Source organism: Schistocerca cancellata, chromosome 3, assembly GCF_023864275.1.
Source record: "Schistocerca cancellata isolate TAMUIC-IGC-003103 chromosome 3, iqSchCanc2.1, whole genome shotgun sequence".
NCBI lineage: Eukaryota > Metazoa > Arthropoda > Insecta > Orthoptera > Acrididae > Schistocerca > Schistocerca cancellata.
Window position 1 is genome coordinate 35,593,640 of NC_064628.1, and position 72,089 is coordinate 35,665,728.

Genomic DNA, 72,089 nt, shown 5'->3' on the forward strand with positions numbered 1-72,089 from the left:
GTGAGATTTCTAGTAAAAGTTTATCTTTTACGAACCTTGCAAGAAGCCAGTGTTTTGCAAGCTAACCATCGGCTCTACGACAATTTCCTGAGGTGTGTAACGCCCCAAGGACAGAAAACCCCAATGAACAAACTTTGTGGAAACTTAAAGTAGGAAAGTGAGTCATCTTGACAGTAACGGCAACTATTGACGATAAAATATACACGTAATATTTTGATTAACACCTACATCATTCAAATACTGAGAACAGCAGGAGATAAAAGGAAAGGATTATCATAGATTCTTTATCAAACATCTATAGAATAAATTCAAAATCATATGAACAGAGGATAAATCCAAGAAAGTAATTCAGTCATTCAGACAACATTTACCATGGAAGAGAGCTGTAGCCGCATCGGAAAAGGAAATTCAAGGCGACTACAATGCAACTCGGATATGGAAATTTTCAGTTAGTTGCTCTTGAGTTGCTATAGAGTACTTTTGCGATAGTTGTCTGGACGCAAATGCTGTTTAGAAAGTTTGATAATTCGTGAGGTAGAGACTCAAGTATTGTTCAGTCATTCGGCTGATGAAAGTTAATCTTTACCGTTTCAACGTGACGGTACAGTAAAACGAGTGTTACACTTCAGTTGAGTGATATTGGTTTATTGGACTTAGCTTTCGTACTGATGAACAGTTAGAAACCTTGAGACCAATGGATCAACGACAGAAAAACAATTCGTAGTCTTGAGTAGGACACAATAAAACGAAGACACGAAGAAAATATGCCGATTAGTCAAAAGTTGTCGTCGTCAGCGTCACGATTACCGAAATGAACAGAAGTTAATCCTGAATGACATATCGGTGTGCGTGTGTTGTGGGGACAAACAATTAATTACAGAAAGAACAATAAAATCTGAGTCAAAAGATAGATCTTATGTACGCCTGACTCATTAAACGGACAATACAATGTGTATTGATACAAGTTGATTCACTCTTTAAACATTTTAAGTGACTAAGTGAGCACAGGAGTAATAAATGTAATAATAAAAGTGATTAGTTTAAACCAGTATTAAGGCGTATAAAAAAAACATTTACTCCAACATAAGTTATCTCTGGAGTTACGTCGGACCGTTGTTAATAACTTGACGTGTAGCAACGGCATAACAACGGAATAGTAGACAGCAAAATTTCATCCTCGCAATGTATGATGTGAAAAACGATCGTAATGATGAAATCAAGAATCAAGATTTTATTGCATCACGGAACTAACCGGGCATAAAAATAAACGATTGCAGTTTACCAGTTCGCACAAGCTGAGAAGACTGTAGCGGACAGATAACAGAATACTTCTAAACCACGCGAGGAGTTGTGTTCTTATGAGAGTTGTGGTGTCACCGCCAGACACCACACTTGCTAGGTGGTAGCTTTTAAATCGGCCGCGGTCCGCTAGTATACGACGTAATTGCAGACCGAGCGCCACCACACGGCAGGTCTAGAGAGACGTACTAGCACTCGCCCCAGTTGTACAGCCGACGTTGCTAGCCATGGTTCACTGAGAATTACGCTCTCATTTGCCGAGACGATAGTTAGCATAGCCTTCAGCTACATTTGCTACGACCTAGCAAGGCGCCATTACCATTTTATATTGAGATTCAAATTATGTATCATCAAGAGACATGTTCTACAAATGTGGATTAAAGTTAAGTATTCCAGAAACTACGTACTTTTCTTTATAACATTCATTACGTATCCTGTTTCAGACCTCACGCCAGCCTGCGTGAGTTTAAGCGCGTGCCTTTCGGCTTCCTCTCATTGTGTCTAGGCTGTCTTGTCTAGACACAACATTATTTGGATCCCATTCTCGTCGCCAAATAATGTTGTGTCTAGACAAGACAGCCTAGACACAATGAAAGGAAGCCGAAAGGCACGCGCTTAAACTCACGCAGGCTGGCGTGAGGTCTGAAACAGGATACGTAATGAATGTTATAAAGAAAAGTACGTAGCTTCTGGAATACTTAACTTTAATCCACATTTGTAGAACATCGCTCTTGATGATACAATAATAGACTCTCAATATCTATACTGGTAATGGCGCCTTGCTAGGTCGTAGCAAATGTAGCTGAAGGCTATGCTAACTATCGTCTCGGCAAATGAGAGCGTAATTCTCAGTGAACCATGGCTAGCAACGTCGGCTGTACAACTGGGGCGAGTGCTAGTACGTCTCTCTAGACCTGCCGTGTGGTGGCGCTCGGTCTGCAATTACTGACAGTGGCGACACGCGGGCCCGTCGTATACTAGCGGACCGCGGCCGATTTAAAAGCTACCACCTAGCAAGTGTGGTGTCCGGCGGTGACACCACAAGAGTTACAGGTGGTGTTCCACGTCATACCGACGAGGACTAACATCGTTACGAGTCGCGTCTCCTCCCGGCGAGTGAAGGAGGAGGGAGGGTCGTCACAGGTGACAAGGTAAAACGTTTTTTCCCTGGCACGCCAGATCGAGTGCTACATGGAGCCGCCATGAAGCTAGAAATCCTCTTCGTGAAGGAGCTGTGTGCATAAAGGAAATTCCTGTTAGCCTACTAGATCTTACATGCCTGTAATCGCTAGTTTGTGGTGAAAGAGTTCATTGCAAGCAAAATAAAAATATTCCCCTTCTAACTGTCAAATGAAATTCATAGATCTAGGGAGACATATTTTATTCAATAAAATATTGAGTGAAATTAATGGTTTTACAGTGAAATGAAAATGAATTAACACACAATAATGCCGAGTAACACGAGGCCGCCCACCGGCGGAAATCGCTAGACGGTTAACATGCAAACATCAGTCTGCAAACAAATGGAACTATATTAATCATCAGTGAAGTTTATAAACTGACAGTTGAGATAGAAAAGCAAAGGACAAACCCCACAGCTGAAATAAGAATGCTTGTGTTGCGTCTCTGAACTTCCACGCTGTACAGATACTGAAATCTCCGAGAATTCAACCCACTCTCACGAAAATATCCTTCTCCAAACTGTTCCACACTTGTGCGCCGGTCTCCTGCAAGGCACTGCTGTCCTACCGCCCACTGCTGGATCACGTGCGTGCCAGCCAACGGTGCAGCTCTGTGTTCCACTGGGATGTCGCCTTACGTGCGGGCGGGACTGCTCAGACAGCGGCTGTGCTTGTGGTCTCCACACTCCATCATAGCAGATCCCACTCCGAAATCGAAAGCAAACTCGAAAACTGAGAACCAGAATGATCAAGTCACTTGCCGTCCCAGAATAGCAATGCCTAGTCCCCTCCTCTCTGGCCTCCCATCTACGTAAACTTTGAGCATTTGAGCAGATCTCATGTCTCTCCCTCGAAAGCAATTGTAGAGCAGCCCTGAAACGCTCTTCCAATTACAGCAAATATTTCTGATCTTTTGCCTCCCACCAGAATGGTAATTGTGGATTATCTAATCAGCAGAATTTTTTAAGGAGCAGCAGCCGGCTGCCCCGATTCCCACGCTTTGGTGAACGTTCGCCCCGATCGTAAGATTTTTGGAAACAGGAACCGAAAATTTTAAGGGTCTACATTCTCAAGGAATACTCTGAGTCTAAATGAAATGATGATTAAATCAAGACCCTAAGCTGTCGACAGGCGTTGATGAACAGGGTGAGCACAAAGTCTTACCCTGGTTGTAACAATTTATTACAGAATAACCGTTTGACATAATAATTTACATTTGATGCCGTTACATAGGTTAGTGTTACTAGTTTTTTTTAAGACCACTTACGTTAAGACACCTCAGCCTGTGCTCCCTTGGTAGCTCGGAGAATGTCGAGGCGGTATTCCAGTTCCCCCCAGGTGTTTCGTAACATGTGTTCTGTCACAGTAACCACAGCAGCTTGTATCCTAGCCTTCAGTTCGTCGACATCAGCAACTGGTGTGACGAAGACTCTGTCCTTGATACAGTCCCAGAAAAAAAGTCAAGGGGCCTAATGTCTGGAGAGGGGAGTAATGTCCAGATTGGTGGATTGGGAGGAACAGTCTAACACCCTGGCCACCCCGCTCTCCAGACATTACGCCCCTTGAATTTTTTCTTCTTTTTCTGAGGCTATATCAAGGACAGTATCTTCGTCACAGCAGTTGCTGACGTCGACGAACTATAGGCTAGGATTCAAGTTGCTGTGGGTACAGTGACAGAACACATGCTACGAAACACCTGGCGGGAAGTGGAATACTGCCTCGACATTCTCCGAGCTACCCAGGGAGCACACGTTGAGATTTACTAACATAAGTAGTCTTTAAAAAAACTAGTATCACTAACCTATGTAACGGCATCAAATTTAACTTATTATGTCAAACGGTTATTCTGTAATAAATTTTTATAATCAGGGCAAGACTTTGTGCTCACCCTGTTCATCAACGTGGACAGTTCAAAATGTGTGCCCCGACCGAGACTCGAACCCGGGATCTCCTGCTTATATGGCAGACGCTCTATCCATCTGAGCCAACGAGTGCACAGATGATAGGGTGACTGCAGGGATTTGTCCCTTGCACGCTCCCCGTGAGACCCACATTCCCAACTTAATGTCCACACACTACATTCGTAGTGCCCCTGCCCATAACTCTCATTACTCGCGGCCGACAATCTTACCGAGTCCCGTAAGAGTTCGGGCAATGCGTGTGCATCCAGCACAGAAAAAGGAGGTCAGTGGTCGGTGAGCCTTAAGTATATACTATGAGTCTGTACTCCACAGACTATTCTCGAGAAGATATTATTTTGACACAGCGAGTGGTGTCTCGCTGCCTACCAGCAAACTGTGGTCCACAGGTCAGCAGTCACACACTCAGCTTTCCCTGTGGGTAACGGGGATGCCTCGCCTCGGTCTACCCCCGTGGTCTGGTACTCTGCTGCAGTCATTCTCAAAGTTGGGGATGCGTCCTACTGGGGGAACACAGAAAGTAATTCAGGGAAGTGCTAGCTTTCACTGAAATATCTATATTTTATACCACGTAAAAGAAGGACTTCTGGTGAACAATTATTGCTAGTGCTGGACTCTCATTTCCATGAACCAAGTTAGGAAGCTCCTCCATCGTTAATTTGCTGTCTTATTTCACAGAAACTGACCCGTAGATCCTGTCAGCAGGAATGCTCACAAAGGTAATATTTCATCACACAGCTCCTGTCACTGGTCACCTGGGTGTCAGCTATTTGCCAAACATTTAAAAATCGCTAACGAAAATAAGTCTTTTGACAAGGTGACCGCTGCTGCCTTGCAACACTGATTACAAGGACAGATTGTTAATCACAGCCATTGTTACTATCCACTCGATTTCGGCCAGGCTTCCGGAGCCAATTCAAAGAAACTGAATTAGCTGGAAGTTGAAGCCTAGCGCCTGTTCAGTGGATGTATTTAACCAGATTTAAAACAAAGTGATACAAGTTTCTCCATCGCCATGGATAGATAGTTGGTTTGAACTGGTAACAATAGATTCCGTGGAAGTGATTCGCCGAGTGTCTTCTCCTACGAAAGTATCAGCTCTATTAAAGAAAAAGATTCGAATTGAATCAAAGTACATTTTACTCTTGCATCTACCTCTGTTCCTATCAGCGACGTTAGTTCTAAACGCACAACAAAAGTGCGTAGACATGACGTTGATTATCTGACTTTAGGCTTTACCAGCTTCCTTTTGACTAATGAGGTACGACCACAATCTGTTCCTTATTAGAATATTTTAGCCAACGATAGCTCGAGGTCTATAAAATTAGAGAGACGCCTGCAGTCAGAACATCCAGACTATGTAAATTAAATGCATCGAATTTTTTAGGAGTCATCAACAACAAATAAAAGGAAATGTCACATTTCTCAAAAAACAGGTATCAGATCCCAATGAAGCCCTAAGAAAATCCCTATCAGTTTCCTACTTAATTGCAAAATCCAAATCACCGCATATTATTGATGAGAAATTACTTGTTCCCGCGGCCATCAAAATGTGCGAAATAATGCGTGGAAGGTCTGCTGAGAGTCTGAAGTCGACACCACTCTGAAATGAGACAGTGGCTGGTCGTATTGATGCAGTAGCTCCTGACATGAAAAATCTAGTGTTAACACGTCTTCATGATAGCTCACAATCCACTGTGCAGCTTGATGATAGTACTGATATAGGAAGTTTTACAGCTCTTTGTTTTTGTACAATGCTGCTATGAAAATGAAATGCACGAGGACTTCATGTTTGTAAAGCTCTGAAAGGAAGGACTAAGGGCGGAGATATTTTCTCTCTTGTGAAATCCTTTTTTGTTGTCGACAATCTATCACGGATATTTGTAGCTATCAGCTATCAGGCGGCAGCGTTTACTGGAACTAAAAAGGTGTTCATGACAAGAGAGTGTTCTGTTTCCCCTTCTGTAAAATTCACACATTATATGTGAGAGGCACCCACATGCCTTGCTCATACTGTGGCATCAAGCAGTCAGGCCTGCAAGATGAGTGGTCTGCCAAGCGAGTGGATTCATTCTTATTTATCGAGTAACATGAACTCTCGTACTCACAATTAAGTTACAAATTATCCTCCTGTATGAATAATACGCAACGGAAACACGCATCTGACTATCAGTAATTTACAGAACTCTGACTGTACACTACGCACTGGCAATACCACATTTTCTTTCCTTTTTTATTTAACGGCTTTTGTCTACACGTGGCCACCGCACTGAATATGAATGGCACACACGTTATAAATTCGGGACATTATGGCAACATACAATTCAATGGAAAAGTCCACCAATCTTTTACTTTTCACTATCTTATTTATTCCGATAAATTCTCTAACCTAAACACACAAATTCTATAACCTACAACAATAACACATGAGAAATTCCGCCCAGTGGGCATGACTTTACATTGGTGAATCTCTATATTATGGTCTCGTAATTATTTAACGCCACAGTGCACTTTATGGATAGGATGGTGGATCTATTATTATTTCTCACACTTCGACTCTCACAATCATCATCACGAAACTATCCTCCAGACCGAGCGGTACAGAAGGAACAAGCATAACCCACTAATCTTTTGAAACTACCCTGCTACTCTCCCATGCAAATCACACATACCCAAATTACATGACATACATCACACTGTAATAACAAATATAAAGCACTAAATAGTCACAACATTATCACTTTCAGCTTTCCCACTTCAATTAATATTTATCCCAGTTCCACACGACACTGCCCCACTTGGTAAATCTACTTTCCTACTATGAACTCTGGAGATATATGCACGTCTTCCTGTGCAATGTAAGCCATGTGGGTTTGCTGGATAGACGGCCGACTCACCTTGCTTCTCTCTCAGAGTTTGAATCTAGCGTCACACGGAATTATATCATGCAAAGTAATATTAAGAATGTATTCATCACACACGCAAGTCCTCAACTGATACCATGGACGAGTACTTCTCTTTATCTTTTTGTCTCATACACAGTTTGAGACTCACACAGTACTTGCCACGTGGATGTACTCGTCTCTAATTTCAAGTACTGCACACGCCATTTCTTAAATATTTCAACTTATGATACACACGCTATTTCTTAAATATTTCAACTTATTGTACACACGCTAGTAATTCAGCTTAACTTAAGCACACGGAAGTATTTCAACTTATTGCTACACGTGGTTTCATTGTGACCGTTGGTCACTTCCGAAGATTACTACAATCCCATTAATATTACCTGCCTGACATTTAATTCTCCCCACAAAAGTTCCTGAAATAGAGAAATCATTATTTCAAACTACTCTTAAATATTCCACATGCATATCATGTCTCCACTCTTTCGTCATTACGGAGCACAACTAAAACAGGTCTTAACAGCACAAGATCCAGCGGCAGAGTGCCGAAACGTGGCCGTTCTCCAGGTCATCTCCCATCTCTGTCGAGGTGGGGGAAGCACCTTGCTACAGTATTGGTCAGCCACATTTCAGGCGCTCAAAGCGCTGGTAAATTTCATCTATTTGGTTCCACCAAAGGATCGACTCAAAGATGATCATATATTCACATTCACTATCTGCGGTTAGTAGACGACCATATATTCATTCATTTCACAGATCTCACCAAACTGGATGTAGGGATTTACTTTGCGGGAGTGCACATGTGATCAATTAAATAAATAAATTGTCATTCTTTCCCACACTGATATCCGGCTTCGCTGTATTAATTGAAATTGAGTTATTTTACAAAAAAATGTGTTGTTCTGACAAAAATAATGAAGTATGTTGTACCTATTTTCAATGTCGGGCGGTACTGTACCCTTTCATATGATACATAGGAAGGCACTGGCTTCTAAAGTATTACAACAGGAAATCAAAGTGCTGAGTGATGCAGTCATTGTTGTAAATCTTGTGAAACCACCAGCTTTAACAGTAGGCTATCTGCCATTATTTTCGAGGAGATGGGTTCTACACATGATTCGCTTCTGTTGCACACGGAGGTACGTTGCTTGCCTCGTGGTAAAGTGCTTGTGGACTTGAAGGATGAACTTTGTCTTTTCTTACTGAACAGCAATCCTACACTCGCGGCTCTGTTTCTGGATGAAAAATGGATTCTAATACTGTGCTACTCGGTCGACGTTTTTGAGAAACCGAATGATCTTAACGTATCATTTCAAGGCCGAAAGAGTAACACCATCTTTCTGAGCGAGAAAATGCTTGCGTTTAAGAGAAAGTATGGACTGAAAAACCCAGTTGGAGAAGAGTAACTGTGAGATTTTCTCTTGTCTCAATGATTTCATGAAGGACAAAGAGTTGGATGGAGGTAAAATTAGTAGAACTGGCGTAGAACTTCTCGAAACCCTTAGTCAACAATTTGAGGATAATTTTTAAGAGCCTTCGCCTGAGTATGACTGGCTCCACAATCCATTCGATATGATCATAACAGAGCACTTGCCAACAGTAGAACAGGCTGAGCTAATAGAACTCTCAAGTAGCAGAATATTTCGGAACGGATCTAAATCGAAGTCTCTTGAAAATTTTTGGGCGCAGACTCGAATAATTATCCCAGTTAAGCAGAACGGAAGTGAACATATTATCAACTTTCGCACCAACTTACTTATGCGAGTCAATGCTTTCCACTCTGGCATTAACCAAGACGAAACATCGCTCTCGACTGCAGCTGGGAGAGGACCTGCGAGTTGCTGTTTCAACGATTCAACCAGACTGGATTTGCTTTCTCCGCAAATTCAAGCACACACATCACTCTAAATGTGCAAATTCGAGGAAATTTCAGAATTTTGAAGCTTGTGTATTTTTACTCTTGTTTATTTTCTTTTTGGATGACTACTGTTTTATCGTTATTTGTAGATCGTGATATTTCAAATATTAAAATATTCTAAAGGAATTAAAAGCAATATAGAAGAAATAATTAAACTTTAAATGACTAATTTGTATAAATAATATGTAGTGATATGCACATATATGCTCAGTTTCAATAATTTCACATGCAGCCGTAGTCATTTATAAAGTAGTTGTAATTGTTAACTTTCACTAGCTTTGAATAATATAAATATATGACAATTTTGAAAAATATTTAACTCTGATATGCTCGAAGGACACACTCTTAATTTATTGTTACTATCGGTATGCATTGGACACCATGCTTACCAATATGTGGTAGCTGAAGAAAACTTCACAAGCTAAGATCGCTAAAAAATCATTTTATTGTATGACTGGTTTCGACAGAGCTATGCTGTCATTATCCTCGCAAATTATACTTTTGAATTTTTAAAACAGCATAAGATCTGATGATAACACCATAGCTCTGTCGAAACCGATCATACAATAAAATGCTTTTATAGCGATCTTGGGTTGTGAAGTTTTCTTTAGTTACCATACATTGCAAAAAAAATGGCTCTGAGCACTATGGGATTAACATCTGAGGTCATCAGTCCCCTAGAACTTAGAACTACTTAAATCAAACTAACCTAAGGACATCACACACATCCATGCCCGAGGCAGGATTCAAACCTGCAACCGTAGCGATCGCGCGGTTCCAGACTGAAGCGCCTAGAACGGCTCGGCCACACCGGCCGGCTCATACATTGCAGATCGCCACCAAACTGGCCGTATCACGTATATATTACTAACATGTTCCAAAATCGCGCGTAAAAACGGGATTTTCCAGTGCTCATACCTCGGGTTCTGTTGGTAGGGTCAAGTGTTTTGGATAGTCCTTGAGCTAGGGATCATTTGTATACCCAAAAGGAGGATCGTTTTAGTGTCGCTATCCTACTGAACAGGGTCAAAGTATGTATATTACACATCGTCCTGCTTAGGCAAATGAAGCAAAGTGGTTGGTCCTATTTGCATTTGTGGTCTACGGTGGGCTTGATGGAGCTTACGGAGACACGATTACTTCATGGGCGGTTCCTCGGAAAATTCCAAAAAATGGTTTTTTACTAAATTTTTGCCGTCACCAGCGGACGAAAACCCAGCCGAGGATTCCAAGATGGCTATCCACAGCCAATGGCTGAAATTTTTACGATATATCCATACGATTTAGATCTTGAACAACCTTCAAAATTTTCTTGATGTGTTTAATCTTTTCCCAGATGCAGAGGTTCAAAGTTATCCTACTCGTACTAGTAAAATATGAATGTAAAAATTAAACAGATTGATTGAAGACGGGTACACCTTGGATGAACCCGAGATTTAATTAAACTGACTGGTATATCCTTGATGAATAAATGAATTTTGCATTTGCGAAAATTTAGTGGGCATAGTTCGTGAAAATTTTATTACCTGTAGGCTCAAAAAATTGTTGAAAACATGATTATTTGGTAAAAGAAAATCAGCCGCTGATTCCAAGACGGCTATGGACAATAGATGGCTCAAATTTTTACTACATTTTCATAAGATTCTGGTATCGAACAAAATTGAAAATTTTCGAGATATCTTCACCCGTATCAGAAGTACAGACATTCTTAAAGTTACCCAATTTGTGCACGTGAAATACGCATTTAAATGTGGTGTGAGGCGAAAGTGAAGTTATAAAATAATCTAGCACGGAGAAATATGATGTAAAGTGTCCAGTTTCATCAGAAACATGTCCACTCTCAAAAGGAACCTGAAGCCAGCAATCCTTGTTTATCTATCATCCATTCCAATTTCCGTATTTTCCTTTTGCATCTTTGAATCTGCAACAAAACAAGAATATCTAAGTACATAAATCATTTTATATGGTTAGGACGTGGAAGTGCTGTAACAAATAAGTATGCAAAGCCCAAGCGCAAAATCGCGGTTTGGGAGGGAGGCGGGAGTGGTCTCATTGCTCGGTTTGAGCCAGAAACATGGAGTAAAAGTTTTTGTTTTCGTCCGGATCAGGGGCCTCGAATACCTGTCTTACTGTAGCTATGTTACAGTATATTCAGCAAGGTTTGAACGACGAACCAGAGCAGGCGCTCTGGCAAATTGTGCAAATGGATCAATTCCTTTTGCGAAAGATTTTAATTGGGCTGCGATTAATGCTCAGCTAATGGCACTATTTGTATGTGCATCGTTCGGATTTTATTCGCAAAAACAGTCATCCTCGCTCGGATTTTAAGTGCAAAAACTATCGTCCTTAAATGACTTTAAACTGGAGCGAGACTGATGGTTCAGATTTGGTCCACCCATCTATCAGACCATGGTCTAAAAAAAATTTTTACCGTTTGAAAAATCTTGCTTTGTTTGGATTTTGTGCGAAAAAAAACACGTTTTCTGGGAGGACTTAAAGCATGCCTTTTATACGCTTTAAACTTATGCGAATCGTTTCAAACTGTGCATATAGGTAGATGAATGGACGGAGTCAAAACGAATTTTTTTATTCAATAATCTTTATCCGTTGTCGAGATGAGAGGGTTTAAAATCGAACTAAATATAGCAAGTCAAATTCGTTCTTACTTGAACTGAACGCGCGGAAACCGGGCTAAAGTGATCAAGTAAACAAAAAATGTATTCTTACGATAAAATTGAAAACTCGCTTCAAAAATCTAACTTTATTCGGATTTTATGTGCAAAAAAATATTTTTGTGAGCTATTTTACGAGCACCACTTCTATGTTTCAGACTTGTACAAAAAGGTTCATATTTTGTAAGATAGACAAATGTAATTAATGGTAGTGTTCTTGTTTTCTGAAAACTTTATCCGTTGCAACAATAGAGCGGTCTGAGGTTGCAAATAAAATGCACATAAAACCCGGTTTTACATAAACCGCAAATGCTGAGGCGGCTTAAAGTGATACGGATGGTAATTAAAACGTATTCTCACTGTGATTATAAGAAGCGTTTACACAAAAATCTTTCATCGTTCGTGTGTTAGGTGCGAAAAATCACGTTTTTATACATAAAACTCGATTTCGTATAAATGTGTAGCATTTAAAACACTGCATTTGTATATAATTAAAGAACTAGTTATTACAGTTGATTATCGTTTCGTTGTTTATATGTCAGAGATTTTATTCATCAGTGGCTCAAAATTATGGAGGTAAAAGAAGAAGGGAGGTGGCATCATGTCACAAACTTGAAGCCGATATCCGCCATGTTAACTAGCCCAAAACATTAGGTTCACCGCGGTGACACTTCTGACGAACGTGACGCGACTCTATGTCGTATTACTAGAGCAAATACGCATCAAGAACAGAAAAACGTTCGAAATTACCTTCCTGACACTACGTTATTCGTGTAAGCTCTATAGTTTTTACTATTTAAAACAGTTATTGCGTGAATACAACAGAAATTGTAAACAAGAAGCACTCGTAAACAGTAGTCTGCTAATGTTTTTGTCTACTTAAAAACGGCAGACCGCGCCCACTCTGGGTTCAAAACGACGCAGAGCGTTTAAGTCTGTAGTGCCACGTCCCTTCTTTTATTTTACCTCCGTGCTTAAAAACCTTCTAAAAACAACGCACGTGCCAAACCAGAACTATACCAAGCTCTGTACAAAATGATATACTGTGTTCGAGCATTTAAAGCGTTATCGATGACCACACAGAAAATTAAATGAACCAGAAAACTCCTAATAAAAATTATCAGAAAAAGATCAATTTATTTCTAACGGATAGCGAATGTTTTACTGCGTTTTTCTTCAAAAGCTGCTATGCTATCTTGTAGAAAATTTATTTTCGGACAAAACAAGCCCAAGTTCGTCAATTTTCGTACACGACTCAAAACTTGATAGTATTTTGTCGTGCAAAGATTGTTTCACAGATGTTCTGCTTATTTCAGCCAAACATACTCATATTTAATTCGGATGGGTTGTTGCAAAATTTCATATCAATATTATTCACGTGAGTTTTTATAGTGGCGATTTCTTAATTTTCAATTTTTATTTTTGCATACTTTAAATAAACAATGACAAGAATTTTACGGAAAAATATGATAACACGATGTATGTTTTTCAACAGATTATTATTTCTTGTGTAACACATTCAACTTGTGATATAGTAAGCTTTTAAGAACGTTTATCTATGTAATATAGTCGTTTCGTAAGTATATCTATGTACTATAAACTATTAACATACGTCATCATTAACTTCACACAGTATTTGATATTTCGTTTGGTATTGTCTTTATGTTTCCTGTTATTTTGTGTACTGTATTAAGTATTTATTTCTTTTTCATATGTTTTCATGTGCAGTCTCAAATTTATATGAGTAAAGTGTGTGTAACTATATAACAAAAAATTGGAGGAAACACTAAAAATTAAACAAAATTAGAAAATATGAAACGAAATAATAAGAATAATAAAAAATAGCATGAAAAACAAATTTAAAATATAAAAAATAAAACAATCTCCTGCAAGCATGTGATCTTGACATGGTGGGGAGGCTAGTATTATCTGAGGACACAATAGGCTTTACAGGACATGTTCAACCATACCAGGTTGGTAATCGTAGAGAAGCCAGACTAGCGACTCCCAGTTCAAGCAAATGGTTCATAAAGACAAGAAGAAAACCTCTACCAGATTAGTCGTTGATCAAGTCAACAAAAATCTACATGAGTTGAAAAGCTATGGCATTGTAGTAGAGTAAAAGTGTGGCAGAGTAAAAGTTCGGAACCCGAATGAAAAATGTTCCTATCATATGACCATAGTACAAGAAAGGTGAATATGTCCTGGGCAGAGTTAGGGATGTAAAAGAAGGGAACTAGCTTTTTGAGTTATCTGGTAGCTTCAAAGACATTTAAATGAAAACATCTTGACATATTCGCGCTTTTTCACGAGTTAACCCTATTTCCCCAATGCAGTGAGCTCTATTAGCGGCTAGGTGTTGGCACATATGCCTCTTGCAATTTATAAGCTAAAGTCCCTGATCTTGTGCCCAAAATCCAGAAGATTCGCCAGCCATTGTAAACAGTATATATCCTCATATCAGTATGGCTGAAGAGTGTACATGTAACATCAAAAAAAATTTTCTGAGGTTGGCTTTGTTCCTGAGGAGATGCTAAAGCAATTTTTTTGATTTCTAGTGGGAGAGGGGGTTGATTCCCTCCCCGGAGGGACCACCTCTCCCCAAAACCCACTCACTGTTACATGTATGGTGGGGGGAGTGAAAGTAAGACAGAAATTTACGTGCCTCTAGAGGCTGTGCGATGCATCTACAATAGAACCTATCTGAGACTGGAGCTGCATCTGTAATAAGAAGTATCTCAGGGTGGGCAAGCATGCATCTTAAACTTTAATGACATATTGTGTCATATTGCATGACATGACAAATGTCACGTTGGATGAATTGATGGCATGTGCCACGTTATACTACTTGCCATTAAGTATCGTGTTACTTTACTTGATGTGATGCATTGTAGTGTATTACATGTGCACAAATTCTAAAAAGTAAAACAGCGTGAATATATCAACACATTTTAATTTAAATATCTTTGAACCTGCCAGATAAGTCGAAAAGCAAATTTCTTCCTTTTCCTACCCAGGAAATATTCGCCTCTTTTGTGCTATGATATGGGCATTGTTTTATTCTGTAATTTTTATTTAATAAATATATAGTTGTCTAATGTGTAAAATGAAAATAGAAAAGAGGAAACATAGTCATTAGTGAATAAAGGAAAGAAATGCTGCTGCTGGCCGGAGTGGCCGTGTGGTTCTAGGCGCTACAGTCTGGAACCGAGCGACCGCTAAGGTCACAGGTTCGAATCCTGCCTCGGGCAAGGATGTGTGTGATGTCCTTAGGTTAGTTAGGTTTAATTAGTTCTAAGTTCTAGGTGACTGATGACCTCAGAAGTTAAGTCGCATAGTGCTCAGAGCCAAAGAAATGCTGAATGAACTGTTTACTGATTAGTCTGTTTTCCTGTTTGCAGTTGATATTAGATGTTATCACTAAATCTGTACTCAAAGCAAGACTCTAAACTGCTTGCCTAAGGCAAACACTGGTATGTTTCCTGTGAAAACAGCACAGTCCGGTTTCTTCCCTACCCTTCCCTCAAACGCACTTACTTTTTATCTCTAACAACCTCATCATCAATGTGACAGTGAACTGTAGTCTTGCATCCTTCCTGTTATAAATAATCAAAAGGAAATACTTTCTTACCAACAGTAATCACAAAAAGGAATTAGACAAGAAACAACTGGCAGAAGCACACAGTAAATATCATAGTATCTGATGCTAACACTCTGATTTTTTTTTTTAGTCATACATCTGATAATACTTATTATGTGTTATGATAAATTTCCTGATGACTGGAACTTCCGATACAGATGTATCATGACTTGAGGTCACAAAGCAGTGGAATCCATTGTCTGCTCCTTAGCCCATTAACTCAAGTCTGGATATGAAAATGCCGAGCCTATAGCAACTACACTGGACTTACAGAAAAATCATCCTATTGATTTGAGCATTGTATGGTCATTGTATACTGTATACAGACCAAGACAATCATCAACATGTACAATTATAATAATAAAAGAAATTGATTTCGGTCAAAAGAAACTCATTTCGGTGAGAACATACTGCGAATCTGCAACAGGCTGCATGGTCCATATGAAGAACTGGACTGCATGCTGTAAATGAAGGGTCAGCTATACATCAGGGTTGGTACCAGTGGTCCAGAGAGGGTGTAATTACAATATTGATACTGGCCAGCACCAATACACAATGTGTAACTAAAGTCCCTTTACAGACTTTGAGGATCTGTAGTGGTGACAAAGATGGTTCAATTTAGTTACACTGATGATTCAAAACATTATGATCACCTGTTTAATAGCTTGTTTGTCTGTCTTTGGAACGAAATACTTCACAGATCCGACAGTTTGCTGGTAGGTTTGTGGAGGTACGTGGCATTTGATATCTACTCACAGGCCATGTAATTCGCTGAATAACGGGCTGCTGATTTGCGTACACCGTGATGGCGTCCAACAGCGACCCAGATGGGCTCCAAAGGATTTACATCAGGCGAATTTGGTTGCGAAGATATCAACGTGAGTTCGCTGGATGCTCTTCAAACCACTGCAGCACGGTTATGGCTCCGAGACACATACAATTATACTGCTGAAAGACAAAATCGCCGTCGTGGAAGACATCAAGCATGAAGGAAAACAAGTGATTCGCAGCCGTTAGCGTGTCTTTGATTACTACCGCAGGCCCTTTTCAAGCACAGAAGAATGTCTCCCATAGCATAATACCACCCCCACCAACCTGCGTCCGCAGCTTGTTGCACACTTCAAGCTGCTGTTCACCTCAAAGACGGCATTGTGTAGATGGCCAATGTTCTGGTGTAAAAAAAAAAAAAAAAAAAAAGGATTCACTCGAAGGGCCGACACGTTTCCATTGGACAACAGTCGAATCCTGATAGTCCCATATCCATTGCAGTCATAATTGACGATACCGTTGGGTCAACATGTGAACACGTAGTGGTGGTCTGTTGCGGAGCTCCGTGTTCAACAATGTGCGTTGAACAGTGTGCTCCAAAACACTTGTGCATGCACCAGCATTGTGCTCTTTTGGCAGAGATGCCACAGCTCACTACCTATTCTACTTTACAGAGCAGACAAGCCTCCGAACCCAGTGTTCTGTGAAGAGTCGTCGCCGTCCAGCCATTGAGAGCCTAGTGATAGTTTCACTGTCCTACCTCTTTCTGTAGATTCTCACGACAGTAGCCAGTGAACATTGGACCAGTGTCACTGTTTTCGAGACACTCATTCACAGGGTCCGTGTAATGAAGTCGCTTATCTCAATAGATTTCCCCATTTGCAGTCCATATCTTCGACAGGGTCGTCCCCCATCTGTGTCTGCTCTGCTTACATACTTTTTGTAGTACGCCACATGCCCACAACGCCACCATTGCAGTGGGCAGTTATCATAATGTTTTGGCTTATCAGTGTACATGCAAAATACCACAACACACATTGCTCTCTGACCACTGCTACTTGTCAGCTTGGTCCACTTATAAGTAGGGCTCGATGTGAGGACCACCAATGTAACACAGGTACAGTACCCCCACACCATTCCTTGTACACATGATCACCAATCCCTGGTTGTCCAGCATCAGCCATAACCATAAACCTCGCCTGTAGGGGTATAATAAATTAAGGATTTCATATTACCCCACAGGTGGCAGTCCAGAAGGTTCAAGTCAGCAGAATGTGCAGGCCAAGCAATCAGGCCACCACAATCTATCCACCATTGCCTGAATCCACAAGTGAATAATGATGTAGTGCGCCATCATTCTGAAACCAAGTTTTGACGCCCATGCAGTGACACATCTTCCAAGAGCCCATGCAGTGCACTGTCAAGGAATTGCAAATACACAGCACTGATGAGATATGGAGGAGGGAGTTATGGCCCAGTCACAAGTCCATCCATGAAACCAGTCCAAATGTTCAGACTCTATTGTTTCTGAAATCCAGGGTGGCACACAACATGCAGGTGTTTATTGGCTCATGCATGACTGTTGCAGGAATTGAGAACCTTCACAGATACATCATTGGTTTGACGCATTATTAAGTAATAGAATCCAGTACATTGCCTGGAGGATAAATGTACAACAGAACTGAGAGTAAGGTCAGGTGTGTCCCAAGAATGCATATTTTGAATGTTCTCAGTATATACAAATAATATTGTCATGTAGAAGGAGGTGTAATTAGATTAATGACGAACACTAACTTCGCACTTTGCTTAACGACTGTTTATTCAGCACTTGCACATATAAGAGCGCAGAGCAAATTGCCTCTGGCCACTACACATATGGTATATATACAGTTATATAACATTCCACTAAAATTATTCTTGATATTTGTGGATACTTGTAGAATGTCCTTGAACCAAATATAGAAATTAAAATTTTATAATTCAGGTGAGTTTCAAACTCACAACCCTCCATGCAACAGTCTAGTATTATAACCACTACACCACACTGACTGTACTACTTAGTTTCTCCTGTGACACTGCTCCCTCCTTAAGAGAACAGCATCTCGGTGTTACGTCGTCCTTGTCCGGGAATGAGTCATCGATCCTGCATACTCCGATTCCCAATGACTGATGTTCACCCTGGTGGTGATCTTCCTAGAACTTCCTTTGCGCTATGCTCATCGTCACCTTTCTTAAAAACTGCCACAAATTCAAGATCATTGACATTAATAAATTCTGTTTAGAGCAGCATCTAGAAGCATGTGCAACAGAAGTAGAGTTCCATAACAGATCCTATATAATAGTAACTATTTACCGAGCACTTGCAGGAAATTATAATCTGTTCATAAATCATCTAGAAGCTCTTTTGGGTTATTTAACAGGAAGATTGCTGGTGACTTTAATACAGATTTTCTAATGCAATCTTCCAGTAAACATTTACTGCAGTTAGTAATGTTGTCTTTCAGTCTAACTCACACTGTAAACATTCCAACTAGGATCACTAAATCCTCCAGGACAGCCATTGATAACATTTTTACAGACAAATCAAAGGAACAAAACCATATCATAAAACCTGTAATAAATGGACTATGAGATCATGACATGCAGCTCTTTGTTTTAGATGTAAATTCTAAGCAGATTATCAACACTACTAAATCTGAGTATATGAGAGTAGTCAATCAACCAAAAATTGTGTGTTTTAGAAAACTGTTCAAAGGTATGAACTGGAAATATATTTATAGTGCTCATGACATGAATGAAAAATATAATATATTCATGAACAATGTCAGTACCATGTTTGAAAACTGTTTTCCTCTAAAAGTTACTCAAATTAAACAGAAGTCTATAATAAAACCATGGATTACACAAGGAATAAAGATTTCCTGTAAAACAAAAAGGAAAATGTATCTGTTGACCAAGAATAGCTCCAATGCTGATTATTTAGCTAAAAATGGCTCTGAGTACTATGGGACTTAACATCTGAGGTCATCAGTCCCCTAGAATGTAGAACTACTTAAACCTAACTAACCTAAGGACATCACACACATCCATGCCCGAGGCAGGATTCGAACCTGCGACCGGACCGTAGCGGTCGCGCAGTTCTAGACTGAAGCGACTAGAACCGCTCGGCCACACCGGCCAGCATGATTTAGCTAAATACAAGGAATACTGTAAAATATTAAAAAAAGGTAATTCAGACATCTAAACAAATGCACTACAAGAAGAAGATAGCAATGTCAGGGAACAAAATAAAAACAATATGGGATATAATTAAAGAGGAGACTGGTAGAACCAGAAAGAAACAAAACAAAATAAAAACAATATGGGATATAATTAAAGAGGAGACTGGTAGAACCAGAAAGAAACAGGAGAAAATAGCATTAAGGGTAGATGACACATTAGTAACCGATGGGCATAGTGTGGCAAATCTATTTACCAAGTACTTTATATCCGTTACTGATAATGGGATTGTCAGGATCAGTAAATAATGCCCTTGAATATCTGAAACTAGCCTTTACAAATAGGTTCAGGTACATGAATATGTCACTCACTTCACCAAAAGATAAAAACTTCCATAATAAAATCTTTAAAAACAAAGCATTCTAGTGGTTACAATTAAATATGAACGAATTTAATTAAGGCATGTTCTTGTGAGTTTAGTACAATTCTAAGTTACTTGTGTAACCAGTCAATTAGAACTGGGACATTTCTTGACTGGCTAAAATATGCAGATTTAAGCCTCTATTCAAGAAAGGGGATAAAGAGATACCATCAAACTACGGACCGATATCACTTTTGCCAGCATTCTCAAAAAGTTTAGAAAAAGTAATGTACAGGCAGCTTCTCAACCATCTGACCACAAATAACATATTGTCAAGAACACAGTTTGGATTTCTGAAGGGTTCTGATATCGAGAAGGCTGTTTACACCTACAGTGAAAATGTACTTAATTCATTAAATAACAAGTTACAAGCAGCAGGTATTTTCTGTGATTTGTCAAAGGCATTTGATTGTGTGAACCACAACATCCTTTTAAATAAATTAGAATTCTATGGTGCTACGGGCAGTGCTGCAGAATGTTTCAAGTCATACCTCGCTAACAGGAAACAAAGGGTGTCAGTGCAAGGGACTAGTGAATTAAGTCATCATCAGAATGGGAAGAAATTACATGTGGTGTCCCACAAGGATCCATCTTAGGGCCTTTGCTTTTTCTTGTGTACATTAATGATCTCTCATCAGTTACACTGCCAGAAGCAGAGTTCATTTTGTTTGCAGATGGCAGAAGTATTGCAATAATAGTATGTCGAGTGTAGTTCTTGAAAGATCTGCTAATGATATTTTCATGGATATTAATAAATGGTTTATAGCCGACTCACTGACATTAAACTTCTAAAAGACTCACTATATGCAATTCAGAACCTGTAAGAGGTTTCCACCCAACATATGCATAAAGTATCAAGAAGAGCAGATAGAAGAGGTTGACAGTCTTAAATTCCTGGGATTACAACTTGATAATAAATTCAGTTGGGAGGAGCACACCACAGAACTGCAGAAACACCTTAACTAATCTGTATTTGCAATTCAAGTGTTAGCAGACATAGGCGACATAAAAATGAAAAAGCTTGCATACTTTGCCTACTTTCATTCCATAATGTCATATGGTATAATATTTTGGGGTAACTCTTCTTCAAAGAACTGGTTATACTAACTACTGCCTCTCAGTATATTTACTCCTTAATGAAATTTGTCCTAAATAATATATCTCTTTTTCCAACAAACAGTTCAGTTCATACATACAATACCAGGAACAGAAATGATCTGCACAAGGACTTAAAAGCACTAGTTCAAAAAGGGGTCCACTACTCAGGAACACTCATCTTCAATAATTTGCCAGCAAACATAAAAAAATTAGTTACAAATAAAGATCAGTTCAAAAAGAGCCTAAAAGACTTACTAGTGGCCAACTCCTACTCCATTGACGAATTTTTTAATAGAAACAAATGATGTATTGTATATACTCATACTATTACTATTGTTATTTCAGCTTAAAAAAAAATTGAAAAAATTGACATGTTCCACATCCACGAGGATCGCCTCAGCACGGATCTATGGAACGAAAACTAATCTAATCCACTTGTTGCCTGTTGCTGGAGCTTCGAATTAACCCTGGGTTGCAGGATCCTTATAGAGCTTCATTCAAAGAACGTGGACCATATCTCTGATCTGTTGTCGTCTTGCGTTGGGGTCGAAATCTTCAACTTCATAAGTAACATCAGACAACTGTCTCACAACCTTATAAGGTCCAAAGTAGCGCCTGAGGAGCTTCTGGGGCCATCCTTCCGAACAGGAGTGAAGATCCAGATAGGTCACCAGGCTGGTAGACAACAGAGCCGTGGCTCACGTCATACCTTCGGCGATCGTTTTCTTCAGCCTGCAGCGTGCGGAGTCGAGCTAACTGCCGAGCTTCCTCAGCAATGGTTAATACCTGGTCGATGTAGACGTCATCCACGTCATCAGCTTGTAACGGAAACACAGTGTCCATCATCATAGTCGCTTCACGTCCATGCACCAGGAAAAATGGCGTAAATCCTGTGGTGTCTTGTTTGGCGGTGTTGTAGGCAAACGTCACGAAAGGTAGCACCTCACCCTACTTGCTCTGCTCAACACTGTCGGACATTGATAGCATGTCGGCCAAGGTCTTATTAAGGCATTCAGTAAGCCTGTTTGCAGATGGTAGGCAGTCGTCATGTGATGAGTAATGTTGCACCGACAGTTTATCTGCATCACAAGATTAGATTGAAAACTTTCCCTCGATCTGTAATTAATGATCTTGGGGCACCATGTTTTAATACAATGTCTTCCACGATGAATTTGGCTAACTCTAATGTTTCGGCTGTTTTCACGGCTTTTGTAATGGCATAGCATAGCAGATAATCAGTGCAAACAATAATCCATCTATTGCCACTGGCAGACGTTGGAAATCGTCCGAGGAGGTCAATCCCAACACGATGGAAAGGCATTTCAGCTGGTCGAATTGGTATGAGTAGGCCAGGTGGTTTCCGAGGAACTGCCTTTCTCCTCTGGCACTGTCGACAGTGCGACACACAGTGACGGACACTCCTCAATAAACCTGGCCAGAAAAATCTCTTGCGGATTCTATCGTATGTATTAATAAATCTTAAATGTCAGCCTCAGGTGTGTCCTGGAATTTCTGTAGAACATGTGCATGTTTTTAGGAATCACTGGTAGGCACGTCTTTCCAAACAGATCAAAGTTTTTCTTGCAAAGTAATCCATTAACTACTTTAAATTGTCCTTTCACATCCTCTGACCGATTTAAGGCAAGCATAATTTGAGATATCTTGGCGTCCTGCTCCTGCTCAGCAGGGAGATCCTGAACTGCAGGACAGTCACTATCTTCATCAAAGTCTTGATGGCCTTGCACAGGGTTTCTTGAGAGACAGTCAGCATCTTAGTGTTTCCTTCCACTTCTGTACACTATGGTAATTTCATACTCGAAGACATAGTGCACACCTGCCGAGTCGTCCTGTTGAATCCTTATGACCTGTCAACCAACAAAGTGAATGATGGTCTGTAACAACAGTGAATGGCCTTCCATAGAGATACTGTCAAAATTTGCACATGGCCCAGATCACAGCAAGACATTCTCTTTCTGTAGTTGAGTAGCTTCTCTCGGCTTTTGTAAGTGTCCTAGAAGCATAGGCTATAACCTTCTCTTTTCCATCCGAAATCTGCATCAGAACAGCACCGATCCCATACCCACTGGCATCTGTGTGTAGTTCTGTAGGTGCTCTCTCCTCATATAGGCCGAGTACAGGGTAGGTCGTCAGAGCTTTTTGCAGCACATCGAAAGAATCTTGTCGAGCACCACCCGCAGATGAATTTAGCATCGTCTTTTAACAACTCTTGGAGTGGCCTGGCTTTGATACAAAAGTCTTTGATATAATTACGGTAATAAGAACATAATCTGAGGAAGCTTCTCACATCTCTAATACTTTTAGGAATAGAAATTCACTTATAGATCTCACCTTTTCTGGGTCTGGCCGCACACCTTCGTTTGACAGGTGTCCAAGTATTTTGATTTCTTTTGCTCCAAAGAGAGACTTTCTTGGATTAAGATTCAGTCCGCCTTGTTGGAGACAGTTAAGAATGGCCCTCAGTCTTTTTATATGTTCAACAATGTCTCTGAGAACACTATGTCATCTAAACAACAAAGACACATCGTCTACTTCAGGTGACTTAGAAGATTATCCATCATCCATTCAAAAGTTGCTGGTGCATTACACAAACCAAAAGGCATAACCTTACACTCATACTGGCCCTCAGTGGTGACGAATGCAGTTTTCTCACGATCAGCCTCATCTACTTCGGTTTTCCAGTATCCTGAGTATATAGTGCGGGACAGTAAGTTGGGAATGTGGGTCTCACGGGAGGCGTGCTGCAGATAAGTCCCTACAGTTGCACTATCCTCTGTGTCCTTGGTGGCTCAGATGGATAGTGTGTCTGCCATGTAAGCAGGAGATCCCGGGTTCGAGTCCCAGTCGGGGCACACATTTTCGACTGTCCCTATTGACATATATCAATGCCTGTATGCAACTAAGCATAGTGATTTCATTGTAATTTCATTTGAAATCCAACTTTCATTTGAAATCCAACTAGCTCTTTTGCTATTCCGAAGAATGCAACGACACTTCACACACATTTGTTTATAATGTATGCAGTTTGCCAGCGTAGGGTGGCTGTTAAAAACACGGAGATCATGTCTACATGTGCCAATTGCTTCGCGGCATGCCTCAGTCCACCAAGGGACTAGGACATGATGTGGTAGAGAGGAAGTGGGGTGGATGGAACATTCTGCAGCAGTAAGAGTACTGTTTGTGACATTTGACCTGGGCATCACAACTGGGGAAATCTTGTTCTTCGCAGGTCGCCAGGGAGGAGTAAAGCTGCCAGTCAGTCCTAGGAAGCTGCTATTTAGGCGTGCACGCGGATGGGGTAGGGGTCAGAAAATGGATAGCACATGGGAAATGGGAATGGAGTAAGAGTCAGAAATAACAGACCACTCAAGACGATGGGCAAGCTGGGCAGTGCAGAGGGATAGGCCCAAATGGGAATAGGTGTGCTAGGAGTCGGAAAGGAAAGTGGGTGCTCCAGTGTTGAGGCAGAAGAGATTAAGTTGGTTAAGGTCAGCCAAAAGTGCATCTCTCTGACAGGTCCTGGGAGAAACCCAAAGGGAATGATGTGCATTAAAGTCACCGAGTAGCAAAAATGGGGGACGCAGCTGCCCAATAAGTTGAAGGAAGTCTGCCCTGGTGACAGCGAATAATGGAGGGACATTTAGAGGACAGAGAGAAAAAGTCAGGTGGGGAAGGAAAATGCAAACTGCCACAGCTTGAAGACTGGTAGTCAGCGAGTTGGGTTGACTATGAATATCATCCTGTATGAGTTGCACGACGCCCCTATGAGAGGGAATGCCGACCTCAGGCGGAAGGTCAAAACTAATTGGAAAGAAATGTGATAGCTCAAAGTGGTGGTGAGGGCGCAATTTCATTTCCTGAAGGCAGAGTACAAGGGGATGCTGCGATGCTAGAAGCAGCCATAAACCCTCTTTGTGGGGCTGAAGGCCATGAACGTTCCATCGGAGGAGAGTCATGACTAAGAGACATGGGGGTGACACCTCAGTGACTGCTGCGTGACAGCTTGGGAAGAGACGCTACTACAGGGTACAGAAGCAGGAGGATCCTGCTCCATGGGGTCCAAAGAAGAATCAGTGTGCTTGTGCAGTCGGTCTGTAGAGTCCAATGCCGAAAAACGGTTGTTGGTGCACACCGGCGACACAGAGTCAGACTGGGCGAAGATATCACGTGCCGATACCACCAAAGAGGATCTTTGAGGTGGCAAAGGAGAAGACCGTTTGCCTTTGGAGGACTTCTTCGAGCCTTTCTGGTTAAATGAAGACTTGGGTGTTGTTTGGCTGGAGGGACGTAGGAAGTCTTCACAGGACTACTACTTCTGTCCTTTCTGGCCTACCGGTTGTGTAGCTGGTAGTTTTGCCCCTGGAGGCGAGAGTTTGACAGCTTGCTGCGCAGCTGGACGGGGGGAGGGGGAATGGTGATGCTATGTTGACACTGGGCGATTTCACGACCTCAGAGCTGAATTGGAGGTCACATGTCTGCGTGGCCACGTCCTTCATGGAGCGAGGGGTACCAACAACAGAATTATAGGCACCAGACGGGAGAACACAGAGTTTGCGACTAGCCAGTAACTTGCAAGCAACTGGATAAGGCACCTTTTCCTTTACTCGCATCTCTTGAACAGCCTGCTCATCAAAATACACCAGACACTCCCGAGAGGGGGAGGCATGGCCACCATTGCAGTTGATACAGCGGGGAGAAGGAGGTGGACAATCTCCCTCATGCGCATCCCTACCACAGGTGACATATTTGGTTGGATGTAGACAAATCGTATTAGTGTGGTTAAAACAATGACAATGGTAGCAGCACATCGGGTTCAAAATGTATGGCCACACGGTGATAATTTCATAGCCTGCTTTGAGCTTGGATGGAAGCACCACTCTTCTCAAAGGTGAGAAAGAGAGTGCGGGTGGGCACTAAGGAGGAATCTACCTTTTTCATTACATCATGAACGGCAATGACACACTGATCAAAGAGGTAAGATCGTGTTTTGGTCTAGGTTAGACCGTCGAGCAGCCTGGTGTAACTTACATCATGAGAAGAATTCAAAGTTCTGTGGGCTTCGACATAAACAGGTTAACTGTGGAGAAGTGAGTTATTGTGCTTGAGAATCAGAAGTTGTCTAGAAAAGCAAGAGTGAGAGCAGGATTTCACAGGGCCAGCAATTGCATATACACCTTTCTGAATAATAAACGGATTTACCGTGGCGAAGGACTTACCATCTTCAGTACTTGAGACCAGGTGGAACCATGGTGTAGTGGGAAGGGTATTTGAATCATTAGTCTCGTCGTATTTACATTTTGTAGAAGTTGAGTGGGAAGAAGATTGACTCATCATGAAGAAATCCCCCATTATTGCCAGCGTCTCTGGCCAACTTCCCCCCCCCCCCCCCCCCCCCCCCACTAGGGGACGTAACCCACCTTAGGTGATTGTACACACCTCAGGTCACACCTCCCGAACATCTGACAGAGACTAATCGATAATTTGGCAAGGTTACAGCTCAGGCAGTCACCCCTCCCTGGGCCTGACTGAACTGTACCAGGGGGGTATGTGCAAACCTTATCAGTTGACCCAGGGCTGGGAATTACGCATTACACAGTCACCTGTTACTTACACAGTCACCTGTTACACGTCATACACATGGGCCGACCATCAGGAGTGCACAGGGAGGAAGAAGAAAAATAGAGGATCCTCAAACGCCAAAGTGGAGGAATGAGATGAGAAGGGAGCAAAAAACAAAGGTGAGGCTGTTCGCATGTCACCAACAAATGCAGAACATTCCCAAGAATACCCCAGACATGTTCCCCAAGGGAAGGGAAGAGGAACAGCAAGAGGACAGACATGCAGCATGGAAGGGAAAAAATGCCAAAGAGTGGCGAGCCCCTTTGGGGAGGGGGAAACCACTATTACTGTCTTACCACAAATAATATATTCTAGTAAGATATGATACATGACCTGAAAAAAAGTAATGTTAAAATCAAGTACCAATACATCTGAAATTCTCCGTAATATTCACAAAAAAAATCTTTTTTTTTTTCGGTGTCTTGTAACCAGTTGCTTCCACAACTAAATAAATTTGTTCTCATAAAAATTAGGCCAACTCATTACATGTTGATGCTAATTTGAACTTTGATGCCTTAGAAGTTGGTTGTTGGTTGACTTAGGGGGAGGGAACCAAACCATCGATCCTATCGGATTAGGTAAGGATGGGGAAGAAAGTACGCCGCGCCCTTTTCAAAGGAACCATCCCAGCATTTGCCTGAGGCGATTTACGGAAATCACAGAAAACCTAAATCAGGACGGTCGGATGAGAGTTTGAACCATCATCCTCTTGAATACGATTCCAGCTTGCTAACCTCTGTGCACTCTTAGAAGCATTAGGGAAAGCAGGAGGAGGAGGAAGAAGAAGAAGAAGAAGAAGAAGAAGAAGAAGAAGAAGGTCACCGTGAGGAGAATAGGTAACGTTTTCTAATCTGCCATGCAATGCTACTACATTAGGAGTGCACGCATGCTGAGAACTGCAGCAGTTATGGTATAAACTGCACACAGGAATGACAAGGTTCAGTGAAAACTCATTATAGACACACAGTTGGCTTCACTGCCAACACAATAGAAAACAGCACAGCTGTCACTCTGCTGTAGCGTTACAGTTGGCAGATCTCTGAGACCAGCAGCACACATGATCATAATGAAGTCAACATAAAATGTACAGCTCGTAAAAGTTTTCTTCACAGTTTCACTGAGGGGAGTGCACTGAGTGGAGAAAAGAGCACAATGGTGGTGAAGGGTAAGGAAAGATGCATAGACACACAGCAGTGATGGCATTTTCCCCCGTCATACCAATGTAATACTGTAATGTACCCTGGCTGCTCAAAATTTACACTTGACAGATCGTGAAAAAGAGTGTTTCATTGGCTACACTGTAGATGCAATACAGCAGCTTCCATTACACAATAGCTGACAGTCTTCCATTACCTCTTAAGTGTAGATTAATGAAAGTACCATATCTAAAATTATAAGAATTTATTCTTGAATTAAAGCAACTGCATAATAATGTGCATGTAAGCATAACTAAAGAAATTTTCAATAATGGTGCAAAGATGTACAGAAAATTAGCTTGACAATGAGTGATATCTAAATATAGTTTCATAATCAATGACGATGGTTGCTAGTGACAGTGTACACATGAATTGTATATCTAGAAGTTACCATGATAAGTGCAAATATGCTGCTGAACAACAACATAATCCCATGCATAACAAACATTACATTTGACAATGAAATGCAAGGTTTGGGAAACAAGGGCTTGAAAATTAATGAAAGTGTGAAAAACAATAAAGAGGTAGTTTGCAGAGTTAACACTAACCAAATTTTATACCTCTTCGCTCAAAGATTTTTTATGACATATGTCATCACCAGGCCAGACTATCTAATGATAGGATACTATCAATTAACACATTTACCCACATATTTAAACAGGAAAATATTTTGAACCATAGCAACAAGTGCATTTTATAGCAACTCTTTGCGTTCATAAAACGTGACATCAGAGACCTAGATCTCTTAGTCAGGGACACACACACACACACACACACACACACACACACACACACACACACACACACACACAGAGAGAGAGAGAGAGACAGAGAGAGAGAGAGAGAGAGAGAGAGAGAGAGAGAGAGAGAGAGAGAGAGAGATATTGCAAAGAGTGAAAATAAATTGATGGTACATCTGCTTATTATTATTGTCATGTCAGCTACAGCTAATGTGTACCAGGTATGGATTTTAAAACAAAAACATCAATATTGTACCAAACATAATGTCAGTTCATGAAATATCGATATTCATGTGTTGACTATTTTCCAAACTAAAGGTGAAGTGTACACTCCAGTTCTTTCAGCAAATGTTGAAAGATTTCCTAGCTACAAGCATATGTTGACTGACAATAGATGTTCCTTTACCATTGAAAACCTCTGCATGCTGATTGTTATACACTGTAATAGCTGTACAATGTTACAGAACAGTTTCCGTACATCTTCAAACAACGAGATTTCTTAAAGAAAAACATTGTGACTTTAATTATCCTTCTTGTAATTTCAGTTTCAGCCTTCTTATAAAGTTTTTCATTACTATAGTTCATTTTATAACTCATTTTACATATTACATTTTATATCGCTATTAATATTTTAAGGGTACTTTGGTGATACTTTTGAACATATTTTATATCATAAAAACCTTCAACAGCCCTCTACAGCACCTTTTTTTCAGATTTGTAAACTGTTACAGCCAACTTTATTCACAAAATACGTGAATAATACATGAGTTATAAGTCTTAAGCCTAATGGCCCACAGAGCCAGCGTGCATGGGACATACTTCACAATGGCGTCATGCCACCACACAAGGGCTCTGCTGGCAAGCTTGCAGCCCTGGACAACGTGGTTGGCAGTCCGAAGGCATTACTCCTTCCTCAGCACTTCTCCCTGTCACGGCTGTGACTCCTGAGAGGTTTCAATGGCAGGGCATTGATACACATGCAGATGCAAATCATGTAGTCGTGGCCTGACAGGAAGCGACTGGTGTTGTGAATCCTGCAGTGTTGGTCAGGTATCTTGGCCGATGACAGCAAGGCACAGATGATATGCAGGCACACGGTCCCTCTCCAACATGTGCAGACGTCTTCACCAAATGGCCCTCCCACAATAGATGCTGCTGCAGCACCGCCACCTCGTGCTGCACCTCCTCCAGGCCTGCATCGGCAGCAGAGGGCCCGAGCTGCAGCAAGGCAAGGAGTCTGTTCTGCCTCAGAGTTGGTTCCATCCAGCGGGCAGATGGGATGCTGTGGCCCCCCCTGGGCTATAGGAGAATGGAAATAGCCCAGTGGAGTGTCCATTGGGAGGCGGAACCATCTCCTCACTGCAGCACGAACGCAGATGTCCACGGCCATGCGGGTGCTACTCGAGGAGAGCACATGGTAGAGGCCGAGGAGAAGCACGTCCCAAAGTTCATAGGGCCACACTGCTGTGACTTTAGCAATGCTGCCATGATGACACCCAGTTGCTCCTGGATGTGGCACCTCCGATGAAAGAGGCACCGACCCGAAGATGAGAACTGTAGGTCCTGGTAGCTGAAGGTGTCATCCACATGGAGCACCGGCATGGTGGAGTCAGAGGCAGTGAAGGTGATGTCAGAATCAACCTTCACGTTCTTGTCACTGCTGGATGCCACGAGGGCAAGGATGAAACACTTCCACAGGTCCAGTTGGTCGAGGGCTACCACTGCTGTGTTGATGAGGGACTGCAGACACCCCCCCCCCCCCCCCTTTGTTGAGGCAAAGAACAGGACGTCATCTGCAAAGGCTGCCACATTGACATGGCAATCCAACACCTTGGCACCTATGTGGGAGGGCAGCTGGCCTAAAACATAGTTGACGGCAATGTTAAAGAGGAGGGGGAACAGAGGATCTCCTTGCCGAACACCCCTTGCTGGCCGCACGGCCATGGACCTGTCTCCGCCACCCACAATGACTGTTGTGCTACCCTCGACATAATCCACGAATTCGTCTGGAAAACCATGGTCCTTAAGCGCAGGGCGGAGAGCCGCATGGCCTTACGAACTGAATGAATCAGACACAAGGGAGGCCACAAACGCAGAGGGACAGTGGTGGTCAGCGCCAACGAGAACCTCATGGAGGATGAAAGTATTCTCCAGCATCCTATCCGGGGGATGAACGCCCACTGACGTTCTTACACATGACATCTGCATAAGCCAAATCACCAGTACCTTGTGGAAGGTCCTGACTAACACCGAGCAGGCAGCAATGGCCAAAAGTCGGCAGGGGATGCTGGGGTGGCTGTCTTGGGCAGCAAGGAAGCCTTGGCTCAGAGGAGAGAGGAAAGAAGCTTACAGGAGGGGAGAAACAAGTTGAGGCGGTTGGCAGTGACCCCTGCCAGCAGGAATTGCAGCTGTGCCAGTGATTGGCCATCTGGGCCTATGTTAATCACTTTGCTGAAGTGACTACACTTACACTTTTTTGTAAAAAAAATAATTTTTAATATTGACGCTATTTTATAAAGGAACACAAGTTTTAATTCTGTTCTGATTCAATAACACAATAAACGTGTTATTACAGGTAATACTACAGAGTAATTCGTAGCTGTCATGAAGATGAAAGCTTCTTGTTATCCCCTAAAGCCAATCTGTGAGGTTTTGTGCAAACTGCACTTTATCATTTTGAGTGGAAAAGATAGTCACCTGTGCAGTCTATGAATACTATGATGCATTAATATACAACTAAGTATCAGTGGATTACCGCTTCCACGATTTTATCTGTTTTGAGCAACATCAAGGCAAATTAGGATAAATATTGAAAAAAAGGATTGTTTACCAACAAAAATCTTTTAATTGACAACAAAATCTAGAAAAATGGGAAAGAATAATTTTCAATATTAGGTCCGAAATGTCTTCGTACCATTTGCAGAGAATAATTGGTTGCTTTTGTTGGACTCTTGAGCTAGACATAACGATACCTTTGCGCTTAGGATAACGATGAAAAAAACTTAATATAATTAGGATTCCAACCAGAAGTAATACTGTGATTCAGTCTCCCAACAAAACATTTTTCCACAGTGTAAAGCATTTTTCAGATAATTGTCTGACAAAGTCACTTCCGATAGCTGTTTGTCATTTCAGATTTATCAGTGGACCAGTCATGTTAGAATGCTGGAATGTGAACAGGGAAGGAGCTGGGTGGGTGAGGACAATGACTAAAGAAAGTTGAGTTCAGGAGGGCTACAGGAATGGACACAGCAGGGAAAGTTCCCACCTGCACAATTCAGAAAAAAGCTGGTGTTGGTGGAAAGGGTCCATACGGTACAGGCTGTGAAGCAGTCTTTGGAATGAAGGATGTTATGTTTGGCAGTGAACTCAGCAACAGCATAGTCCACTTGTTTCTTGACCACAGTTTGTCAGTGGCCATTCATGCGGACAGACAGCTTGTCGGTTCGTCTTGCCCACATAGAATGCAATGTGGGCAAGGAAAAAACATTCCCGGTTAAGAAATACACTTTCTCCCAGGTGAAAATACACTTTTTTCCTTGTTAAGTAATAGTATACCTTCCATCGGAATCGTAAAACGTATCAGTCCTTTGAATGATTCGGGTTTTATAAACTGGCTTAGAACCTACCACCACTTTAGGAAGCAAACCCCAGAAAAAAATGCGTTTTTGAAAGATCTTCGATTTGCAGCAACATGTACGCTGCATATTTTCGTATTATGAAAGTACATAGTCGAATTCCACCAAACACAGAACATTAGTTTCCGAAGCATTGAAATCTAGATTGCTATGCGCTTTTGTAAGCCAATCATATATCATGTCAAGGGATCTCGCCAGCCGATGAGAGATATTCACCGCGTTTACATGGGGCTCCCAAAAGCGGATTTCGTACACCGATCTCCCAATATCGCTTCTGGGTGGTCACGTAAACACTTCAAAATCGATTCTGGAAATCCGCTTCTGGCCGCCGGTTTTCCAATTCCGCAGTCAATTTTCGTTCCCGTGTAAACGCAGCCGGTATAGAAACGTGCTTGGGCTGTCAGGTTTCGTCTCCTTTCCTAAAAATTTCGGCTAATATTGACGGAGTGCCTTTTTGTAAAGAGAATGATGAGTAGAAATATTAGACTGAAGCTGTGTGTAGTGAGTGAAGTGTTATGAAACAATGTGTGTATAGTGTGCAGTGACTGATAGATATGAGTGAACAATGTGGTATTACATTACTTAATAAGGTATTTGTAAAAAAAGTATTGTATACCACGAGTAAATCTAATGATTGTCTCTAACTTGAAGTCTGTAAATATATGTGTGTACAAAGTAGCTTATTTTAAATTCATCTAAATTTGTAAATACTTTGACATGTCCTATATCCTTGTAAAAAGAGATCTACGGATGAATAAAGCTACCACCACCACCACCACCACCACCACCACCACCACCACCACCACCACCACCACCACCACCTCGTATAATTGAAGAGAAATAGCGATTGTGCTGACTAAGTAATAAACTGTATCAGCTGTTTTCCAGGCACCGGAGTTAACTGGCCTAGCAAATCCGCTTCAGACCTTAACATGTAAACACAACGGCGGAAAATGGTTTCCGAAATTCGGTTTTCATCTTTCAGAAGATGTGTCGCATGTAAACGTAGTGTTTCAGAGCATAGGACACATGTGGTGTAGTCAGCCTATGGCAACGTCACTTAAGTACTGCGAACACACAAATAGGAAAAGTTAATGGTTTAAATTAATGTACATAGTGCAGCTACATGAAAAGTTAATCTTTCACATATAATATTTGTATTCTTGCACATGTTGCATTTCAATACATCACACAAATGTGCCAGTAAAATTTTATGTAATGACGTAAATGTCTGGTCTCTAAATTCTTCTAAGTGACTGGCCCTCAAACTGTTAAGCTTAAAATGAGAATCAGATGCTCTGTGATTTAAGAAATTCAAAGCACGTTCGCACACATAAATCTTACTGCGTAAAAAGACACGTACTTTGTAAGTAACGCTTTTCAAACCACCAATCGCAATATTTTCTAGTGACCTGTTACAATTCTTTTCAGCAGTTGTCAGAGAGCCAGAAAACGGCGTTACTGTGCCTGCGCAGCTAGGATGACGTCGGTAGCCCGTATATTCGTACTATATAGCATAAAGAGATCTTACGTCATAAATGAAACAGGACATCAGAGGATACTCCAAGAGCATCGGAATTTCGTAAATCCTGTGAAAAGATGTCATTTGACTTGAAGGGCACATTCGTATTTCCAGATTCACAAAGAAGTAGGCTCCAACCTGATATGAAACTTTTTAGTGTGGTTTTCGGGAAGCAAATTTTTTCGGAGTACCAGTACTGTATTATCTCATGTTTAGTTCTTTATTATGGCATACTGCCATACGTCCCAGAAGATGATAACGTGCACTTGAAATTCCGCAAATAGTTGACATTAGTAATAATGTTTCAAATAAATTGACAAAAATAAATTCATTGTTCTGCAAGGCAATTAATGGGCGACTGCCAAAACCTGGAAATAAAATAAAATCAGAAAACTGAAACTAATAACATATTTTAGCCTTCCATAATTACTTAATTCACTTTATAGCTCCCGGCCACAAAAATCCGTTTGGTTTTCTTTTGACGTGAGAGCTGTGAACCAACAGGAAACAGCAAAATCACTACACGTAAACACGGTTCACGTGGAGACTGGCCCTAATCCCACTACATCTCAAGACTGCACTGCGCATAAGCGAATCTGGCAGCTTGGACGCACCAGAAAAATTTTTCTCAGCAGCACCTAGCTGCTTGTTGCTACTTCTGATAGAGCCACCAGAGTGTTTCACCTACCTAAAAGATACACTCATCTAATCCACAGACCCTACTGAGCACCACCAACATGAACGCAGAATTTTTTTGGGCCTACAGAAAGCTGGAGTGATCTTCAACTTGGAAAAATTCATTTTTGAGGTGAATGAGGGCAAATTCCTCTGACACTGGCTCCCGTCACCTCCTCAAGACAGTACTGGCGGTAGCAGACTTTTCACATCCTACTACCTTCAAAGACCTCTGACATTTCATTAGCGTGGTCAACATTTTCCGTTGCTATCTTGAAGACACTGCTGTCACCTGAGCCCTTTACTACAGCACTCCGTGGTGACAAAAACTGAGCAAACAAGTTGGTCCCTTTGTACCTCAGCCATGATCAAGAGCTTCAAAAAACCAAAACACGACCTAGCCAATGTGCCCCTTCTACTCCCCCCCTCCCCACGCCCCGCCCCCCCCCCCCCCCCCCTGAAATAGTGGCAGACACGAACCAGATGGCTATCAGAGCCATCCTACAATGCATGGACAATGTCTGGCAACTGCCCAACTGCTTTTCATCTGAGCTTTCCGATACACAATGCTGCTGGGGCACATATGACCACGTGCTGCTTGCAGCCCATGAAGCCGTATGCTGTTTCCGATCTTCAGTTGAGGGATGCTTCTTCACAGACCATAGCCCCCTCACCCCTGGTTTTTGCAGGAAAGACATAGACCAGATCTCACCTCGACAGTTTAGGCTTCAGGAGTATATCATACAATTCACTACTGACATCTGGCATCCCAGATATTTCAGCCAATTTGAGTCAAAGCTGTGGTGGCAGTCTTTATTCAGACCTGGATGTCCTGCTTTGGTTGCCCACATGGCATCACTGAAGATTGGAGACACCAATTCACGTCGGCCCTCTTCCTTTCTCTGGCAGCCACCTGCAGCTCCAGTTTCCACCATACAACCAGCTACTACCCTGCAGTTAATGGTATGGTGGAGCAGTTCCACCACACACAAAGCCACCATCACATATTATTTTGAATGATCTGTTGCCCTACCCCAGGTACTTCTAAACCTGTGGGTCGCACACAAAACTGACCTGGGAACTTCAGCTGCTGAGCTGACATAAGCACAGCCACTCCCCATTCCTGGCATTTTTTTAGAAGTGAGCCTGTTCCCTCCTGAAAGCACAATCCCAGGTTTCATCCAACAGCTTCAGGGCTACATGGCCCAACTGTGACCAACACCTCTGCAACAGCACAGTGTGCACCGTACCTCCATCCGTCGTGACCTCACAGCATACACACACATCATGCTTTGGGTGGATGCATACCAACCACTTCTCTGCCCTCAGTATCCAGGCCCACACCTGATGTTGTGACGCGGGGCAAGTCATTCTCCATTTGTGTGAATGGGTTAGCAACAACTGCCTCCATAGTATCATACTGGTTGTCACCTATCTCATTTCTTAGATAACTGAAAAATTGTGGAATCTTATGCAGTATATTGTGGTAGGACCACACTCTCACCACATGTTTTTGAATGAGAATAATACGACTAGTTCCAGCACAATTTCAGCAAGACTTATTTTTTAGTAGCTGCTGAAAGATTACACACTGCAGATCTCGTTTGTCTAGGGGTTCTCGAAGTTGTGTCTGCAAAATAATCATTCCAATAAGCATGGCCTGGGTTTTCTTAGTGTTTGAAATAAACACCACCGGATCTGAAATACTTTCAGCTAAAAATTATATTTATTCGTACTTTTTGTTAGTAACTACACCATTTCACTATGAACATTGATACTCTAAATCCATTATACTGCACTTGTCACATAAACACGTCCATCTCCCTCCAACACAGACAAAGAAGGAGCAGACAAGCCAACATGTGCCCGGAAGTTGCTGGCATTCCTGCATTCTAGATTCGTTGGTCTACTGATCTTAATAAACTCCAAAGATACATATAAATAAATACATATAAATAAATACATATAAATATACAGCATTTAATATCTTAAATGAATCTGTTATTTATCATAAAAGAAAATATTCATAATTAAATAAATTAAACACCTTTTCTGGCAACATAATTAAATTACCTAACTCTTTACTGTGGGCATCGTACTTTTTGCACGAGATAAACTTTATCTCCGACAGTTAATTACATTACAATAGACAGACTCAAGCCGGCCTATGTTCTAGAGTCCATTCCAACCAACAAGCACAGCGCCATCGAGGTACAGTTTCCCCCACCTACCACTGGATCCAGCCACAGCACCATCAACAATGCACCCGATATGATGCAGGCCAACACCGTTCCCTTCACTGCTTCTGACGTGCCATGGCCGCCACTGCCCCTTGATGCTGTGTCGGATACACCACCAGCTGACGCTGCCTCTGGTCCACCATCAACCGACTGTATGAGTGACACCCCTCCCAGTGCTTGGGACCTCATGCTGCCACAGCACTACCCTTTTTGCAGCCTCTAGCTGACAGTGCCCCATCCCAACAGGCACCTGCCACTCTCAACAGTGTCGTCACCAACACCGCTAACAACTGCACCATTGGAGCAGTGATGCTACTTCACATGCTCCCAACACTGCACGCAGGATTTGCCCATGCCCTTCCTCTCACTGGTAACCACAGCACGAACACAGCAGCAACAACCCATGCCGTGCCCCACAGCAAGCATTATCAGCCAGCTTCAAACACCCCTCTGCAGAGTTGGGGGCCGAGCGGTACTAGGTGCTACAGTCTGGAACCACGAGACCACTACGGTCGCAGGTTTGAATCCTGCCTTGGGCATGGATGTGTGTGATGTCTTAGGTTATTTAGGTTTAAGTAGTTCTAAGTTCTAGGGAACTGATGACCTCAGCAGTTAAGTCCCATAGTGCTCAGAGCCATTTGAACCTCTGCAGAGTTGACCCCAGTGTTCTCCTCTTGGTTAACAAGTATTAGATTATCTCAAATGTCACTTAGTTGTTAGCTTTTGGATTAATATGTTAGAACTAGACCAAGCTGCTCTTCTAGCATGCTGCATCATGTATTACTGTTTTCTTATTTAGCACACTGCTTGGGCTTGTGCGCCCCTTAGGTGTATAGAAGGGAACGTAAACCGTTCCTTAAGACCTCTTGACTTGAACCTTCATTCTGGTAGTTAGCTATCAAAATAATAATGATGGTAATTTTCAAGCTTTTCCTTCCACTAAGAAAGATACGGATACGAGGCCCAAATACAAATGCAGCTAGAAATGTAAGGACCATTATCCTGATGATGCAGTTGTTTTCTATGGTGATATATCTTGCCTCTAAAATACTCATTAATCAGCTAACCCTATTCTATTTCTTTGACTAGAAGTAAAAAAAATAAAGAAAAAGGAAAAAAACAGTGTAACCTACATAACTACTGACTGAAAGAATCAAATGTCATTTACAGATCAACAAATATTATCACAATGTAAGTAAAAATGAAAGGAAAAGTTTATCAAGATTTGCATCAAAGCCAGGTTTCAAATCGCAGAATCTTTATTCCTTAAATATTACCTTGCTTAAAATACAGTTCCTTAACAACAATTATTATTATGGGAGGTTTTTTTGGGACCAATGAATGTACTCATTAAAAATAGGAATTTTTGAAAAGTAAGTTTTGTTAGTACAGGATTTTACCAGGCTTCCATAGCTCTGAACGCATATTGTTTTCTTAATAACATGCACATTTCACTTGTTTCCAGTAACTACAGACTCCTTTCTAATTTTTGAGTTTGCATCTATACACTGTTTTTTCTCTTTGTATCTATGGTAATGTTTGTCTTATTGTCCTTTCCACTCATTCCTAATTTCTTTTTAGATAATCTCACAAAGATATCTGTATACTGGTATATGAAACATATTGTTCATAAGATCTTAAAATAAAGAGAGCTAATGTGATCAGAAACAAGATGATATAAAGTCAACAGCTACATAAAGTAACAAAAAATTGCAAACTTAAACAGATGGGGCAAATAAATAGAAAGTTCTTCCTAATGTTGATGAGCTCTTTTTTTCATTAGCCAGAAGAACAGCTCAGGGTAAAGTGTTCTAAGCAGAACTGCAATATGGGCTACAAATGAGCATGTTGTAAGTTCCTTTTTTTCTGTTGCAACAGCATACAGGATCTCCTCAGCCACTTTCTCTGCTGGTGAACCATTTTCTGTTGCTGAATCCATAACTGCAGGTGACATTACAAACCTCAAGTTAACTTAAAACGGTGTTGTGGGAGAGTATATAGTGCAATTAATGTGTTACTGAAGCAAAAAATATCACAAAAAGTATTTTGCAAAAAGTGTCTAGCAAAAACCAAGTACTGTCATACCACTAGAAAACTATCTTACCTCCATAAGTGTCTCCATTTCCTGTCAATGCATTTACAGACAGCTTTGTGTGAATGTATCCTGGGCTCACAACAGTAACATTTATATTGTGTGCAGCAACTTCTGCTCTCAGGGTGTCACTAAATGCTTGGAGCGCATGCTTTGAAGCAGTGTAGGCAGACCTACACAAACATTGGCACTTTTAGAAAGTGAACCAATTATTTTGCATGTGTGTTAAACACATGGGTAGAGTCTTTTGAATTTACATTTACCTGTAAGGAATAGCTATCTTTCCTTGAACACTGCTCACTGACACTATGTGACCACTTTGCCTGTCAATCATAGATGGCAGGACTGCTAAAAAATAAACTTAAATACGTTAAACCACCACATTAGCCACAACCATGCTGGAAATTAATGAAACAGTTAAGACTACACTGACTTTGCAATGCTTGTTCCTCAACAGCGTCAGTCCACTGTGTGTGTGTGTGTGTGTGTGTGTGTGTGTGTGTGTGTGTGTGTGTGTGGAGGGGGGGGGGGCCACGTGGGCAAACTTAAATACTTGACAAAGGCCTTGTTGAACAAAAGCTAACTTTTCAACAGTCTTTTTGTTGTGCCTTTCTACAACTCAACATCTCAGCTATATGGTGAGTAGCAACTATCCTTTTCATTATATATTGTTAAGATTCCAGACGAGATTTTACATTGTTTGATTTTGTTGACAAAGAAAATATTTCTGAATAGTCTGGTGCGGATCACACAGAGCCAGGTTATGAGATGTTGAGTGACAGTGCTATTGTCCAGTGAGTCCAAGGGAAATCCTAAGAGGTGAATGACAGTGACAACATTTCTCTAATTCCAGAAACAGTACCCAGTCATGCATCAGCATGTCAATGGGCCGAAGGGTTACTGGACTATCTGGAATAGTGAGAAGATGCTCCCCCTCTCCGACAAGTTGGTGTTGCGTGAAACTCTTAGTGCGATATGTAAAAGACAAGCTAGAGCACTTGCCTGCGAAAGGCAAAGGTCCCGAGTTCGAGTCTCGGTCCGGCGCACAGTTTTAATCTGACAGGAAGTTTCAAAACACAAGCTATCTCACTGAGACAGAAATCAGTTCTAGAATATTTTGTTTCAAAGTAGAGTAGTGTAATGTGAAACTGGCTTGTACTCTTGTCTGTGAGTATTGTATTCTCACATATAATACAATGAATAAAGTAGAATTTATTATAAACATTACTTACGCGATTTTTAATTATGACATTGTAATTAGTTTTTGTCTTTTAAGAAATAATACATTACTGTGTACTTTAATTGCAGGTTATCTGCAGAATTCGATTATGCACGATTTCAAGTCCCCAATTACCGTGAATAATCAGTAGTACACTGTATGTGGTAATCTCCTGTTCACTCTTGAACAAAATTATTTACATGGACCAGCATCGAGAGTGCAACATTTGCATTACAAAGAACTGTTAGTAAATCATTTATGCAGTACATTTCCATACCTCCTGGCAAAGATGATTTAAAATCATCTGTGGACCTGATGACAACATGACACTTTGCCACAGATTCAGCTGTATACCAAAGAATTTTCATTTATTCTGTAGTTGTAATACAAACCAATGGAAAAATCGATTTTATTTCATCTACAAGAGAGAATTCATATTCCAAAATACTTGTCATTGTCAACCTAGCACAAGACTACATTTTTCTCACAATGCTTAAGAAAACTAATCGCTCTTGGTCCTTAAATTCCTGATATTGTCACAGATATTGTGACAGTAGTTTAACTGTTTCCACTACATAAATTCTCTTTTCACAACAGTACAGGACAGGGCTCTCAAAAGGTCAATCTTCGAATCATCAGATCTACTGTATGTCATTCTACAAAACTATTTTTTTCTAAGTCCCACATACACAATATTAAATAGAAAATTTTGTAAAAACTATCAAGTGAAGAGCTGCTAACCAGTTTTAGTGAAGTTAATAAGAAGTGGTAAAAAGCTGCTATCGAGTATTGCAATAGTAACCACGGTGTGACGACTTAGGTCAGAATAACACATACACATAAAGACTTTGAGATGGGCTAGCTGCACTCAGCACAAAACTGCACCACACATTGTTAATGGCCGTAGTGGGCACATCGACGTCAGGACACCAGAGCAAAACTCTTGTTATGCACTATATGACTGTATGACTACATGCCAGGCCTTGGTGTAGAATAATGCACAATCAGAACCATATAAATAGGTTAAAATGTTGAGGCACTGGGACTACTACTAGACTCCAGCACCACCACCACAATACCAGTGCCAAGCCAAATAACTAGACAACTGGGCATTGCCAGTAGTAGCCATGAGTTCAAGTTCAGGTGGGCTAGTCACCGCCAGTACTGAGTTCCTTGGGGGGCTTCATGTCTCAGTATCCATACAGCAGTCACCACGGGCTGCTGTGGTGAATGTATATGGGGCTGAGTTGCAAGAAGAAGCCATTCCCCGATGAAATACCGCCACAGCACAACACACAGTGCTGTTGATGCCACACCCGTTGCCTACTGAGGTTACTGGTCATACTCCAGCCTGTTGTTAGCATCATAGTACACCTACGTGGGCATCTCCTCACCAGGTAGAAGCAGCCAGCCACAAGCCAGCACCGGCCAGGATCAGTGGAGTGAGGTATATTTGCCTCTCTGAACGAATTTCACAATGTGTAATTAAAGTTGAATAAACACCTTTCTTTTGGTCAGCAGTATTTCCACTGGATATCTTGGCTCATTGTTATCACCACTCATCTTACCAAGTGCAACAATACTCAAAAGAGTAGTGTTAGGAGAGCTGACATCACTGTAGTGGACAGCAGAGGGTGTTACACCCTCCACAGTGTGACACCCGAACTGCAGTCTGTGATATCGTCATCGTGGGTTGAGTGAGACTATGCCATTGTTTTGTGGTGACAATTATGGAATCAAGGCATCATAACTGCAGAGTACTGCTTGCTGTTTCAGGTAGTCCAGTAACCCTTCAGCCCACTGAAGTGCTGATGCATGATTCATTACTGTTTCTGAAATAAGAGAAATGTTATCTTCGTCATTGTCATTCACCTCCTCAGATTTCCCTAGCACTCACTGAACAATAGGACTGCCACTCAACGTCTCATGACCTGGTTCTGTGTGATCCACCTCAAACCATTCAGAAACATTTTCTTTGTCAACAGTTTTCATGCCCAAGTACCAGAGTAGTGCAATTTACTTGGTCACTCTGCCCCTTGTACCAAGTCTGTGGCAATTTTTTGTCTTTAGATGTATCTGTTTTGGCCACTTGGCAAGGTAGTGTAGAATGTCCAGATGGCTCGTCATTAGACAGAAGAAAAGAGCATGGTAGTACAAGTTGCTACAGTTGCTATCTATGTTATTGTTGAATTGTTAGTACAAGGTTCGTAGAAATGAATAAGGCTGATGCACTGGACAAAATCAGACACACAAGGTGTCACCAGTGAGGAAGCTATTCCGTCATTTGTTAATCAGATAGCTGGATAAAAGCTGTACTATAGCAATTTGGTTAGGGACACTGAAACATCCTCTGTACAGAGCGAATCATTCACTGTGCAGTTTTCAAGTCTTTGGCAATCTGAAGAAAGACATTCTTGGACATTGGTTTCAGTCGGGTGACAAAGTGCAAGAATGAGTGCAGTTGTGGATCTGTCAGCAGCCGAGAGCCATTTATGAAACAGGAACTTGATCATCTTGCCACCAAGTGCAATAAACTTCATAACGCATGTGGTGATTACTTTTGAATGGATCTGCTCCGTGATTCCGTTGTGGTGGATATTTGGTTTTCATTTGACTGTCCCTCATATTCTTTGATGGTTTCACTCTCTGTAGTCCCGTTATTTACCTTAAGTTTAGTTCTGTTAGGCTTTTTTCCTCATAAAGAAGCTCATACCACTGAAATTATTTACATTAAGACTTGTTTGTTAATCAATTGTGTATATATGAGCCTTATTAGCTTCCAGTCTTACTATTTTGGCATCCCAAATGTAATTTCATTGGCACCACTGGCAAATAATACCGTTTTTCCTTCTGAGACAGAGAACAGTAATCAAATGAAATCATGAACAGTACAAAAGCCCACACATTCGCATACTGTCAGCATAGGGCTGCTATGTTTTACAGTTATTCTCACACCATTGATGGCACTACCACCTTCAGATGCCAGCAGAGGTGCTGTTTCTATTGCTTCTCTTAGGTAATAATTATCAGTTCTCTCACCAATATGGTTGTCTTCCCTGCAGACTGCTAATGCTGTGGCATCTTGTAAAAGTGAATCTATTAATGTACACATTGTACAGGGAAGCAATTGTGGTTGTGTGTGTGGGAGGGGGGGGAGGGGGGGAAGATTGGATAACAAAAGCATGTAGCAAATCTGTATGTCTAGTGGTTTCAGATTAAGTTTTAAGACACCTAAGTGAAACACGAGTTACTTTTGTATTACTACCATGAAAGTAAGTTCATCCAATATAATTAAGTTATAAGCGACAAGGTGTGTCAGTTAATAAATCAACATTTCTTCTGCTATACACCAAGTAACACAATTTTTAAGCATACAGTTCATTATTACAAGTTTCTAGCATGCACAAGGAGTTCATATGAAATAAAAAGGTTTATCAGTTGAACACTAGAAAAACAGTCTTCATATTTTATATGCAATAACTGATCCAAAGAACAACATATTAAAAATCATACTACTAGTGAACAATACAAATAATAAGATGCAATAAATATGTTTTAATGGGCTATTACTTATTGTCATAAGGCATGTGCAAACCTAATTGTGATTTACATATTACATGGGTGATTTACATACCTTTTGTAAGTGCCACCTGCCCAAAGTAATTAATAAGCATGAGTTTGATATCAACATCAATGGATGTGGTCAGTATATTGCCCCGATAACTGATTCCTCCATTATTTATTAAAATATCAATATGACCAAAAATTTCAAGAACCTTTGCTACTTTTCCTTGTAAAGCATTCAAATCAGAAAGATCCAGGGGCAAAACAACAAGAGGATGCGTAACATCAGTCTGAAACATATACAGTTCTCGCAAGAAAATTTTTCTATTTGTGTGTGTGTGTGTGTGTGTGTGTGTGTGTGTGTGTGTGTGTGTGTGTGTGTGTGTGTGTGTGAAACATAATAGCAACAAATGTTGACAATCATCATATAGTTCTCAAATAACTGAAAACAGTTGCTTTGCCGAAATATCAATTCTTACAATTACAGAGAAGAAAAACATAAGTAGCTGCAAGAGCAGACAGTAGGAAACCAATGTAGGCAAAAGAAAATCCATAAGACATTAGAAGTAAATGTAGAATCAGAAGAGGGCAAAAATATGACAAATGCTACAACACAACAAAAACAGCTTTTTCTGTACACTATGATTAGCCTATACTATTAAGTTGCCAAAATTTCAACTGGTAGCTGTGATATCACAGATTTCTACTTATTATCAGTTTGGTTCTATTTGGATGGAATTTAAAATGATAATAATAATAATAAAATAGAAGGTGAGGTGGACCTTGATCAAGTGTGACTTCCTTTTAACTGTACAGTATATGTTACATTGCATTTAGGAACTTTCGAGTAATTGAACATGTATCAATAATTACAGATTTCTGTAGTTGTATATATATGTTTGGATGTAGCTGTATTGCGTTGATGTACTGGTGGATATTGTGTGGTATGACTCGTGTAGTTGATAATATAATTGGTATAATGTCAACTTTATCCTGATGCCACATGTCCTTGACTTCCTCAGCCAGTTGGATGTATTTTTCAATTTTGTCTCCTGTTTTCTTCTGTATATTTGTTGTATTGGGTATGGATATTTCGATTAGTTGTGTTAATTTCTTCTTTTTATTGGTGAGTATGATGTCAGGTTTGTTATGTGGTGTTTTATCTGTTATAATGGTTCTGTTCCAGTATAATTTGTATTCATCATTCTCCAGTACATTTTGTGGTGCATACTTGAATGTGGGAACGTGTTGTTTTATTAGTTTATGTTGTATGGCAAGTTGTTGATGTATTATTTTTGCTACATTGTCATGTCTTCTGGGGTATTCTGTATTTGCTAGTATTGTACATCCGCTTGTGATGTGATCTACTGTTTCAATTTGTCATTTGCAAAGTCGGCATTTATCTGTTGTATTGGGATCTTTAATAATATGCTTGCTGTAATATCTGGTGTTTATTGTTTGATCCTGTATTGCAATCATGAATCCTTCCGTCTCGCTGTATATATTGCCTTTTCTTAGCCACGTGTTGGATGCGTCTTGATCAATGTGTGGCTGTGTTAGATGATACGGGTGCTTGCCATGTAGTGTTTTCTTTTTCCAATTTACTTTCTTCGTATCTGTTGATGTTATGTGATCTAAAGGATTGTAGAAGTGGTTATGAAATTGCAATGGTGTAGCCGATGTATTTATATGAGCGATTGCTTTGTGTATTTTGCTAGTTTCTGCTCATTCTAGAAAGAATTTTCTTAAATTGTCTACCTGTCCATAATGTAGGTTTTTTATGTCGATAAATCCCCTTCCTCCTTCCTTTCTGCTTAATGTGAATCTTTCTGTTGCTGAATGTATGTGATGTATTCTATATTTGTAGCATTGTGATCATGTAAGTGTATTGAGTGCTTCTAGGTCTGTGTTACTCCATTTCACTACTCCAAATGAGTAGGTCAGTATTGGTATAGCATAAGTATTTATAGCTTTTGTCTTGTTTCTTGCTGTCAATTCTGTTTGCAGTATTTTTGTTAGTCTTTGTCTATATTTTTCTTTTAGTTCTTCTTTAATATTTGTATTATCTATTCCTATTTTTTGTCTGTATCCTAGATATTTAAAGGCATCTTTTTTTTCCATCGCTTCTATGCAGTCGCTGTGGTTATCCAATATGTAATCTTGTTTAGTGTGTTTTCCCTTGACTATGCTATTTTTCTTACATTTGTCTGTTCCAAAAGCCATATTTATATCATTTCTGAATACTTCTGTTATCTTTAGTAATTGACTGAGTTGTTGATTTGTTGCTGCCAGTAGTTTTAGATCATCCATATATAGCAAATGTGTTATTTTGTGTGGGTATGTTCCAGTAATATTATATCCATAATTTGTATTATTTAGCATGTTGGATAGTGGGTTCAGAGCAAGGCAGAACCAAAAAGGACTTAATGAGTCTCCTTGGTATATTCCACTCTTAATCTGTATTGGCTGTGATGTGATATTATTTGAATTTGTTTGGATATTAAGTGTGGTTTTCCAATTTTTCATTACTATGTTTAGGAACTGTATTAATTTAGGAGCTACTTTGTATATTTCCAATATCTGTAGTAACCATGAGTGGGGTACACTATTATTATTATTATTATTATTATTATTATTATTATTATTATTATTATTATTATTGTGACAAAGCCCATCCCTGTAATGTCCCATTCTGTTCACCTTGACTCTTCACACCATAGCCCTGCATGGTAGTGACCAGAGATGGATGCATGTGCAGGATTTAGCAGCTCTCCCTCAGATAGAGCTTGTCTGATAGACTGCAGTGCAAATCTCCACACTGATGTATGCTTCCAATAGCCAATAACTAGAGTGGTGTGCAATGAAGAAGGCACGAGAGTGATGCATGCTACACACAAAGAGACTAGGAATACTTAGCGGCATCACCAATGTTCCGTTCCACCCGAGATGCTCCAGCTTAGCTTATTTCTCATTCCTGGCAGCTGGCAACAAAGAGGCATGCTCTACAGCAGGAGCTTCTGATTTTGTTGAAAAATTGACACACTCAGAAAACTAAACCCCTCATTTGTGAAAATAATACTTGTTGAAGATGTCATTCATAACACACACTACATGGCTAAATAGCCTAATGATGCCTACAGAAACACAAAAATCAACAAGAGATATACCGTGTGGACTCTGGAGTGCAAAGATGGTCACAGCCTATCTGTTGCCAGGCTGCGAGGAGTGTTAAAGTTAGCTATAGTACAGACCCCTCTGAGGTCAGCACCCGGATGTGATGCACGCCTTGCATGCACAGGGCCACCTCTGCTGTGGACAGGTGCAACAGAACGACACTATTGGCTGACGGAACAAGTGGCACACTGCTGCTTGCTACTGCACATAACCCCACCAATCAACTTCTTAGTTGTACACCACTCTTTGAAACAATTTATTGTGAAATTTGTAAATATTTACTTTGCTTACACTGTGTGTAGTTAATAACATATTTTTTACTCTTCCGAGTTCATCTTCACGTCGTGCTGCGAGGACAACTCTACATCCGGCTCGGTAGAAAGCGTGAGCCAGTGCCTCACCTAAGCCAGAACTAGCACCTGTTATCAGAACCACCTGCAACAGTAACATTGCAAATTGTCATGGCTGTTGTATCTCTGTGTCCTGAAGAGTTTTACAGTATATTATCACAAAAAAATAAAATATTATTACCAAAGCTGTTACAAAAACAAACTCTTTATCAGAATCTGCAGCAGAAAAGTAGTTTGGCACGATGTTATTTGTAAAGGGTGTCGCATGTGCTGGTTGTGTGACAAATCTGACAGTAAAATTTAACGTCTGTATGTTGATGGAAGAGATGCACGACAAGCTGAGCACCAAAATTTTCCTTCAGAATTGTAGTGTCTCGAAAGAATACATTAAGTGTCAAAAATGTGGAAATACAATGAAACTATGCACTTCCCATATCAGTGACATGTGTACAGCACTGTTCAGGACGACAATTTCTGACACTATTTCATGCAGATTCAAAAAGTCTAGGCTGACAAGTGCAATATCATTCATTTGACTTTCTATATCAGAGGCAAATGCAATCAAGAATATTAATAAATTATGAAACAGAATTTCTGGTCAGTAGTTACCTTCAGGTGACTAAACTTGCAGTACTGTTGATAAATACATATAAAAGGAAGAGTGTCACACTTGTAGCTTTCAGAACATAGGTCCTTCTTTGGGGAGAAGACATGGATAGCTTGGGGAAGGTTAAAAAGGAGGGGCTGGTCACTCAGATCCAAGGATGAGAGGGTCCCACCTATTGTCAGGATGAGGGTACACAAAGTGGAAGGAGCAGACATCACATTGTAATCACCCATGTTATTATTCAGATTTTGTAGTCTTGATTTGAAGGGTATCGTAGAACTTATTTACGCTATTCTACCACTCTTTTCCTCCACGTACATCGCTGTTTCGTGGTTAGGTGGTACAGCCGAGTTCACGTTAGCTCAAGATAAGCAAACCAATTTTTTTGGCAATTCTTTGAGGATTTACATTATGAGGAAATGTAGGCTTTGGATAATTTTTGGTTATGTTTAGTGTTTGAGGTTAGGGCAGATGTTATTTGCTCAATTTGTTCTCACCCAGAACCCCACCATTTCTGCTTGTGTTCTGTTTATTACAATTTTGTTTCAAAAACATTTTTCTAACAAAATTTTTATGTGCTTTTTATTATAGTTGTATGACTGACTTCGTAGTTGCTACATTGGATTTTGATATGTTCACCATTTATAGGCATCATGCATAATAGTTGAAACCCCTGTACTGAACAATTCATATTTCCCAAAATTTTATGCTAATAGTGTTCAGTGTATGAGTACAAAGCATCACAACAATCATCCGCAAAAAGAAAATGAAGCGAACCAGATATGAAATTTAAATAAAGGCCATCTAAAATTCTCTCTCTGGGTACAGTGCTTTATTCTCTTTACTAAATCTAATGGACACATAATGATGAAATTAAAACCAACACAAAACTTTTTTTAAAAAAAAAAGGCACTTGGGGGAGGACAGTAAGAACATGGGATTGATTAAATAAGTTGTCCAATGATAGTTGATCAACAATGGACTTTTTCAAATGTCAGTACTTCAATTTCAAATTCTAATTAAAAAATAATTTCCATAGGAGCAATGATCTCAACGATTAGGATTACAGATAAGGTAACCAGCAATATTCTCAATAATTAACTTTTGTTTAAGCATTAAGCTGCTTTCTGGTCCTTCCTTCAGTCATCCATCATGTTCTGTAGATCTCATCAAAAAAGGAGAACCTTCACAAATGTGAAATGAGCCAAGGTATACATTAACCAAAGAGAACCTAATACATACACTGTAATAAGACTGTACTATCACTATACTATTACTTGTACCAGCCAAATTTAAACAAGTAAATTAGAACAGAAGTTGCAACTATGAAAACACAAAATTCTGCATTCTCAGTCACACTGGATAACCGCTGTTAATCTACTATAGGTAGATTAATTTTTACTTGATTTGCATGTTTTAATTTTAAAAACAGTATTTACCTATGTTTATACTTACTGAGTCCTATTTACAGTAAATTACTATTTGTCATGCAGTTTTACCATGAACACCGCTATTTGTCATTCAGTTAACAGAATTCATGAAGTCGTGATTCTAGATATTACGCTAATTCGATGAAAATCTGGCTAATGATGTTCTTTTTTTTATTATTTCTTTTGAATAGGCAGAGATTCCCTTTTTCTTTGCATTAGATAAGACATGAGTTAGTTGACTGTCTTCTCACCAGAGTACACAATCCCACTCTCAAACCTAGACAAGGAGGCAACATCTATAGGAAAATTAATTTTGTGTCTTTTACTGTGATTTGTTCAGCTAAAACAGTTTTAATATCAGCAACAAAAACATATTTAATGTAATAGAAATTAAAGGAAGAATTACAGAATCCTTAAAACTGCTTCATTATCTACTTTACAAAACATCCTTACTGTTTGTTTCTGGTGAACACACATTATTTACTTTAGGTGGACTGCCCCCAGAAGATAACTCCAAAATAAAACAGAATGATAGCATGCAAAATAAGACAATACTCATGTCTTTAAGTTAACACAATGAGAGTAGGTTCTAATGGCAAAACCACTGAACTGAGCTTCTTGATTAATGGGGTATCTGTGTGTTGACTATTTCAATTTGTTATCTAACTGGGCCCCCCATGAACCATGGACCTTGCCATTGGTGGGGAGGCTTGCGTGCCTCAGCGATACAGACAGCCCTACCATAGGTGCAACCACAACGGAGGGGTATCTGTTGAGAGGCCAGACAAACGTGTGGTTCCTGAAGAGGGGCAGCAGCCATTTCAGTAGTTGCAGGGGCAACAGTCTGGATGATTGTTTCTTGCCTTGTAACACTAACCAAAACAGCCTTGCTGTGCTGGTACTGCGAACGGCTGAAAGCAAGGGGAAACTAAAGCCGTCATTTTTCCCGAGGGCATGCAGCTTTACTGTATGGTTAAATGATGACGGCGTCCTCTTGGATGAAATATTCCGCAGGTAAAATAGTCCCCGATTCGGATCTCCAGGCGGGGACTACTCAGGAGGACGTTGTTATCAGGAGAAAGAAAACTGGCATTCTACGGATCAGAGCATGGAATGTCAGATCCCTTAATCAGGCAGGTAGGTTAGAAAATTTAAAAAGGGAAATGGATAGGTTAAAGCTAGATATGGTGGGAATTAGTGAAGTTCGGTGGCAGGAAGAAAGAGACTTCCGGTCAGGTGAATACAGGATCATAAATACAAAATCAAATAGGGGTAATGCAGGAGTAACTTTAATAATGAATAGGAAAATAGGAATGTGGCTAAGCTACTACACACAGCATAGTGAACACATTATTGTGGCCAAGATAGATACGAAGCCCACGCCTACCACAGTAGTACAAGTCTATATGCCAACTAGCTCCGCAGATGACGAAGATATTGATGAAATGTATGATGAGATAAAAGAAATTATTCAGATAGTGAAGGGAGGCAAAAATTTAATAGTCATGGGTGAATGGAATTCAATAGTAGGAAAAGGGAGAGAAGGAAACATAGTAGGTGAATATGGATTGGGGGGAAGAAATGAAAGAGGAAGCCGCCTAGTAGAATGTTGCACAGAGCAAAACTTAATCATAGCTAACAGTTGGATAAGAATCATGAAAGAAAGTTGTATACATGGAAGAACCCAGGAGATACTAGAAGGTATCAGATAGATAATATAATGGTAAGACGGAGATTCAGCAACAAGGTTTTAGATTGTAAGACATTTCCAGGGGCAGATGTGGACTACGACCACAATCTATTGGATATGAACTGTAGATTAAAACTAAACAAACTGCAAAAATGTGTCCATTTAAGGAGATGGGACCTGGATAAACTGAAAGAACCAGAGATTGTAGAGAGTTTCAGGAAGAGTATAAGGGAATGATTGACAGGAATGGAGGAAAGAAATACAGTAGAAGAAGAATGGGTAGCTTTGAGGGATGAAATAGTGAAGACAGCAGAGGATCAAGTAGGCAAAAAGACGAGAGTTGGTAGAAATCCTTGGGTAACAGAAGAAATATTGAATTTAACTAATGAAAGGAGAAAATATAAAAATGCAGTAAATGCAGCAGGCAAAAACGAATACAAACGTCTCAAAAACGAGATCGACAGGAAGTGCAAAATGGCTAAGCAGGCATGGCTAGAGTACAAAGGTAAGGATGTAGAGGCACATATCACTAGCGGGTAAAAAAGATACTGCCTACAGGAAAATTAAAGAAAAGAAAACCACTTTTATGAATATCAAGAGCTCAGATGGAAACCCAGTTATAAGCAAAGAAGGGAAAGCAGAATGGTGGAAGGAGTATATAGAGGGTCTATACAAGGGGGATGTTCTTGAGAACAATACTACAGAAACAGAAGATAATGTAGATGAAGATGAAATAGGAGATACAATACTGCGTGAAGAGTTTGACAGAGGACTGAAACACCTAAGTCGAAACAAGGCCCCGGGAGTAGACAACATTCCACTAGAACTGCTGACAGCCATGGGAGAGGAAGGCCTAACAAAACTCTACCATCTAGTGAGCAAGATGTATGAGACAGGCGAAATACTCTCAGACTTCAAGAAGAATATAATAATTCCAATCCCAAAGAAAGCAGGTGTTGACTGACGTGAAAATTACCAAACTATCAGTTTAATAAGCCATGGCTGCAAAATAGTAACACGAATTCTTTACAGATGAATGGAAAAACTGGTAGAAGCTGACCTCGGGGAAGATCAGTTTGGATTCCGTAGAAATGTTGGAACACGTGAGGCAACACTGACCCTACGAGTTATCTTAAAAAATAGATTAAGGAAAGGCAAACCTAAGTTTCTAGCATTTGTAGACTTAGAGAAAGCTTTTGACAATGTTGACTGGAATACTCTCTTTCAAATTCTAAAGGTGGCAGGGGGTAAACTACAGGGAGCAAGAGGCTATTTACAATTTGTACAGAAACCAGATGGCAGTTATGAGAGTCGAGGAGCATGAAAGGGAAGCAGTGGTTGGGAAGGGAGTGTGACTGGGTTGTAGCCTATCCCCAATGTTATTCAATCTGTATATTGAGCAAGCAATAAATGAAACAATAGAAAAATTTGGAAGAGCAGTTGAACAGAATGGACTGTGTCTTGAAAGGAGGATATAAGATAAACATCAACAAAAGCAAAATGAGAATAACGGAATGTAGTCAAATTAAATCGGGTGATGCTGCAGGAATTAGATTAGGAAATGAGGTGCTTGAAGTAGTAAATGAGGTTTGCTATTTGGGGAGCAAAATAACTGATGATGGTCGAAGTAGAGAGGATATAAAATGTAGACTGGCAATGGGAAGAAATCGTTTCTGAAGAAGAGAAATTTGTTAACATTGAGTATAGATTTAAGTGTCAGGAAGTCATTTCTGAAAGTATTTGTATGGAGTGTAGCCATGTATGGAAGTGAAATATGACGATAAATAGTTTAGACAAGAAGAGAATAGAAGCTTTTGTAATGTGGTGCTACAGAAGAATGCTGAAGATTAGATGGGTAGCTCACGTAACTAATGAGGAGGTACTGAATAGAATTGGGGAGAAGAGTTTGTGGCACAGCTTGACTAGAAGAAGGGATCTGTTGGTAGGGCATGTTCTGAGGCATCAAGGGATCACCAATTTAGTATTGGAGGGCAGCGTGGAGGGTAAAAATCGTAGGGGGAGACCAAGAGAGGAATACATTAAACAGATTCAGAAGGATGTAAGTTGCAGTAGGTACTGGGAGATGAAGAACCTTGCAAAGGATATAGTAGCATGGAGAGCTGCATCAAATCAGTATCTGGACTGAAGACCACAACAACAGCAAGAACAACAACAACAACAACAACAACAACAACACCTAACTGGGTACCCCCAGGAATATTACATGCAGTTTCATTTAGTATATGCCCATCCACATCTACTTCTAGTGCTGACATGTTATTATAGTGTCTGAAAATTGCCTTACTTCAGTTTTTATCAGATTATCAGAAACTAATAGGCTAAACCACTTCTAGATCTGTACTGCTATCATGTGAGTTGACTGTTAAGACAGAGTTTGGACCATTGTGTTATCAGCAAACGTTACCATTTTTAACCATCCTTTTAAGTGATTGGAAGATTATTCATGTAGGTTAATAACAAGAGCGGCCACAGTGTAGATTATTGAGAGATCTCATGTGTTATATTACCCATTCTGAGGTTATTTTCATGCCTGTGAGACCATTAGTAAGACCCTCCTCCCTCTGTTCTGAGGCAAGACTTGTCAAAATACAAGACAGAAAAAAATTTTACACATAAATATGTGGCAAAATATTGACATATATAAGTTGTAATATTACATCTACACTGGTAGCTTTCTTACTGACATTAGTCTTGATTGTAATAAAATAAATGATATTTCATCTAAGTGTAAGAGTTTTATGTACATACATACACTCAAAGGAGAAATTCCTGGAAAGTTATTGACACATATCGATATACAGTGGTAAAATAACCAAAAACCCAGTATATGTGTAAGAAAACAATCACATGTCTATGTCACAAAGCACACACATCAATTAATGTGAGTACATTAGTAAAGGACCTTTAGATTTATCCACAAATATTCTGATAGTTATATATTGTTTAGTAGGGGGATTATAAGGCAGAATTTAGAAATCTGATCAATATTCCAAATACTCATTAATGTTGTAGAAGCTGTGGATGATTAGTGTATCTTTTTGTTCTATTTTAAATGTATTATAGTTTGATGTTCCTTTGATTTCATGTGACAATGCATTGAAGAGGACTTTTGGTTTATGTATTATATTGTCCCAATAGATTTGTTAATGTGTGTCCCTAAAAAAGCCATTCCTATTCCATGTTTCATGGTTATGAACGTCACTGTTCAAAGTTGAATACTCGCAATGAGTCTTACTGAAACTGGAAATTTGAGGTATAAATATACTAACAGGGTCAACAGAATACAAGCAACTCTCCCCTCAATGTTTTGCCACTCTATTACACCTATTTAGGTTCAGCAGACAACATGATTTAAGCAACACTCCACTCAAGGCATCAACATTTTGAGGTAGTGAAGTAGTGAAACATGCAATGTAGGGCCTACTACACAAAAGCATATCACTTAAACCTCGCTGCTAAAACAGGCAGCAGTTTCATGCAGAAGAATACATGGAAAGAGATGCAAAAAAAGAAACAAGACAAAATTAAAGAAAATTTCTTAACTGATACTAAAATAATTACAAAAAGAAAAACAGTCACCACCATTACTCCCTTTCAACATAATCATGGACCAACACCCCATATCAATAGAATGAACCAAAAAAAATAACACTTCAAAAGGCACATAGAGGATACAGCATCCAAATATGATTCAACTATTTACACAAGGAGACACACTAGAGTCTCTCATATTCATCTACATAAATTTGGGAAGTACTACTGTCCTTCCAACAGCTTCATTAACATTATAGTATTATGAAAGGACAGATTGCTACTCACCATCCACATACAACATAAGAGCCACAAATACAGCAAGAGCACTTTAGCTGAAGTGCACAAATCTTTGCTCCCATTTAGTGATTCTAAACATCCTACACTAGAGTGCGCCACAACTTCAAAACGTCCTCTGCAAATATGGGCTGTTTCAAAGATGCTTCATCTTTGTGATGTCACACAATACATACACATCACAAGCCTAACATGACAAGTGGTAATGCAGTTTTCAGTTGACCCATGATCACAATATAATGCTTTTACAATAAAATGATTTATGATCCCCCTGGAGAATAAACCGCCCTCCTGAGATAGCCCCACCCTTTTGGGAAAAGGGGCACCTTTTTTATCGTAACTGATTATGATTTGTCATTCTTCTGAAATGATTATGATTTGTCATTCTTCTGAAATCAACATATCACAGGGGGAGTGCTGACTCAGTTTTTCAGACAGGTTGAGAGGAGGCCATGGAGCTGTCCAGGGGGTGCAGTTGCATGTTTATGGGTCTAGGGTCAGTTGTAACAATAGGCGAGTGGAGTGAAAGGTGCAAAGCAGCATGTTCATGGTCCAGGGGCCATCAGCGGACATCCTTTGCATGTGCAGTGTAAAACTATGTTTCATAACGTAAGTTATCTGGTAAACTTGTATGTAAATCTAAGAACACTGTGCAACAAGGACCAACCTAATGAGGCACTTTATTATGACGAAAAATCATAATAGTAAGATGATCACTAAATAAATAAATAAATCAAATTAATAACTTAATACCAACTCCCCATAAACAACAAAAATAAGACTTGTGACTTTACTATGCTTCCCTTCCAGTTACTAATTACAGCACTACAAATCTCCCTACAAAAAGTCCGAGACTTCTTACTGTCATCAACCCCAGGATACAAAAAGCACTCTCTCTGCATTATATAATATATAACACAAGCGTGAAATTTTATCTAAAATAAATTTTGAGCTCTCAAACCAAGTATTCTTCCTAACTGAACACAAAATTCAGTCTATCTGCCGAAGCCACATAAATCCATTACTATTACTGGGGATGGACGCAATAGTCCATCAAATTACCACATTTAACACATGTCATCTTTCCCTCAATGGGCCTGTGTTACTTTAAAGAATCCATTAATTCTTTTTTTTCCCACTAGAGGTTCAGCTTAACATGCCCTTATACCTAGTTTTGTCATCAGTGTGTAACAGACAGTGGCTTTCAGTAGCATACTATTGAGATGTACACTCAGTCCTAAGCTACAGTTTTCTGAGGAATTCATTCTAAACACTGATAAATCATCGTTATTCCAGATAAACAAAATCTTAATTAAAGCTTTCCAACTGACATCACCAAGTAGGCTGCAACTGAGCACAATGAAATTTATAGCAAAATGTTGCAGTCACATTACACAGAAGTGACTCATACAGCAAGATACTTGCATCATTATAAGTAATATTTGCAGAGTCCAATAACAACTGGCCATGTTCTGCACCTCAGACTAGGTACATGTTTTTACCCTGAAATTTAAGGTGTCTTTCAAGTTATAATTTGTAGATTACCTTTCTGTGCCGTCTTCCATATATGACTGTAGAAGTAATTTAGGCCAGTACTTCCATTATCGAACACAACTGATAAATGATATACTAAATGGGTAATATAAGATGTTATATAGGTCTGGGACTTTTCTCACTTTGGAAAGGAGTTACTAAACTTACTTTGAATGCATGAACACTAAATGCATATTAAAATATGTACAAAATGAAAAGGGTTTCATTGTCCGAGTAACATCGTAAGGGCAGACATTACAAATGACATTTATATTGGCACACTGGGCGCTGTGCAATGTCTCACCAACAATGAGGTAACATGAAACACACAAACAACTGTGCGATCTCATAGAGCTCTTAAAAAATAATTGGTTCTACAATAGATTTTATAACTGTCTCCAACTCAACCTTTTCTTTCAGCCTGTATTTCAGTCGACGCCTCTGTAAAGACTTGTATGCTGCAAATATCGTGAATGGTAAAAGAGTAACCGTAGCGCATATTGTCACCAGTGTTCGCCATATAGACATTCCTCTTCCATCACTAGCAGTACTTTTCATTGTATCGTTTCTCAGTTTCATAAACCGTTCATGTTCTCATTTAACTCTTATTCCTCCGTGCCGCTTCTACCCCCACCACGTTTCTACTGCTGTTTTGACAGATCACGAAAGTATCGAGGTATCGAAAATTGTTAAATATCACAATGTTAGTGGGTACTCCGGTACCGGCTTATATCGATATAAATCGATTACGAAAGCGCTATGGCGCAAAGTTTACAAGCGACACACCTTCCGAAAGACGAAAACCGAATTTCGGAAACCGTTTTTGCTGTCGTATTTACATGTAAAGATCTAAAGCGGATTTGCTAGGTACCTGTATTGACAATATAGTTGTATCAAACGAGTTAATGCATCTCAAGTCAGAGGTAATTAAGATCTGGGTATCTGACCACTACTTCTTACAGATATAACAAGAAATTGTAACACTGATTCAGTGCACATGGCAGGAAAGGAAGTATGTGTGGTCAATTATGATAATCTAAATATTTTTAAGTCTCATATTGATAAAAGTAATTGGTTGCAGGTTTATCGAGAACATGCAATAGATAGAAAGGTGGAAGAACACATATCTACTCTTTCTGTATATGCTAAGATGTCCTTTTCCATTAAGTTACTAAATAATAAAAAGGCACTTAGAGTAAACAAGGTCAAGGATGAAAAGGTGTTGAAGATCAAGAGGGAGTGTGATCAATATTATGACTGGTATAGAAGTATAGGTTCTCAAGCATTTAAAGACAAGCTCACAGTGAAAAAGAAAGGATTAAGACAGGCCTTAAAGGAAGGTACGTACAAAAAAAAAAATGAAGATATAATATTAACATCTGAAAATAAGACACGTGCAATGTGGAATATCATTAACAGTCAGTGCAACAGGAAAATGACTTCACAGGCTGAAAGCAGTAATCTGAATGCTGCACAGTTAAATACATTCTTCACTGAGAAGGTGCCAGAAATAATAAAGGTGATTGGCACTTCCAATATAGCCACTGACCATAAATACTACCTGAGAAACACCACAAAACCTGAAAGTACATTTAGCTTTAAACTGGTCAAGGTACAGGATGTTACTAATATACTGAGGAAAATGAAGAACAGTTTTAGTAATTATGTTTATGGTTTAAGTTCAGCCATGTTAAAGTGTGATTCAGTTCAACTGCCAGAAATGATAACACATGTAGTAAATATATGTATTTTGGAGGCTCAGTTCCCAAAGGCACTAAAGTTTGTTAAAGTCACTCCAATACACAAAAAAGGCAGCCTCTCAAGTTGTGATAATTTTAGGCCTGTTTCAATTGTGCCAATCTTGTCTAAAGTGATAGAATCTATATTAAATAATCAAATAGTAAAATACTTTGAAGAAAACTAAATCTTCACTGATAGTCAATTTGGCTTCAGATCAGGGTTAGGAACTGTTAAATCTGGCTTATCACTTTTAACACAGTGTGTGAAGCAACTAGTGGTTCAGAATAAACTCTTTGATTTATCAAAAGCTTTCGATACTGTGTCTCATGATATCTTATTGAACAAACTGCAATTCTATGGCTTTACAGGAATTGATAAAATCTTATCTAAGTAACAGAATGCAGAAGATGGTTTTTAATGGTGCAGAATCAGATTACTTACCTGTGGGCATGGGTGACCCACAAGGTTCTGTACTTGGCCCAATTCTATTTATTATTTATATATCAATGACTTACCATGTAACATAGTTGGGCCGTCAACTAGGACTTACGTATTTGCAGATGATCTTGCAATCTGTCTGTATAACTGTGGAAACAGCACAGAAGGTGAAACATGAAACAGACCAGTGCATCGTCAAAGTTGAAAATTGGTGTAGAGCTAATTCCCTTTGTGTCAACCGAAAAAAAATACAAGATCTGTATGTATCGTGCAACAATAACACTGAACTTCAGCAGAGTTCAAATACTGTTAATTTCCTTGGAATCTCAATTGATTCAAAATTATCCTGGGGTAGCCATATAGAAAAAGTGGGATGTAGCATTAGCAAAGGAATATTTACTCTAAGGACGCTGCATCTTTGTCTAAACGTGCCAGTACTTAAAGTGGTTTATTTTGCTTTAATACACAGTCACATTTCCTATAGTACAATGCTGTGGGGACATCAAAGCAAGGCAGCTAATGTCTACAAACTACAAAAGAAGGTAATAAGACTGATATGTAGCTTGGCACCCAGAGCTCACTGTAGGCCAAGCTTTAAAAAATTACAGATTACGACCCTGCTGTCAATATTTATACTACAGTGTGCAATGCATATTAAGGAAAACTATCTAAGTTATCAACAGTATGACATGCGACATAATTATAACACAAGAAACAAGCAGGACCTAGTTTATTTCCAATGTAACTATAAAAAACCACAAAAGTGCTTCTTATACAAGTCCATAACATTTTTAATGCCATACCCCAACATATCAGGGATCTTCCAATTCAACAATTAAAAAAAAAAGTAAAAGAATTTCTTCTTGAGCTCAGCATTTATGAAACCGATGAATTTTTAAGGGTGGCAAAGAATATGGTATGACTACACTTTGTAATTAGTTTTTATATGCTTCTATATATGAGTAAGTCTGTAATTGGCTAAATTTACTATGTAATATCAATTTGTACTAGAAGTTTCTCTGTTTTGTTTTCGTGTGAAGGTACCATAATTATTTGTGTGATATTTATATTGTGTAATATTTTTCTTGTTTTTGTAATTATTTGTGTAACATTTATACTATGTAATAATGACTTTTGTAATGCCTCAGATGGTCTCTGAGGTCTCTACAACAATAAAAATCAATCAGTTAAATATGGCGTCTGGAAAACAGCTTATCCAGTTCTGATGTAGTCAACACAACTGTTATTTCTCTTCACTTAAATGTAATAGGTAGACAGTTTCACGCTGAGTCTAATATTTCTGCTTCTCCTTCACTGCACAATAAGTCCATATTAACCTAATATTCTAAAATAATACGTAACTTAACAATCCAAGCATGTTTTAAAACCGGTTGCATTTACATAGGAGCGAAAATCGATTACGGGTATTTGCATGACCACCCAGAAGCGGTAAAGGAAAATCAGTTTACTAAATCTGGCTCTGGAAGCCCCATGTAAACGAAGTGATTCCGATAGAATTTAACCCTTCTACCTCCAACGGGGATAATGAAATTAACCATTTACCTTTTTCGCTTATATTTATACTTTCAATAGAGCTTAGATTAGATTAATACTTGCTGCAAAGATCATGAACATGACACTTCGTAATCATATGAAACATGTCAGTTTAACAAAATGGTTCTTTTCCATGACATAATTCAATTATTTATATAATTGCAAGATTACTAATTTATTTCTAAAAATTCATCTGTTGGGCAGAAGATGTTATCATTCAGATATTCTTTTAATTTGTTTTAAAATGCTTGTTGGCTATCTGTTAGAGTTTTGAAGCTTTTTTGGTAAGTGTCCAAAGACGCTTCTGGCAGCATAGTTCACTCCTTTCTGTACCAAAGTTAGATTTTACTCACGATACTGATGCTCAGCCTTTCTCCTAGTGTTCTAACTGGGCAAATTGCTATTGCTTTTGAATTGGGGTGGGTTACTGATAACATATTTCGTAAGTGAATCTGTAGAGCGATTCAGATGTTCCTCCCAATATCTTTGTACACAAGCCGCAGTTTTATACCCGGCCTTCATAAACCACAAACGAGATTTTCATATTCTCTCGTTAGCTACGAGCCAACTATTCAGTGCTACAGAAAAAAATGAACATAACGTTTTCGTAGGAATTTTAATGTTATATTTGGACTGGGATTCTTCTTCGCCGTAGGCCGCGGTTTTCGAGTTATTCAAGACAAACGTGGAAAAGTGACCGTCTTGCACATTGTTCTACACTGTTACAGGAGAACTTGATTCTTCGTCATCTTGTACTGTTCTTATGGGAAAGACGACTAACCCCACCACAAGCACTGCTTGCTTTTCAGTTTACAGGCGGATTACACCTTCCCAGCACTTCCTGTCCAGTTCTCTTATGTAGGTAGACAAAATTACTTTGTAGGCCTATGGTAACGAACACGATATTCATGATGCGTAATGACTGTCAACTTTACCGGTTCACATACACAGTATTTATTTATACACATTATACGGACAGATACAACTTAAACACTTTATGTTTCAGAACACACTGCCCAAGGTCCAGAGTTACTGTTTTTTTAGCAATATTCTTGGGGACGGAAGTCCATAGAGATTGTGTCCTGTTCGTGACGTCGGTACTGCTGAGTAGGTGGTACTGGTGGTGTCATCGTCAGGTCGTCCATTGGTGATTGTTCGTGATCCTTTTGGGGGGGGGGGGATAGGCTGATCCTGTGTCTGGTTTTCTGTATTGTGGTCTGGGATTGACGCATATAGGAATAGAATGCCATCCCTGGATAGCGTAGATAATAATGCAGCTGTATCAACTGACTATGGTATCGGTTTGGAGTGGTACAATGGTCACAGCACTGTGCTGTTGCCGACCTGTCGGTTTTCGTACGTGGCACATACCACGATCGTCGTGTCATGTAGAGACACTGTGATATCTTCTGGAACGTAATGTTTGACATCGACTGTGCTGGAAAAGGGGATTGTGTCATGGCGTGAGGATAAAGGGGCGGAATTGTTCCCCAGTGTCTCCACCAAAGCCCATGCTGGCTTCAGTCTATTGAGGGACACAGTAGTGGGTTTGCTGGCTAGCATGATTTCGAATCTGTTGGGTTTCCTTCTTACAAGGGAACATCCCCATCGCATCCCCCTCAGATTTAGTTATAAGTTGGCACAGTGGATAGGCCTTGAAAAACTGAACACAGATCGATCGAGAAATCAGGAAGAAGTTGTGTGGAACTATGAAAAAATAAGCAAAATATACAAACTGGGTCGTCCATGTGTAAGATAGGCAATATTAAGGGCAATGTGACGCGAGGAGCTCCGTGGTCCCGTGGTTAGTGTGAACAGCTGCGAAACGAGAGGTCCTTGGTTCAAGTCTTCCCTCGACTGAAAATTTTAACTTTTTATTTTCAGTTTCTGTGAAAAACTCTTATGTTTTCATCACTTTTTTTGGAGTGATTATTACATCCACAAGAAATCCTAAATCAGGCAAGGTAGAAGAAACTTTTCACCCATTCGCCAAGTGTACTAGTTAGGTGGGTCGGCAACATATTCCTGTCATGTGACGCACATGCTGTCACCAGTGTCGTATACAAAATATCAGACGTGTTTTCCTGTGGAGGAATCGGTTGACCTATGACCTTGCGATCAAATGTTTTCGGTTCCCATTGGAGAGGCACGTCCTTTCGTCTACTAATCGCACGGTTTTTCGGTGCGGTCACAAAACACAGACACTAAACTTCTTACAGTGAACAGAGATGTCAATGAACGAACGGACAGATCATAACTTTGCGAAAATAAAGAAAGCAAAATTTTCAGTGGAGGGCAGATTTGAACCAAGGACCTCTCGTTCCACAGCTGTTCACGCTAACCACGGAACCACAGCACTCCTTGCCTCACATTGCCCTTAATATTGCCTATCTTACGCATGGACGACCCAGTTTGTATATTTTGCTTATTTTTTCATAGTTCCACACAACTTCTTCCTGTTTTCTCGATTGATCTGTGTTCAGTTTTTCAAGGCCTATCCATTGTGCCAACTTATAACTAAATCTGAGGGGGGTGCGATGGGGATGTTCCCTTGTTAGTACCTTATACGGTCCACTATACGCTGGGTACAGTGCTGGCTTGACAGCGTCTGTGCATGGCATACCGTGAGTGCAAGTCTGTAGCTTTCTGTACACAAATACAGTGGGTGTTGTGTGGTGCGATAGCGGTGGGACTCTGAAGCTGTGTATCCATTCTCTGACCCATTGTACGAGGTCCTCATTGCCTTCGTCCGTTGTCTGTGTGATAAATTCTGCCGGAAGGCTAATTGCCTCACTGTAGAGGATCTCCGCTAGTGAGGTGTCGAGGTCCTCTTTGTGGGCCGTTCTGATACCCAGCAGCATCCAGGTTAGGGCCTCTGATCGTTCGTTATCGTGGCACACCAGTGCTGTTCCAGCATGCAGTGCCACCGTTTCACTAGGTTTTTTGACTGTGAATGCTAGGCTGTGGTACGGAATCGGTGGCAGCCACAGAAGCGGCACATTTTTGTAAATAGGGTCGATTCGAATTGTCTGCCCTGATCGGTTGTTAGCAACTCGGAGCAGCCAAATCTCGCTATACATAGGTCGGTGAACGATCTCGCCACTGTCTTCGCTGACATGTCCCTGATCAGAGCAGCTTCCACCCTCCAAGTCATTAGGTCGATGACCAATAGGATATAAAGAAATCCGTTAGATTCAGGTAGTGGCCCAACTAAATCTATATGTGCGTGGAAAAACGGCCCTCCGGAACAGGGGAGCTCCCTAACGGCAGCTGGTTGTGTCGTCCTGTCTCCGCCCTCTGGCAAGGAACGCACGCTTGTGTCCAAGAGGCACAATCCCTCTTCATATTCGGCCACACTTAAAGGCTCCGAAACTAGTTTCGTCGTGGGGCACACTACGGGCGAGCTAAGTTATGGAGCAAGTCGAATATTATTCGGCGATAGTTTGCAGGGACGAAAGGTCGTTACTCCCCACTGATATGTTGCACCAAACTAGTTTGTTGGTTCTGGGCACCGGGCATTGTCGTAGTTGTAATCCCATCTAGCCACCTGACAAGAATCGTTCCAGGTCCGTATCTGTTCCGCACAAATGGTGAACGTCTGTTGTGAACTGTGAGATGTGATCCAAGTGCCTACACCTGCGAGGTGTGGCGTTGGCAGATGGATTCTTTACTGTGTCAGCTAATAGTCGATGGTCTGTAGAGATAGTAAGTGGTCTCTCTTCAGTATCGTCGCGGAAGTAGCGCACCATCTTGTACATGGCCACTAGTTCACAATCAACGCTCGACCACTTCCTTCGAGAGTCTCTCAGTTTTCTTAAGAAAACCCGGAGAGGTTGTGTCATCCCTTGGCGCTTCTTGCTGTAATACAGCGCCTATCACTCGGTCGCTCGCATCTGATGTAAACATAAGATGAGCATCCGGTAAGGTAGTGCGAGTGTGACAGTGGGGGTTAGTTGAGCTTTAATGTTGTCGAATGCAGTTTGCATCTCGGCTGTTCATGCTAGATTCCTCTACCCTGATGTACTTTTCCCCTACAGAGCTTCAGTGATGTGAAATAGAGTCTCAGCTGCACAGGGTAGGTGTCGTCGGTAGAAATTGACAACGCCAAGAAATTAACGTAGTTCTTGGTAATTTGTGGGAGGGGACCAATTAGTAATCTGCCCAATATTGTCCTGTGTGGGCTGTATGCCTGTTGCGTCGACTAGGTGGTCGACGAACGTGACGCAAGGCTGTTGCAGTTGACATTTGACAGCATTAACTTCCACTCCGTGTTGTGGCAGCTTGTCGTATACTACATTTAGGTGTCGTTCGTCTTCCTCTGTGGATTTTGACAATATAATTAAATTGTCTAAACAGCTGTAACAGTGTGGCAGATTGAAAAACAACCGATCAGTGAATCTTTGCCGTGTCTGTGCGGTGTTTTTCAACCCAAACAGCATGAATACGACTTCATATAAACCAAATGGTATTATAATGGGCGTTTTGTGAACGTCCTCTGGTGCCACAGGTATTTGGAAGTACGCCCTTTTAGAGTCCAGTGCGCTAAAAATTGTTTGCCCCTGCCAACTCATGTGCAAAATCTTGGATATTCAGGCCTTTGTAGCTATCTACAGGGCTATTACAAATGGTTGAAGCGATTTCATAAATTCACTGTAGCTCCATTCATTGACATATGGTCACGACACGCTACAGATACGTGTTCGACTGAAGCCGCACTTCAGGTTTCTGCCGCCAGAGCGCTCGAGAGCGCAGTGAGACAAAATGGCGACAGGTGCCGAGAAAGCGTATGTCGTCCTTGAAATGCACTTACATCAGTCAGTCATAACAGTCCAACGACAATTCAGGACGAAGTTCAACTAAGATCCACCAACTGCTAACTCCATTCGGCGATGGTATGCGCAGTTTAAAGCTTCTGGATGCCTCTGTAAGGGGAAATCAACGGGGCGGCCTGCTGTGAGCGAAGAAACGGTTGAATGCGTGCGGGCAAGTTTCACGCATAGCGATGTGAAAGATTCAGTGTTTAAACCTCCTCTACCAAGAAACGTGCCAGAACTGCGAGCTCGCATCAACAATGCTTTCGAACTCATTGATGGGGACATGCTGCGCCAAGTGTGAGAGGAACTTGAAAATTGGCTTGATGTTTGCCGAATCACTAAAGGGGTACACATCGAACATTTGTGAATGCCTAAAAAAACTTTTTGAGTTTTTCTATGTGTGTGCAAAGCATTGTGAAAATATCTCAAATAATAAAGTTATTGTAGAGCTGTGAAATCGCTTCAATCATTTGTAATAACCCTGTATAATTGCTCTGGCATTGAGGTACCGGTAGCCGCCACAGAGGCGCCATGTACCGTCTTTCTTTGGCCGCATAGTGATAGTTGATGCCCATCCACTGTCCGAAGGTCTGATTATACCGTCCTGGAGAAATTCTTCGATGGCTGCATTGAGTTTGGGTAAGGGGGTGAGGTGGGGGGGGGGGGGGAAAGCCGCGTGGTACGGGCGGTCCCAGAGTTGTATTAATTATGTGGACAGTGCCGTCCGTAACTATGCTGACTGTTTTGTTTGGTAGGGTGGTCCAGGAGGCGGAATCCTGTTGTCTGATCTGTCCACAGGGGTGGCAGCTTTGTCGGTGGGTTAACCCATTCACAAGAGTAGAAACGCTGTTGCTGCTCAACCCACTCACAAGAGTTGTGTCACCAAGTATAATAGGCACTGTACTAACCTGTGTATCCGTGCTAGCGGCTGTACAGTTATCCTGTAGCTCTCGGGTGTGCTGAGCTGTCCGTAGTTGCTGCCGGATTCGTTGCAGATGGCTGTCCAGTTCGTGATTGCGGCTGCGTAGCTGCTCGTTCTCTGTACATGTTTCGTTGTTCTCTTTGTACATGTTCTTGTAGGCTGTGAACTTTGCGTGGAGTTCATCGTACAGTGTTGCACGCTGTAATGCAAGATCCGCTGCGGTCTCCATGTCTAGCAGTGGAGGGGGAGGGTGTGTGGTGGACGGCAGACTGTCACTGGTGACGCCCCCTATAGGGTGTAGTCCTTCACCTTGTAATAACAGAGCCCTATTGAGATCCGGGAGGAGCTGTTACTGATGGAGAAAGTCTGCTCCGAGCACCGGTTCCACCATTAAGCCACAAAGAAAGTCCATGGACGTGGTGTGTGGTGTGTGGTGTGTGGTCGCCTAGCCAGAGCATTTGCGGAGGTTATTCCCATTACTGGAATTACTGAATCACCAAAAAAAAATGTCGTGTGACAAGGGCCTCCCATCGGGTAGACCGTTCGCTGGATGCAAGCCTTTCGATTTGACGCCACTTCGGCGACTTGAATCAGTTACTGCTCGAAGTTGTATGGTTGAGAGCTTGTGCCGGCCGCGGTGGCCGAGCAGTTCTAGGCGCTTCAGTCCAGAACCGCGCGACTGCTACAGTCGCAGGTTCGATTGCTGCCTCGGGCATGGATGTGTGTGATGTCCTGAGGTTAGTTAGGTTTAAGTATTTCTAAGTTCTAGGGGACTGATGACCTCAGATGTTAAGTCCCATAGTTCTCAGAGCCATTTGAACCAATTTTTGAGACCTTGTAATCTTCTGTGAAGGAGAATATAATAATTCCAATCCCAAAGAAAGCAGGTGCTGACAGATGTGAAAATTACCGAACTATCAGTTTAATAAGTCACAACTGCAAAATACTGACGCGAATTCTTTACAGTCGAATGGAAAGACTGATAGAAGCCGACCTCAGGGAAGATCAGTTTGGAATCCGTAGAAATGTTGGAACACGTGAGGCAATACTGACCCTACGACATATCTTAGAAAATAGATTAAGGAAAGGCAAACCTACGTTTCTAGCATTTGTAGACTTAGAGAAAGCTTTTGACAATGTTGACTGGAATACTCTCTTTCAAATTCTGAAGGTGGCAGGGGTAAAATACAGGGAGCAAAAGGCTATTTACAATTTGTACAGAAACCAGATGGCAGTTATAAGAGTCGAGGGGCGTGAAAGGGAAGCAGTGGTTGGGAAGGGAGTGAGACAGGGTTGTAGCCTCTCCCTGATGCTAGTCAATCTGTATGTTGAGCAAGCAGTGAAGGAAACAAAATAAAAGTTCGGAGTAGGTATTAAAATCTATGGAGAAGAAATAAAAACTTTGAGGTTCGCCGATGACATTGTAATTCTGTCAGAGACAGCAAATGACTTGGAAGAGCAGTTGAACAGAAAGGACAGTGTCTTGAAAGTAGGAATAAGATAAACATCAACAAAAGCAAAATGAGGATAATGGAATGTAGTCGAATTAAATCGGGCGATGCTGAGGGAATTAGATTAGGGAATGAGACACTTAAAGTAGTAAAGGAGTTTTGCTATTTGGGGAGCAAAATAACTGATGACGGTCGAAGTAGAGAGGATGCAAAATGTAGACTGGCAATGGCAAGGAAAGCGTTTCTGAAGAAGAGAAATTTGTTAATATCGAGTATAGATTTAAATGTCAGAAAGTCGTTTCTGAAAGTATTTGTATGGAGTGCAGACATGTATGAAAGTGAAACGTGGACAATAAATAGTTTAGACAAAAAGAGAATAGAAGCTTTTGAAATGTGGTGCTACAGAAGAATGCTGAAGATTAGATGGGTAGATCACATAACTAATGAGGAGGTATTGAATAGAATTGGGGAGAAGAGGAGCTTGTGGAACAACTTGACTAGGAGAAGGGATCGGTTGGTAGGACATGTTCTGAGGCATCGAGGGATCACCTATTTAGTATTGGAGGGAAACGTGGAGGGTAAAAATCGTAGAGGGAGACCAAGATATGAATACACTAAGCAGATTCAGAAGAATGTAGGCTGCAGTAGGTACTGGGAGATGAAGAAGCTTGCACAGGATAGAGTAGCATGGCGAGCTGCATCAAACCAGTGTCAGTACTGAAGACCACAAAAACAACAACAATCTTCTGTGGTGAGATGTAGGGGTAGCGTGCTGATGTCTCAGCAGGTACTGATGTAGCCGGCGATCATAAACGAACAGTCGCGCTCCGTTTGTCCGTGTGTGTGGCGTGTTATGTGCTTTCGTATCTCCAGTAGGGAGACCGCTTATTATAGAGAGACGGCTGGTGCGCCTAGGCCAGTCCGCAAACGTAGTTTGGGTAGCAACGCGTGAAACCAGCAGTAGCCGCTTGCCGTTTTGTTTTGGCTGGACTGTTTTGTGGCAGCCCGGGCGTCGGCCGTCTCCCTTGTTTGTTTATATGCTGCAGGAGCTGGGTCCTTGCGCCGTGATTGTTGCGGCGCTGCAGTGTCGCAGCCTGCAGGCCGGCTGGGGTCCACTTGCGGGTGGAGGAGGAGGAGGTTGCCCGGGGCCTGCACGCAGTGTTTTGCACTGTGTCTGCCACTGTTGGTGTCCTTGTCTATTGTGCACCGGATCCGTCGCTGACGTTGCGATCTTAGTGCCCTGGCACTGATCAGTGTCCAGTGGTGTGCCAGCGCCAGCATCCTATTGGCCAGTTCAAAATGGTTCAAATGGTTCTGAGCACTATGGAACTCAACTTCTGAGGTCATTAGTCCCCTAGAACTTAGAACTAGTTAAACCTAACTAACCTAAGTACATCACAAACATCCATGCCCGAGGCAGGATTCGAACCTGCGACCGTAGCGGTCTTGCGGTTCCAGACTGCAGCGCCTTTAACCGCACGGCCACTTCGGCCGGCTATTGGCCAGTCGTAGGCACGTTTCAAATGGTGTGTTGCATGTACTAGAAGTGCTGTCTGTATTTGCTCTGGGAGCTTAGGTATCCATAATGACCGTAGGGCCCGGTCTGGTATTAGGTTGTTACCAATTTTCAGGCGCAGTTTGCCGGCCGGTGTGTCCGCGCGGTTAAAGGCGCTTCAGTCTGGAACCGCGTGACGGCTACAGTCGCAGGTTCGAATCCTGCCTCGGGCATGGATGTGTGTGATGTCCTTAGGTTAGTTAGGTTTAATTAGTTCTAAGTTCTAGGCGACTGATGACCTCAGTGCCATTTGAACCAACCATCAGGCGCAGTTTGAGCCATAACGCCGGTGGTGTACCGTAGGCCAGCGTCGTCTCGTTTATGGCGAGGTGCAGTTGTTCCGGCGTGCGTGATAATCGTTGCAATATTAGTGACTTCACAGTCTCACATTTGCCGGCCGGAGTGGCCGAGCGGTTCTAGGCGCTACAGTCTGGAACCGTGCGACCGCTGCGGTCGCAGGTTCGAATCCTGCCTCGGGTGTGGATGTGTGTCATGTCCTTAGGTTAGTTAGGGTTAAGTAGTTCTAAGTTCTAGGGGACTGATGACCTCAGAAGTTAAGTCCCATAGTGCTCAGAGCCATTTTAACCATTTTGAACCGTCTCATATTTGTGCACAATCAGAATATTTAGCAGTAGATCGCTGACGAGATCCGCTTGTTCACCGAGATGGATTAACTGTAGTGGACTGACAAGACAGCCAGTCCACAGTGACGGGTAACCGAAAGGCACGCGTACACACACGCCGACTGGCGTGAAGTCTCGAACAGGATACTTATGAATGCACTAAAGAAAAGTACGTATCGTCTGTTTACTTAACTTTATTCCATCATTGTGGTACATCGCTCTTGGTTATACAAGTGAGACTCTCTCCAGATATGGTTAATGGCGCCTTGCTAGGTCGTAGTCATGGACTTAGCTGAAGGCTATTCTAACTGTCTCTCGGCAAATGAGAGAAAGGCTTCGTCAGTGTAGTCGCTAGCAAAGTCGTGGTACAACTGGGGCGAGTGCTAGTCCGTCTTTCTAGACCTGCCATGTGGTGGCGCTAGGTCTGCAATTACTGACAGTGGCGACACGCGGGTCCGACATGTACTAATGGACCGCGGCCGATTTAAAGCTACCACCTAGCAAATGTGGTGTCTGGCGGTGACACCACATTAACAGTTCACTGTGGCCATCCTCGATCCCTGCTGTCCTAATTATACACTCCTGAAAATTGAAATAAGAACACCGTGAATTCATTGTCCCAGGAAGGGGAAACTTTATTGACACATTCCTGGGGTCAGATACATCACATGATCACACTGACAGAACCACAGGCACATAGACACAGGCAACAGAGCACGCACAATGTCGGCACTGGTACAGTGTATATCCACCTTTCGCAGCAATGCAGGCTGCTATTCTCCCATGGAGACGATCGTAGAGATGCTGGATGTAGTCCTGTGGAACGGCTTGCCATGCCATTTCCACCTGGCGCCTCAGTTGGACCAGCGTTCGTGCTGGACGTGCAGACCGCGTGAGACGACGCTTCATCCAGTCCCAAACATGCTCAATGGGGGACAGATCCGGAGATCTTGCTGGCCAGGGTAGTTGACTTGCACCTTCTAGAGCACGTTGGGTGGCACGGGATACATGCGGACGTGCATTGTCCTGTTGGAACAGCAAGTTCCCTTGCCGGTCTAGGAATGGTAGAACGATGGGTTCGATGACGGTTTGGATGTACCGTGCACTATTCAGTGTCCCCTCGACGATCACCAGTGGTGTACGGCCAGTGTAGGAGATCGCTCCCCACACCATGATGCCGGGTGTTGGCCCTGTGTGCCTCGGTAGTATGCAGTCCTGATTGTGGCGCTCACCTGCACGGCGCCAAACACGCATACGACCATCATTGGCACCAAGGCAGAAGCGACTCTCATCGCTGAAGACGACACGTCTCCATTCGTCCCTCCATTCACGCCTGTCGCGACACCACTGGAGGCGGGCTGCACGATGTTGGGGCGTGAGCGGAAGACGGCCTAACGGTGTGCGGGACCGTAGCCCAGCTTCATGGAGACGGTTGCGAATGGTCCTCGCCGATACCCCAGGAGCAACAGTGTCCCTAATTTGCTGGGAAGTGGCGGTGCGGTCCCCTACGGCACTGCGTAGGATCCTACGGTCTTGGCGTGCATCCGTGCGTCGCTGCGGTCCGGTCCCAGGTCGACGGGCACGTGCACCTTCCGCCGACCACTGGCGACAACATCGATGTACTGTGAAGACCTCACGCCCCACATGTTGAGCAATTCGGCGGTACGTCCACCCGGCCTCCCGCATGCCCACTATACGCCCTCGCTCAAAGTCCGTCAACTGCACATACGGTCCACGTCCACGCTGTCGCGGCATGCTACCAGTGTTAAAGACTGCGATGGAGCTCCGTATGCCACGGCAAACTGGCTGACACTGACGGCGGCGGTGCACAAATGCTGCGCAGCTAGCGCCATTCGACGGCCAACACCGCGGTTCCTGGTGTGTCCGCTGTGCCGTGCGTGTGATCATTGCTTGTACAGCCCTCTCGCAGTGTCCGGAGCAAGTATGGTGGGTCTGACACACCGGTGTCAATGTGTTCTTTTTTCCATTTCCAGGAGTGTATATTAGCATAAAGCAAACGACACTTCTGGTGAGTCTGTGTGAATGGGCGGCAGTTGGAGTTTGATAGATGGTGGGTGGTTTCCGTAGTGGTTGTTTTGTGTTGGTCCCACTGAGTTGTCCCTGTGCAGTAGTTGCATGGCGTTGATCGCACCGACTGTGGTGGCCTGGTGAGGTATGGCCACTGTTTGTTGTTCCTATCGGCACGGCGTGGGGTGATATTCCAGTAGGAGCGGTCGTCCGCCGTGCGGCGCGGCCGGCCGGCCGGCCGGTGACGTCAAGCCTGTGGAGTGGCGAGTATGTCGGAGCGACTGATATCTCAGTGTCATCATCCGTGTGACGTATAGAGGCATCAGTGGACTGCGTAGAAATACAGTTCTGTTGGATGTCACGTGTTTGTCCTTGAGTCCACTGTGCACACTGTTCCGTTAGTTGCGTCGCGGCCATCGCGCTTGCTGTGGTAGCGTCGGTGTAACGAAACGTAGCGCGTGGTGCGTGTGGTGTAACACAGGGGCGGGCAAACGTTGCACGCGGCTCATGTGCACACAGCGCTGCACGTGTGCTGCTCGCGTGCAATCGTCGAACGGGACAATGGCGACAGCGGGCAGTTTGCGGCAGTGTAGTGCCAGGCTAAGCTGTGGACTTTGAAGCGAAGCGACCACTACGTAGTGAACGTTGTATTTCAAGAACCGGAAAATGCAGAGTGAATCAAGGAAACGGAGACGTGGAGATTTGCTATCTTTTAAAAAGGAATTGCTATCTTTTAAAAAGGAATGGGAGAATCATTTTTTCTTTGT

General features: G+C 41.3%; 1 protein-coding gene across 4 annotated transcripts; it reads right to left on the reverse strand.

Moving 5' to 3' along the window:
- Positions 1 to 10,770: 10,770 nt before the first annotated feature.
- Positions 10,771 to 56,848, reverse strand: LOC126176026 (dehydrogenase/reductase SDR family protein 7-like). 4 transcript variants are annotated; one of them, XM_049923156.1, is made up of 6 exons: positions 56,606 to 56,848; positions 47,030 to 47,173; positions 43,635 to 43,854; positions 39,045 to 39,129; positions 38,794 to 38,954; positions 10,771 to 11,144 (listed from the first exon to the last, which is right to left on the reverse strand). In XM_049923156.1, the coding sequence occupies exons 1-6, from the start codon at positions 56,774 to 56,776 to the stop codon at positions 11,095 to 11,097; spliced, it is 831 nt and encodes a 276-aa protein (XP_049779113.1). In that variant the 5' UTR covers positions 56,777 to 56,848; the 3' UTR covers positions 10,771 to 11,094. The 4 variants fall into 4 exon arrangements, with proteins under 4 accessions (XP_049779113.1, XP_049779112.1, XP_049779111.1 ...); XM_049923155.1 differs by lacking the exon at positions 10,771 to 11,144 and adding an exon at positions 18,237 to 18,541; XM_049923154.1 differs by lacking the exon at positions 10,771 to 11,144 and adding an exon at positions 37,944 to 38,630 and having other exon boundaries at positions 39,045 to 39,126.
- Positions 56,849 to 72,089: the final 15,241 nt, after the last annotated feature.

Coding starts and splice junctions, on each gene's coding strand:
- LOC126176026 (XM_049923153.1), bottom strand. CDS start 56,776: ATGAAACTGAGAAACGATACAATGAAAAGTACTGCTAGTGATGGAAGA. Junction 38,955..39,044: donor AAGATAGCTATTCCTTACAG/GTAAATGTAAAT, acceptor ATGTTTGTGTAG/GTCTGCCTACACTGCTTCAA. Junction 38,631..38,793: donor AAATGGAGACACTTATGGAG/GTAAGATAGTTT, acceptor TGTCACCTGCAG/TTATGGATTCAGCAACAGAA.